We start from the raw sequence: 72,089 nt of genomic DNA, 5'->3' as shown, positions 1-72,089 counted from the left end.
TAGGGATACAAAAGATAGAAACCATTCTTGGGCACAATGGCTAGTAATGATAAGAAGCAAGGACTACAAGTAAACAAACCAGGTGCTTACTTTTTTTTAGGAGATATTGCCCTTCTGGGAAAAATAAACTTCTAATTTCAGAGCAGGATCTGATAAAGAAGACTGTCAAAGAAGAAATGCTTGCCAGATGTCATCTTTCATTTACTAATCCAGGAGCCAAAGTGGGTAAGATTACCGAATAATAACTGAAGAACTGAGAATATTAAAAGTTGTCTCTCCATCATTAAGAGTTTGGCAGACATCTCTGGTTGGAATATTATTAACAGGAAGAGAATTAAGGATCTTGAGGTGTTATGTGGCTCCTGATAGATAATACTTCCTAACTGGGTAGATAATGGTAAAATTATACTCATGCTTTGAGCAGACTAATTATCCTTGCCAGTCGAGAATTACGGGCAAAGAATAAAATGCAAAGAGAAAGATGTGGCACAGGTGTAAGGGGGAGTCACTCAGAGAGAAAAGGGAGAGGCAGGCAGGCAAGTCAAAACACCAGGAGAGAGGATGGGTGCTTCCCTGACATGGAAAATGTTTAGAAAAACTTACACTTGTGTTAATGTCTCACAGTATTTTTTCAGTTTCTTGGCCAGTTCATTAAGGTGTTTTCTTGTGGAGGTACACCACAGCTGATTAGAGAGAACTTGCTCTTGGAAGCCAAAGAGTGTCCATGATGTCTCCAGACATTTCCTCTACCTTGTGTAATCCACTGTGATCTTGAAGCCACCTCTAGTTCTTTGACTTGTGGTCACATTTACAGTGAAGGTAGTTATTATGACTTTTTAATTCTTTTCTTGTTTTTATACTTTTCGTATAGAAACATTCAAAAAATATCACCAAGATATGAAAGATTCTATTTTTCAGCCAAACTCCTTTTTTTCCCAGGCAGGACACATAAAGTTTAATTTCCTGACCTCTTCTACTGATGTATAGCAGTCATTTTTCCACAACATTAGACTAGGTAATCTATTCTTAGGGGAACCTTGTCAAGCCTGACTGATATTCTGCATTTTTCTTTCTTTTTTTCAATTTTATTTTTTGCTCTTTTCCCTCCTTCATAGTTTCTGCTATGGAAATATGGCAATAATAATACAATATCTATAGAAAAAGGAATGCATTTGCCAACCCATGATGCTAACATGAAGCAGGAGAAAGGTCAGGCTTGAAAATGAAATAAAATCATACATTTGCATCTTGAGAAACATCCATGGACTTGGTGGCTACATTCCCTTCTGTAGAATGTTTTGAGTCTAATTTTCTACTTTAAGATGAATTTTGCTGTTAGAGAAAAATGTTGGCACTGACAGCCTCAGAGACCAGGACTTACACAGAAGAGACTCTGAGATACACTTGCGTTTCCTGTCTCCTGAGAGAACAACTCACCCCACTTGTTTCTGGGGATCATTGGAAGGCTGCCTCATTTCCTCAGGGCTGAGAACAGTGCCAAGCAAAAAAAAAAAAACTATGTACAATCAACAATGCTTGGCACTTCCTGTTTTTCCTCACTTGTCATCCAGTGGTCCATCAGAAATGGAGAGAATTCGACATGGTCTAATTTTCTCTCCGGACAAACAAGGCACAGGACATCTGTCAGACTGAAAAACCTTCTACTCACAATCACTTTACGTGTGGTTTGAACAGCTAACCTGGAAAAGCAATGAAAAAGTGTAGGTTGGAGGCAGGAGGCCTGAGCCAGATCAGGCCAGAGGTTATTCAGCTTACTCAGCTAACTTTATGGAGTATCTCTCCTAGTAATACTTCCTTAGGTAAAATAAAACAGATATAATGAACTTTTATGTTTGGCCCAATTTTACAATAACTCAGAGTATGACTAGGGTACATTTCAATTTAAAGTGACACCTTCTTACAAAGCTTGACACAAGCTGGGCAGTGGTGGCACATGCCTTTAATGCCAGCACTTGGGAGGCAGAGGCAGGTGGATCTCGGTGAGTTTGAGGCCATTCTGGTCTACAAAGTGAGTTCCAGGACAAGCTGCAAACCTATGCAAGGAACCCCTGTCTGGAAAAAAATCAACAAAACAATAAATAAATAAACAAACAAACAAGACACTTGACACAAAGTCATGCATTCTTGATGTCAGAGAGGTGATGGCATTGTCATCCTGTGCTTTGAGCAGGTTAGTGAACGCTTCAGAGCCTTGGATATATAGGAAAAAAGTCATGCTTTCATTAATGAAGGAGCTCTAAGGAGAACAAACTTGATCCTTCTCCAAGCGCAAAGGACCTCAGTGAAGCCACAGAAACCACTGACAGGATTCAATAGGAAAGTCCCTCTTTCCACTCTATGAATTTCCCAGTTCTGTGAGGGCATATGCTGGTAACCATATCTCCAAATCCCTTCTATTGTCACAGGTGAAATTTTTACAACAATGTGGGTTCATTTATATTTGGAAGAGTTGAATTCAAACAGCCAGAATGGTTTTCTCTTAGAAGCAAGTGATGCAATGCTTTTTGTGTGTGTGTATATTTCCCTCTAAGGTTATTTTTAAAATTTCAAGATGCAATTCTAAATAACCTAGTCATATGTTTCATTAGGGGAGTAGAATTCTAGTAAGTAAATTTATTTTCATGAAGACTCAGTATTCAAAGACAAAATACCCTGATATGCTCCCTGCAGGATATATGGCTCTGGCAAAAACATTTGAATTTTAAGGGAAAGTTTAGATACACATTAATGTTCGTTTAATCAGATAACAGTCAATATTTTATCATATTGTACAAATATATACAAAGCCCCTTTTCCTGTTGTTGGTAGGCCCTCCTGATTTACCTATTTATAGTATAGTTGAAATGAATGTTTCCTCATAGTTAAAAATCATCCTAGGTTAACTTGCCCTCCTTTCCCATGATACCTTAGCAGAAGTAACATCCATGTATGTGCTCACGACTACACCTGGGTGTTGATGTTTTAAGCCATGTGTTGGATAATTCATGATTACTGTAGGAAACAACCATCTGAAGGAACAAAAATAAGCAGAAAGCCAATATTACCTGTTTTGGCCCAACTGCTTGCTTTCCTAGAGTTGATAGCTCCTAACATTTATATTTTTTGATACTTTAGTTACATGTAAATGTGTCTTGTTTTCTGCCAGCTTTCATATTTTTTCCTCTGTATTAAAATCAAATTCCTCTCTTATACATCTCAACTGTATTTTCCCTCCCTCCACTCCCTTTTGATCTTTCTACCTCTCTCCACAAGATCCATCCATCCTCTGTTTCCTCAAGAGAAAACAGCAGGCCTCCAAGAGATGGTAAGTTAACTGAATACAACAAGGTACAATAATACAAGGCAAAAGTTCTAGCGCCGAGGCAGGACACAGCAACACGATAGGAAGGAAAGAGTGTCAAAAGCAGGCAAAAGAGACTGCTCCAGTCTCTGTGAACCCAGGTGAGCCCCTGTTTAGTTGATTTGCTGGATGATGTTCTCCTGGTGTCCCCCATCCACTCTGACCACTACATTCTGTCCTTCCCATCTTCTGCATGGTTCCTCAGTCTCCAAGGGGTGCAAGACACCCCCACATACAAATATTTCACCACATCAAAGCTGTTCTCATTAGTTTTATCAAGGGCTTGATTTTGTCCTTCCTTCAGTCTTTTCACTTTCTTCATTCATTCGTTCCTTCCTTTCTTTTTTTCCTTATTACTTCCATTCTTACTTTCTTTTTATTCTTTTTTTATACAAGGACACTGTATTGTTCTGGCCGGCCAGAAACTCACTGAACTGTATGGGTTGCTCTCAAACAAACCACAGCCACCCTGCCTCAGCCTGCTGTCTACTAGGATGTTCAAGCTCAGTAATGCTTTAGACTGGGTATTGGTGAAATTGAATCTGAGTCTTGCACACACTTATAAAGTGCCTTATTCAAAATGTAAAAGGAAGGTTCATTGTGCAAGTATAATTGATGACTTGATGACTCGTACATCGGGGATGACCAGTTCATTTTGTTGTTTCTCTACTATCTGCAGAGGTGAGGACAGCTGGGGTGAGGACAAAGGTACAACTGGTACCTCTCACAGCTATTCCTGTGGCAAACCAGGTCATTCTCCAAGTCTTGACTCTTTATGTTAAGACTGGGTGTCAGTATGATGGAGATGTATCAGCCATGAATTAAATAAAGAATGTCCTTTTCTTTCTACCATTCATGAAGTTATAATCATTTTAAAAGCCCCATGTCAAGAATAATGGACTGAGACCTAATTCCTATTATATCACAGTTTTAGACAGAGCAACAAATGCCATTTTTGTTCTCCTTTCCTTCCCTATCCTTTCATTCACTTCCCTGTCATTTTCTTTCCTTTTTCCTTTTCCTTTCCTTCTTCCCTCCCTTTCATTCTATTCTCCCTTCCTTCCTTTTCGATCCTTCCTTTATCTCCCAGCCCCTCTCTTTCTTCCTTCTTTCCTTTCTTTCTTCCTTTCTATCGTTTTGTTTCTTACTTCTTTTCCTGCTTCTTACTTTTGTTCCCAGGCACCAAGAAGTTAGTTATCTTGGAAAATCAAGAATAGTTTTTTATCTCAATTCTATTTCTGTGTCTATTTAGCTACACCCTGACATAATTAATGACCAAAGACTACATTTCTGGAAAAGATGAGCTCAAAATGAAGAAAAAATTAACTGAAAATAAGAAATATAATTGTTTTCTCATTTGAAATTAGGTTACTAAAACATAATCATTACTTAAATAAATACCTGACTCGTCATAACATAAATTTGAAAGCAAGAGTGCACAGTGCATGCTCTATTAAAGGTGCTTAGTGGTATATATTGAATGGATGAATGGATGAATGAATGACTGAAATCCATCTACAACTCAATTGCAATTAATTTATTTTGGTCCAGGACCCTAAATAACTGGAGGGTTCTTTGAAATCAACTTAATATCAGCACTTGGTCTCACTACACGTAGTAATTAAAATTGTCAGCTGACACAGTATATTAAAAAACATTGAAGAAACTGATACTAGCAAGTTTTGGATAGTAATATATTGTCTTCAGTTCCATGTAAAGAGCTTTCTGGTCTTCTTTGACAAATTCCATCTACTGCATAAACTAGAGAATGAGGAAACATCAAAAATGATGCAATAATGGTTAGTATGGTTATTAACTTAATATATCTTAGAATCACCAAAGAGAAAAGTCCTGGTCCTGTTTGTGAGGGAGTTTCTATATTAGCTTAACTGAGGTGAAATGACCCATATTAACTATGGATGTCATTATCCCACAGGCTGGGGTTCAGGCTGGACAGAATACAGAAATAAAGGGATGATTGACATTTCTCTGCTTTCAGACTCATATACAACATGACCCTCTACCTACTTCAAGTTCCTGCCATAATGACGGCCCCTCCATTTTGCACGTTCTTCCCAAACTGTGAGCCTAGTTTTCTTCTTGTGCTACTTTATCAGATATTTGTTCACAACAATGGAATGTAGCTAATGCAGATGCATTGGCAAAGAACATTAAATGCTTATTTATTTATTGACCTACTTATTTATTTTTATTTAAGCCTGTGTTCAGGAAGAACAAGCTTGTGGAAGAAAGATGGAATAGGAAGACTGTCTCCTGAAACAATTGTGTTGGAGTTTAGATTTAACTCATTGTGTCTGGAAGTGTTGAGACTTCAACAGAACCTGAACTCTGGCACTCCCCCATATTTAACTGTGTGGAATTATCCCTCTGTGCCCTGAGAGACAGACAGACAGACAGATAGGCAAAGACAGACAGGCAGACAGAGACAGAAAGACAGAGAAACAGAGACAGAGAGACAGAGAGCTGTGGCAATCTACCACTGTCTCCAGCTTCTGTGGTTTTCCATTAGTGGAGGGAGCATACTCATTTTACAGAGACACAGACACTACTCTCTCAGACTACCGCTGTGCTATTCTGCATGTAGGATGATTCACTCATTCGGAGTGAGGCTTGCAAAGGTGGTTAGAGACTGTTTTAGCACTTTATTTGTCCCAATTATCTTCTCTGACTATTAGGGTGAATGGAACATCACAGGCTTTGTATTCCCTAATAACATTGTTGTTTATTACAGCAAGCATGCAGCATGCAGTCGGCTCTGCTTCTATTAATCCCCATGGCTCCAACTTCTCTTTTTCCTTTATCTTTTTTCCCGTATTCAAAACAAATTAGATCTCACTGAACCAGCCAGCTTTCCCACAGCTTGTGACTCTTAGGATGCCTTCTTGAATTTGGCTTGGAGTTGATTGGTTTCAGTCTGAAAACCCTAAAGAACATTACAGGGTATACCCACCTGCAAGACTGTCTTCTAGTCATATTTCATTGGCAATTGTGGGCCGGGGCACTTCCTACCAGCTGCCAGCAGCCTGAACTGTACCATCAGAGAACAGAATGCAGCAAACAGCTGCCACTGCATCACTTAGACTTCCCAAAAGTCCTCTTCTTCTGCATACTTAGAGTCTACAGGGCCTGACACCTGCTGAATGCACTTTAAAAAATGCCCCTCATTTAGGCTTATATGAAATACACTACCCTGTAATCTATTATGCATAAACCATGTGGAACTCTATTCTGTCTGAGTCCTCTTTCCTGCATGGGCTTCCTGAAGGTTTGTGCTGTTAGCTTTGTTTAATGTGTGGTGATCGTAGTTTGCCAGCATAAACAAGAAATAGCTTACTTATGTAGAGTTCATATACTATCTTGGACCAACCAAACTCTTCTCTTGTGAGGTATTTGAAATCCTGCCTATTCAGAGACCCATGAATTCCAGGGTAAAGTGTGATTATTAGGTGGGCAGATTCTGTTCAAATTTTAAAAAGCCAAAGGAAATGCCTTGAGGAAAAGTAGGTACTAATTCACTACTGAGGGTCAAGGGAATTTATGTCTCAAACTGTACCAGAACCCAGGTCATTGAGAGCACCAGGGACACCCCAGATACATCCCAGATTTGTTTGCTATAGATAGACAGGGAACCTAATAAAGGTAGAAAAGAATCTGGTCTTTGGACATACAAAGGCTAGCTTTTTCAGTATAGAATCTTCCTTAATGTTTAAATTTCACTTGCAAACTTACTTACTCTGTATGAGTGTGCATGCTGTTGTGTACATGGTCATGTGTGGCAGTGTGCACCTATGTGTGGAGGCCAGAAGACAACCTGTGATGTTGTCCCAAAAATGCCACCCACTTTTTTTTTGAGACAAGGCTTATAGCTGGCTCGCTGACCAGTAATCATCAGGGATCTGCCTGTCTCTGTTTCTCGACAATGGGATTATAATCACGTGTCAACATACCTGTTATTGTTTACTTTTTCCTTATAATCTAAGTTCCAGTGATCAGAGTTTAGGTCTCTAAGCTTGTCAAGTCTGTGAGCCAGCACTTGACTGACTGAGCTGTCTTCCCAGTCTTCACTACTTTCTGATTTACAGTTTCCTAAGTATTAAAAGTAGGGAACTAAATATTATAAATAAATAATGACTAGAGATGTCAACATTAAAGCTATAGTAGAAGCTCTCTATGAACCCTGCCATTTTGCACTCTAGAAACAGAGGTGTGGAAGCTGAGAACTTAATCCTAGTCTGCCAGTCTGGGAGTCAAGACTGTTACCTTGTGTTTAAATGCTCTCTGCTTTACTTGTCTGACATTATAAAGTGTGGGAAATAGAAAAGTTCAGGCTTATGTTAGAGCATGATGAATTCTTCATGGACAAAAGAAACTATACAGAAAGGATATAAGAATATTACATAAAACCCCAAATTCACAGAGGTGTGGATTGAACAACTGGGGAGACCTCAGGGAAGGAGAGAATTATAGGTGACCTCACCTGGAGATAGCTGTGATACAATATAGAAATGTTATATCTATTGAGGCATTTGAAGGCATCATCTCATGTAAATCAAGCTGGCCTCAATCTTCCTATTTGTGAGGATAGCCTTCGCTCAAGAAATAAGGGTGTGTGTCACAAAATACCAATGTGAAAATCAATCTAAAATTTCAGGTGATTCTGTGCCTGCAATACACCAGGGAATTTTCCAGAGAGCTCCAGGAATGGAAAAAGTGAGCACCCAATGAAAAGCTTAAAAGAGAGAGCTGAATTCTAAAAATGAGGGTGGGGTTTTGATAAAGATGGCCCATTTAGGGCTGAATGCAGCATGTGGCAGCTTAAATAAGAGTGGCCCCAAAGAGCTCCTGTGTATGAAGGTTTGTATCAGTTAGAAGAACTGTTTGGGAAGAATTAAGAGTTGCGGCCTTGTTTGGGGAGGTGTGTCACTTGAGGCAGTTTTTGAGATTTCAAGAGCCTGTGTCCTTCCCAGTTAATTCACTCTCAGTCTCTTGCTTGTGGATCAAACTGTCCACTCTCAGCTACTGTTCCAGTCTGCCTGTCTGCCTGCTGCCATTCTGCCTGCCCTGATGTTCATGCACTCACCTTCTGATTGATGATTGTGCTGCCACAAGATGAGTCACTGTTGTGGACCAAGCTGGCCTCTTTCTCACTGCAAGCCCCTAGGCACATGACATTATTTTTATGAGGCCTCACCGGTGGCTGGATCTGAGATGCCTCCATCTTTCTGACAACAGGTCAGGAAGTGAAGCTTCTATCTGTCAGACCTGAAAAATGTCTGAAAATTCAAGGGACAGTGATTCATTCTGTGGCTGGACTGTCATCAAAAGTGTTGGCGAAACAAAATGAACTCCTTTGGACATTATTTTATTATTTCTTTTTATTTAATATAATAATATAATCACACCATGCTCTCCTTCCCTTTCCTCCATTTAGTTGTGGGATGTTTGATTATGTATGGGATAGTTTGTCTTGTTAGTTTTTCATTACTTTATTTTGTTTTTGGTGAATCAAGTGGAGAAGGAAGAAGATAAACACAAAAAAAGGAAACTAAGTTGTTAGGGAGAAAGGTGGAAAAGATCTGGGAGTGGTTAACAGAGGGCAAATACATAGCCAAAGTATACTGAATGAGGAAAAGGAAAAAAAAAACGAACAGAAAGAAAGACAGACAGACGGGGGTGGGGGGTTTGGGAAGATTGTGTTTGAAGAAAATATTAGACAATGCTCTGTGCTGTCAGTAAATAGCGAATCAAAATTTTAAAGGAGGAGAATCCAGAAAAGCCTGGCAAAAATCATTAATGCCAAACCAGAGAGATGGCTGGTAGACAGCATGGAACTGATCCAGACCCCATGAATGTGGGTGTCAGTTAGGAGGCCTAGGTATTCTATGGGGCCATAGGTAGTATTTATCCCTGGCCTACAAATGGACTTTGGCTGCCCATCCCACAATGAAGTATGCTCTCTCAGTCTGGAATCTTGTGGGAGGGCCTAGGCCCTGCTTTGAATGAAATGACAGACTGTGAGTTCATCCATGGAGGGCCTCACCCTCTCTAGGGAATGGAGTAGAGATTGGATGGAGGACTGGGGGGGCAGTGGGAAGGGCGGGGTAGGGAGAAGGAGCTGGGATTGACACATGTAACAAGCTCATTTCTAACTTAAATTTTAAAAAAGGAAGATTAAAAACAAAGCTAAATAGTGAAACCTTTATTCTAAAGAAGCTGAATGATCACCGTGCATGAAACATACAGAAAAATGCAAACCTTAGGAGCACCAAATTCAATCCTGGAAACTCTAAATAAAAATATAAATTGTGAAGTCAGCCCCCAAAGTTGACAATCCAGAGAGAAAATGAGTAGTCATCAACCATCATTAATCTTCAGAGACAAGAAAAGATGAGGTAACTTGAAGATGAAGCAATGACATTTGAAAAAAAAAAAGCATTGTATCCCAAAAGAAAATGTCCTTGTAAATGAGATTGAAGTTAGGAGCCCTTTCATGTAAGTCAACATCTGTCAACATGTATGCCTCACGTTAGACAAAAAAATAGCAGCACAGTAGAAATACTGCAAACGTATAAAGTCAGGTCTAGAAGCAACCATGAGAATCAAAGAGGGTGATAAGAATTGTCTTTAGAACTAGAATTCCTCACATTCTTTTCCTAGATTATTTGAAATCACCTGCCTACCTTTACAAACAGTATAACAATATACTGTAGGGTTCAAAACACTGCTAATGTGCCAATGTGTGTCAGTCTAGATGGAATTATTCTGTAAAAGATAATTCCAAATTGCACACAAATCATGTTTATTTTGAAAGATTAATTGTAAATTTATGATACTCACTTGAATTCTCCCACAACCACTCTAAATCTCAAAGACCTCAAGAGCTATAGGTTCAGCCAACCAATTATTGCTCAGTTTGAGAGCTTTCTATTTTTGTATCTTCAAGCTTAGTGGTTCTTCCTTCAGCAGTGCCTGCCCTTCTTACAACCCTATCAAATCAAACACGTTTTCTTTCCTCTACCTGACATTTTTTGGTATTCCTTTTTAATGATACCTAAATTTTGTTCTTCTGCTCAAAATAGCAATAGGTTTTTTGAATGCTGTATGTTTTATCCATTAGTGTCATTAAAGCTTATTTAAGGTATCTTAAATTCTTTATATGTAGAAATAAATGCACAGCTCATTTCTGCTTTCTTTGTCCCCACACTCTGAAGTTCTGGCTGTAGCATGCCTTCTGAGCCCTTGTTCAAACCAAGTAAGGTACCCCATGTAAAAAATACTACTATAACAAGCCTTTTAATAAGGTAGTAAAGGTACTGGCCAGCCATCGATATGCTCTGTCATCCCATGTCTAAGTCTTTTAATATGCTGAAGTCCAGTCATATGAACGACAATAAACTTTAAATTGTATTGCAACCTAGAACTTATATGAAATAATAGAAGCTGTTTTCTATTATGCCATGATAAAGAATTAAATGATGATTACAATAAAAGCATATTAGACAAACTTAAAGGCCTTTTATAACAATGCTTGGGTGGCTTAATTTAACATTAAAAGACAACAGCATCATTGAAAATGCTCATCATAATATACAATGCATCATTATTTTCAATTAAAATAATTATTTTTAAATATGCATAGATAAAACATGTTTGCAAATTAAAAGAAAAGCAAGATTGTTTCTAGAAAGTGTAGGATCATTTATTTTTGCTACTGATTAACCTAACCATTTTGTCATTAAATATTGCCCTTCAGAGAACTGAGCAGATTTGCAGGAGAAGCTGTAAATTAATATTGGTTATCTATGAAGAGGTTAGGAGAAGGGAAAAAACAATGCAAGGAATCCTAGGATTCAAATTGATTTTCACAGAAGAAAACAAGAGCAGGACATTACAATGACCACATAGGGAGAACATTGCTAAATGCCTGAGAAGTTCACTATGTTTGCTACTTCTCTGGTATATTTTGTATCATATTTTTTTTGGTTCTGAAGATTTAGACCTAGTGATGAGCTTCTCTCTAGAGCTTCATAACCAACCTTTTTGCTCCAAGTCTTTACAAGGAGTTTGTACTTTCAAATTGAGAAGGCCAGTCTGGTGAGCTGTAGTTTAATCTTGGTAGCCTTGTGGATAATTTAGGAGACTTTGGCAGAATAAAGGTTTTAAAAGTTCACAGAGAAATAAGCGACCCCTCTAATTGTGTTCCCATATCTAGCACTATAATTATGATAGACATGTTAAATTTCACAGATTTTATAAATTAGAAGAGAGGTGGTTTGGGAATGATCTTAGTACACAGCCATATGTACTTTTCCTCTTTCCAGTGCTTTATTTGCTGCTTAATAGCAACAATTCAATCTAACTTCAAAAAGAAAACCATGTCTAGATTTAGTATATTTAATATTCTAATATGATTTATTCCATTTATCTTTAATTATAAGTGTATGTGGGTGTATGTATTCATGTGAGTGCAGATACCTGTAGAGAAGGTTAGATTCCCTGGACCTGGAGTTAGAGGGCATTGTAAGCCAACCTGCATAGGTGTTTAGAGCCAATTTCAGGTTTTTGGAAGAACAGTAAGAACTTTTAACTACTGGGGACATATTGTCTTTCACCAAATGCCATTGATTATGTTGGAGGGCAGGCAACTGGCAAATAATTCTCTCTAAACAAGACCTAAACCATCTTGGTCTACGAAAATGATCTCTTAATTTATACTTTGCTCATCTTACCACAGAGCAAAATGCTGTGCTTGTCTTCAACAATTACACTTCTAATTTGGAATATATAAACTGGCAGAGGTTTCTCAGAAAAGGAAGCAGAGGTGTTGCACTAAAGACTAAATTGAGGGTGTTTATAGTGGTGGCTTGATACATTTGTGATATGACATGCGTGTTATGGATATGCAGCATCTCTGGTTCAAGTCACAAAGACTCTTTGATTCTAGCCTAATAAGAGAAGAATTTTAATAAACTTTAATATGGAATGCAGTTCCTTGAGAGGGAATTGTTTCTTTACACTGTTCTGACTGCCATGAAGATTGGATGAACTTTGTTAATGATGTGGAAGAGAAGAGTAAGCACTGAGTGTAGTAGATGCCAGAAGAAAGGGAACTTTACAGAATTCCTACCATGGCTGTAGTCTTCTTTTTAGTCATTCAACGGGTTTTCTCTCAATAGTCTCAGGGATGAGACAGGAAGAACACAGTCATTTTACCATAACTGGTGAAATGGAAGCACACAGTGCACTTGTATGTACCAAATGATGCAAAAACTTTGATCTATAATGTCTTTGGGTTTCTAGTTGTTCTCTTAAAGGATATATATGGCTGAGGGTAGGTCCCGTAAATTAATCTACTAAGTACTGAACTAATAAATCTGATTTGACTTTGAAATGTAGAGCTACTTTCTTCCCGCAAAGAGTAATATATATATGGAAGTAAATTAATGATTCCTGAGTTTGACTACAATTCTGCAAGCAGAGTTTCTGAGTTGGTGATGTATTCTGTATGCTTGGTTAGTAGAAGAGTGATTCTAGCTATTTTATTTAAAATGGCTAACTCAAGCAATGTATTATATATGCTGCAGCTCCTAAAAATAAAATTCCAATATATAGTAATATAGATGGGGCCAATCTGGCCTGAAGAACCCTGATCCAACTCAACACTAAAGAGAAGGGCAGTTCTGATGTCCACCACGCACTAGCACATGGACATCTCCTGAAGAACCACTTTAATTTTGTAAGGTGATGGAACCCACATAACCCTCAAATGGACCAGCCTTAATATCTTGTTATTTCTCATAATATTGTTAACTACATTGACACCAGTGACAACCTATTGACTACATCTGCTTCACAAGACTGCTTCTGAGCTCCTCCTTCTTACTACTTTCAAGTATTTGAATTAGAGACAAATTACAAGGCTTTGATAACATTTCTGTATAAATAATATAAACATGACTACTGCACTTTATTCACAAAGCATGCCCTACCTAATTGGACAGGATCATAGGGAAACCCATTCCAGAAGCAATTCAGAAATCTACCAACTATAGAAGTCACTTTTGTTATTTTTAAGATTTGAAGGACTATTAGTTCCCCTTTCTGTTGCGATAAAATATTATAACAAAATTAACATAGTGCACAATGAGTTTATTTTAGTTCTCAATTTATGAGACTATTTTTCATACTAGAATATGATAATATAATATCCATAATTATAAAACACATGGCATAATTAATTCCTTCTGTAGACTGTGTAAAAGAAGGCATGTCTTTACATGCAATGCAATCCAAACAATCAGTAACAGGTATGTGCTAAGGCCAGTCACTAAGATGGTTCTAGATTCTGCCAAGTTGACAACACTACCCATCACAACTGCGCAATCTAATGAACTTGACACCACATGCATCACATTTAAACCATAAACTACCACTCCTTATTTGGATAGGCACATGGCTATGCCATAATATAATACATTTAGTCTACACATAAAGGAAATAATATAGTGCATTTAGTTTTTATGAATTTCAACATTTTAGAACACCAAATCAAGAGTCTGCAAAACCAGAAACTTATTACAGAGTCTCAAGTTATGATGGCAAAAATAAGCCTAAAATGAAAGAACTGAGAAGCAGAATGAAACCACTAGACCTAATCAAAAGCAAATTCCAGCACAGAGTGCAGGAAATACTGCAGTTCTGTGTCCAGTCTCAGTGGCTGGATGATGAAATCAGCTGGGCCGCAAGGCAGTTGGGCACTTTTGTGACTAAATTAAGACTCTTTATTAGAATCTGTTTTGACTTCTAGATGTGGGTGATCTTAAGATCTTCTACTTTTCTGGTCTTATTTAATTTGATAATGCAATCTGTCCCTCTGGTGATTGGCTATAGATATGAGTCCACAGTGGCATAAATGGTGGGTAGAGGATATTTAAATTGTACACCTTATGAGCTAATTTTGTCTGGCAATCAGACTAATGCTTGTGTATCTTACATATGTCTAAATGTCCCCTTCACAGGAAACTTAATGACATTATGGGACAAATTGGTGGCTTTCATCAGACCTGTTCCCAGTTTCATTCCTACCATGATAGATAGCTATCTTGAATAAGAGTACACTTTCCTGTGTATATAAAAACACAGAGGAATGGCTTTCAGTTTGTGTTCACTCTATCCCAAGAACTAATTGTAACAGTAGAAAACCATGTTCAGAATTATCTACAAGAATTCCTTAATTCACAATATACTTCAGTTAAATTACTAAAAAGGTAGTTTTTATGAACTTTTACCTTAGAATCAAATGCTGATTGTGTACCTTGTTAGAAAGAAAACACAGCAGATAATATTGACTATTCAATGAGCTCCATGAAGGAGTCAATCCTGTAGTCACTGATGTAGCTTTGTTCATCTACCAAGTAATTCATATCAGTGCTGAATGCTATTGGTATTTGCAGGTTGGCGTATTATTCAATGTGATCAGAGAGTAAATTACCTTATAAAAACTCCCAGTAATAACTGTAGAAGTAGACTATTTGTACATAATAAGAAAGGTTGTAAAATGTGAAAAAATGAAAAGCAATAGGTTTAAAATACATTTAATATTAGAGGCTAATTGTGAAATGGGCAAAATTGCAACGAAAAACAAACAAATGAGCTCAATATTAGTTAATGACATTTTTAGTAACAGTAGGTCAAGAGCTATCTTCCTAATAGGGATTTGTGTGCAATTTTTCATCTACTGTTGAAACAATTGATGACATATATGTATTTATAAATTCATACTCTACACTAGAATAATATTTCATTGAAAACAGTTGATAATACTTGTTTGTTATGAATCTTTCTTAGTTTGGATGAATGACCAATTTTCTATAGTCAGGGAAAATGGGATGTTTTTGCTATATGCCACAGAAAGCACTGGCAGCAGCCTCTGCAGCACCGCACAGTACCTCCTGATGATGCTGGATAGGACTGGATTTCATGTCTTTTTAGAACTCAGAGTACTACATGGCAACGAAAACCAACAAATACTGAAAAGACACAATGAAAACAAGGCAGCATTTTCCAACCAGGAGGCATAGAAGTCATCATGGTTCAAATAAATTTCAACAGTTTCTTAGTTTAAATTATAGGTTATTTAAGAAAAAAAACTCATGGAAGCAATAAGATTTTTTGAAAGATGGTGTAAATAATTCTCTGTATTTTTCTTAATCTTTGGCCCAAAACAGGCATAGTTAGTGAAACCTGTTAATATTTTTTCTGGTTATGTAGTTGTATTATTTTAATGAAGAGCTGTATAACTCTGTTTAGTAAAATCACTCATTACTGCTGCTATAAAAGCTTTTGGCATGTCGATTCTAGGTGCTTTTCCTTGCATTGTGACTAGAATCACAATGACTGACTCCACACAATGAGCTGAGGGAAAAGTTCTCTCTCTGGCTCCCTCTTTCCTGCCAATCAATATGCTGGCAGAAAATGTCACAGACTCCATTGAAAGTAATAGGTTTAGATCACCATTGTGCTTCCTATTCAATGAGCTGAGGCTGTTTGGGCCATTTCTGTTAGAAAATTCACCTGTTTGAAAAGATTCATTTTATTCAACGCAGTAGAAGGAAACATTAGAGCCGTGAGTCTGCTACATCTCCAGCTCCCGCTGTCCTTTTTTTCCTGCTGTGCATTCCTTCCCTTTGAAGAGATGCAAACCAAATCTAATTGAAATATATAGAAATTTCAGAAGCAGAGCTATTTGCGACAGGTGCAACACACATATCAGCCAGACATTTCTCTTGATGACCTTCCTGCTGTTTCAGAGCTCCTCCTCTCAGGCTTCTCTGAAACCCACTCTAATGCTCCATCTTAGTCCACTCTCTGCAGGAGCCCCAGACTAGAGTCTTTAATCGGGGGTAAACTGCAAGATCCATGAACACACTGGGCTGGTGAAATCATGACAGACCTAGATTCAGATGCTTAAACCAACACTAGAGTGCTGGCTTATCACTTGGAGATAAAGTTGACAGGCTGGAAAATCACTGTCTGTTTTGTCAGTCATTACTAAGGACACATGAAGAAAGTTGTACTCACCCCAAACACAGAACCAAGAACAGGCCAAGACAAGGAGAGCACTAAAGTCCTATTTTGTAAACCAGTGACTTAGTTGGGGGTATGGGAATATGCATGAGGTGTTACTTACAGAATCAAAAAGGACTCAAAGACATCTGCATCACCAAAGACCATGCATGGGTGACACATCACTAAATCTGTAAACCTGAATCTCACTTCTTTGTCTGCCAGCAACTCAACAGGTTGGAAACTGTCCTTCCCAGGTTATCTAAATTGGTCAAGCTACTTCCAGGAAGCTGAGCTGTTCTCTGTTGCTTCCATGAAACTTAACTTTTCCAAGAATGTCTGTTGGAAGTGCTTAATATTTATATTTGCTTTAGAATAATAGTTATAATGGATCTTGTCAGTTTTAGTGGCTTCCTGAAGATACTAAGTTGTTTGTTTCCTGAGTTTAAGGTACTTCTAAGCAGGATGGAATGTTCCCAATACCCCTAGTTCATACTGTTATTTGACCTCCAATTTAAAATCTGTTGCTAAACAAGTTTTCCTCCAAGATGAAAGGTTGGAATCACAAAGGAAATGTCCATACAACACCATTTTATTCTTAATGAGTATTGGATGGGGAAAGTCCTTCTGTGTATATGTTTGATTTGTTGATAAATAAAGCACTGTTGGCCAGTGGGAATAGGAGTCAAGGAATATTCTGGGAAATGTAGTCAAGAGTGGAGAGCTACCATGTGATCCTGGAAGGACAGGGCATGTCAGGAGGGCACCCTTGGAAAGATATGTCCTTATAAAAATATACATTAGTAATTATGGAATAATAATTAAGTCAGATCTAGCCATTAAGAAACTATAGAAACAGCCAATAGCTTCATAATTGATATAGGGTCCTGTGTGGCTCTGGGACTAGTCTGGCAGGGAGAATGTGCATTACAAGTATTGTGTCCAATAGGCCTCAGAGGATGCAATTATAGGACAAGAGAACATTCTATTCCATTTTTCTTAAATTCATAAAAAAATAATAAATTGATATTTCATTTCTGTGTGGTTCATCTGAAGATGTATTAGTCCAGAATGAACATGCCTAATTATATGTCTCATTTTCATCATCTATATACTCATGGTAATGTGTCATTGTGGTTTACACCTGAAGTCAGTCAGAGGGTCCTGAATTTCAGGTTTCTGGCCCACTAGAAATACGACCTTGAAAAAACTGGTTCTTGTGCTCTTTCTTCCACCAAGAAGATACTCAGACACATACTTGGGTCAAAATGCCTATTGCAGATTCAGTGCAGAGTTGGAAACAAAACATTTTCAGTAAAGCATTTAACAAAGTTCACAAATATTTCCCCTTGTAAATAGCTCTTTATTGCTTTACTATTGTTAAATAATTAAGAGGATCTAACAACTAACATCTTTTAGGCAATCTGATGCATAGGACTCAATTTGCAGTTTGGAGTACTAGTATTAAATAGCACCAACAAAAAGAATGGGAATGTAGGAAAATGTTCACAGACTCACAAACCCCTATTTCTTCCCAAGATTGACAATAATAGCATATATTTGGAAAACATTCCAATTAGTAGAAAAATGTCCCAAATTTGCTTATTAAAACACACTCTCTTACATTGTCATGTATTGAGTGATGTTTATTATAGGTGATAAATCATTAAAAACTCAAACTCCAAGACTCTGGACAGCCTTAGGTCTTCAAATAATTTAGTCAAGCAAAGATAATTCTCATGCTAATAGGGGCAAAAAATTGGATTCCCCAGTTTACAGAGAACACCAAACTGAGCAAAATTGTCAGCATAACATTTAAATTACTTTTTTGATAAGCTTGGCTATTTACAAATCATCAGACAATTACATCTTCCAAAAACTATTTAGCATCAATTCACTCTGCCTTTTCAACAGTGCATTTGACTAATTCCAAATAAATTGAAAAAAATTACCTTGCAGATTGCAAGGAACTGACCAAAAACAATCACCAGGATTTTAAATTATATATTCTTAAACAAAAAATGTTTTATTTGTTTTAACGTGTATGGTCCAGTTATTAACTCTTTAGAAGGCATGTACAGACAATAAACATTAGATCTACCATAGGAACAATAAGGTACCTGTGAAGTTACTACCATTTTGCTTTAGATGTTTCATTTAATGGTATGGTGTATGATCTGTCTAAGACATAAGATATTTCTACATTTTTGTTGATTAGTCATGATAATAAAGGTAACAGAGTCCTAATACATAAAGTTTTAAGTTAGTTGTGGTTAATGCAAACTGGTAACTAGTCAAACTGCTGAGAATAAGTAACTTTTGAGTGTTCAGCCTTAAAGAAAACATCTATATCAACCCCTGCAAGTCCCAGAGATCATCACAGAAGATGGAGAAATAAAGTCCTGTGAGACATTTTTATAACCACTTACTCAAAGCAGCTATAATTGCTTATATCAGATCTGAACAACATGAGGTACATGGATATCCCATCAAGAACGAAGAAGTAGTTTGTGAAATTTGGACCATAACTCAGGGACTATTGGCAGTAGAGCGTTGCTTGAGGGAATGGTGTCATTTTCTTTACTGATATAGACACTGGTAGCCACAAATATTCTAGTAAATAGCCTCCCTACTATGCTCATTCAAGTTCCCTAATTAAATTCTCAGGATGGGCAACAGAACATGGGTAGTATAGGATGATGAGGATCATAATACATTGAAGAAGCACGTGCAATTGTACAAAAATAAGGATATCCATATTCAGGGATCCAAGTCTAGACCACAAGAGACAAAATATTCTCTATAACATCAACAAAACATTGAAGGGTGTTTCCTCTCCCAATACACTCTCAGCACTTACTTATAGAATCTGTCCTGAGTCTCATATGTAAGAGAGAGTGACTATTTTTGAAATGGTAGGAGCTGGTTCAAGAATTCCTTAAACCATCCCCAGGCTTGCAGGGTCAGCAACAGTGCTGACTCCAGTAGTTCAAGCTTGATCAAAAGCATTTCAAGATCTTAGGACTCAGATTTATATGTAAAAATATTTGTGGGATTTTTTTCTATTCTAATATAGGGTACTTCTTTTATGCAAATATTTCTTGCTCTTCTCATCCACCCAGCATCTACTCAAAGAAAGTTTTACTTATTATATAAACTTCAGAGTTCTCTAAGAAGAAAAATAAGACTATTAATAATTGTGGAATATTGCTTTAACTATGTAACAAGTTCTATATTGGTCTAAAACAATCCTCTGGCACTCTCAATTAGCCTTTTCAATGTGTTACCTTGAAGCTCAAGTAGACTCTACTCATATGTCATAGAGAAGCGCACATGCTGGCTCAGCTCTCGTGTTTCCATGCTGCCTTCTATGAGCAGTCTATGTCTTATGAGTTCCAGCAAACTGGAGCAGCACTTGTAATGAATGACTCTGGAGCAAATGGATGAGAATGGCAAAAGTATTGGTGAATACAGCGCTTTCTAGGCTGAGTACTACCCAGACAAAAGGTGAATTTCACAAGGAGCTTGGAACAGAGAGGCATACAAAGATGCCTCCAGTATCAACATTTTTGGATACCGCTCTGCTCTCAAGGCAAATAAGGGGATTCAAGGAGCTGCTTGACTTTGGTTAAGTGATACATAACTTTGTCTTCTTATAAATCAGGGTATTGTAAGGAACTTTGCGAAAGGTGAGGAGATTGCCATTGCATCACTTATCAGGGGATGGCATTACAGGACAGTGATTAAGAAAAGACATATTAACATCCAGTGGCCAAAAAACCTCCACGGAGGAGAGTTTTAGGCAAAAGTAATTAATTTGATTTACCACAGCTACTGTTCCTAGAATTCACTGGAGCTGGTTGTCTCTCTGTAATTGTTAAGACAGTGTGTGCATTAAAGAGAGCAGAGGGCATAGAGCAGGGTTAACCCTTCATTATTTGTTTGGCTGTCTTCCTTATCTGAGGAGCTGTTGGAAACACTATATGGTCTTAGGTTTAATTCCATCGAAAAGTCATAATGGCCCCTTCACTGAGTGCCTATAACTGATCATTAATTTAGCTTCAGGGCATGAATACAAAAGGAAAAGGGATACCAATTAAATTTCAATTGGCTATTTTTAAGGCTGCAAATGGCAGAATCTCCATTTCAGTTTAATTAACTGAGTGAGTAGAAAAAAAAAGTGTGCTTTCATATTTTGTACTATACACACAATACAAACTTTTCAAAGACATTTCTTTTCTAGGTTAACAGGAAATGAGCATAGAGAACAATAAGAAAACAGATAGTACTGACTACAGAAGACTATTATGGTTGCCCTTATTATAAACTTGTATTGTATTCCACTACAAACCAAAACAATAGTCTGGGTGATAAAAAGGGATATAGTATTTCCTTTCTTTTTCATTCTCCAGTCGGCTAGGTTAGCAGAGGTTCAACCATCCTATATACCTAGAAAATCTGTCAAATGATCCCAGAGAGAAACTGAAAAGTGACATTTTATGCAGTGTGTAACAGAAGCTATTTCTGAACAAAAAACAGAGAAGAGTTGGATTGACGTATGAGGGGGAGGTGGGGGGAAGGAATGGGAGGAGAGGACGGAGGGGAGACTTCAGTTGCAATGTAAAATAAATGAGTAAGTTTAATTAAGGGGCTATTACTTATAGAGGAAGGAATACACCTTTCTTGATTGAATAGTGAAGGACAAGAGACAGGAAGACAACTAATACTGAGAACTATTTCCCTTTAAGCTGTAGAATTCTTTCTTTCCATTTCATATTGATTGCTCTTCTAGGCCGAAGCCAGCATCATCTTCAGCAGAATTTCAAAGGTGTCTGTTTTGGACCTGAAACAGTACTGTAACTCAGCCACTAGAGTTCTGAAGCATCCCTCAAATGCAAACTCTTCCCAGAAACATGAAACGCTGATGGCGTTTAAACCTGCCACCTGATGAGTATTTGTTGACATGAGAGGTTGTTGTGCAGAATGTGAGTGGGAAGACACTTAGAAGGCAGGCTGCTGTTATAACGAGTGAGGAGAGGAGGAGCTTCGAGTTAGAGAAGAGAATTCCAGCCACGGTATCATCCATGGATTCTGTGGGGGCCGTGTGTAAATGCACACAGCACGCAAGCATTTCCTTATCTGATCTCTGAAGATGGTAATAGAGTTCCTGCCATGCTGGGCATGAGACTGGAACAAAATGTTGGACCAATGACTAATAAAGATTATAAACCCATTCTCAACAGTTATGGACTGTGCCCTTTCATTAGAATTTAATTTTAGATCACAAAGGTGTGTTCATGGTGATCTTGATTTGCTTGCTTGCTTCTGACAGGGTCTTTCTTCCTTGAACACCACTCAGAAAGGCATGCTTGGTTCCACTTCCTTGCCTATGTAGCTGTGCTCAGGTCACCCCCCAATGTTGTCCAAGTCTTACTTTATTCATCTTCAGATTTCTTTTAATATTTCTTGAGCCTGGTTGTGTGCTAGATTGGTTCTTAAAGCTTGGGATACATAAGTGGACAACAACAGAAGTCCCTATTGCTAGAGGAGACAAATGACCGATGAGTTAAAAAGCTACATAATGAAATTGGCCGCCTACATCAGCTTGGAGTCTCATCTAGAAATGTTAGCTCAGGCCTTTCAGACAAAGTTTGATCTGAGCAGGTAAGTAATGGAGTAATGAAGGATGTGAGAGTATCACAATGTGTGCTTTGAACTTCCTATGTCTACAGTGGGAGGGGGGAATAACTTAAATCTTCAATGGTATACCCAATGTTCAATTATCAATTAAGAGGGATAAGGGCAGAAAATAGAGTGAGAAGGATCTAATGATGGAGTGGGTATGGGAAATGGTTGAAAAAGGAAGGCAAAACCTAGAAGGGGAAGATCTAAATCATCCCTTTGATCATGCTTTCACTACAAGATCTCTGCCATTTCTGGGCACAAAGAGAGATACTTCAAGAAGATTTTCTCTAGGAGACAATGGGCTTCACTTTTATCAGATGTAATACGAATGACAGCATCTATACGAAAACCAAATAGGTGAGAAAATGCCTGGAATACCTGCATGTAAGTGCTGTCAGGGGTGCTCCTGCAGAGCTTGCCATATCTGAATGTGTCAGTCACAAAGTTTGTCTCTTAGGCTTTCCTCCTTTCGACTATTGCTCTGTGTGATCTCTCATAAACCCATAAACTCCTTGAAAACACTACCTCATAGCATTCGCAACATCCAATAACTTAATTGTAAGTATGATACCTCATTTAAGGCTCTTACACATTAATGACAAATGTTAAGTGTTGGCCACAATCAGCATTCTCCTTGTACTGAAGGATATCCAAACGACATTGGAAAATACCTTCATGAGAAATTCTGGTATCCTAAGCCTGTAATATTCACTAAATGTCCAACTCCTTATTCTCGCCAAAGACCTGGATACAATTTTAATCAACATGATGTAAATTGTTTAATGGGACAATCGGTGAAGAGAAGTGGCCTGTGACACATGTTTTCATTCTGATCATCTTTGTGAACATAGTCTTCTTGTTTGTCCACCTTTTTGAAACCAAAAGCTGTTGGGGGTGTGTGTGAGGCTGTGTGCTCACCAGTGTGTGCACACCTTGCAGACAGAGGTGAATGTTGGGGTCTTTATCCTTAATTCTCTACCTGCTTTTTGACAGAGACTTTCATTGAATCTGGTGCTAGCCATTTTAGATAGACAAACTGTACAGTGAGGCGATGCCATTTGCTGCCTCCACCTCCTTCAGGATGGGATTACTCACTGATGAACCCAACGCTTATGTATGTACTGCAGACCCAGACTTGGATCCTTACGTTGCTCAGCAAAGTGGTTGAGACCGACCCTGAGCCTTCTCACTGTCCTCTAACTAATGCTTTTGTCAGAAATGCCATTTTCTGGTTGAGGGAAAGATGGTATTTTGAGTGAACATTATAGTGTGTTCAGAAGGGCTGAGAGGCCGTGAATGACCATTTGTCTTTAAGGCAGGACAGTGGGGTCTGGGTGGAGCTTCAACACCTTGGGCAGCAAGACCTGGGAAGAGCTCAGTGCCATATTCTTTTACAGTTCATGTCTGTTGTTGTATCATAAGTCACAAGGATGCTGGTAATGAACCAGGAAATGCAGGAAGCCTCTAACATTGCCTCTGTGTGTCTGTGGGTTGCCAGCTAGAAAACACGTAATCACTGATAATTAGGTGAGCAAATGTGAAGGCAGTGAATAATACTATTTTATGGAAGAAAGGAATGATTAGGATGTACTATGGTGGCCAGAGCAAGCTGGTTGCAGCAGAGTGTAAAGTGAACTGTGGGGACAGGACTATCCTCTTCACAGGCTGGTGGCAGATAGCATAGGTCTTCCCCCGCCAATATTTTATTGTTCACTTCACTGTGACTTTTACTGTATGCCTTTTGCTATACACTTATATTTCATTTATACTCCTGCTCTTAATTTTCCTTCCTTCCTTCTTCATGTTTCCCAGTGCTCCCTTTCCCTCCTCCAAACAGCCCACTCCTTAGTTTTATTTTAATGTCTCAGCTTATCTTCATTTTTTGATCTTTCAATATGACAGATTTATATTATGTCCTCTTTGCTTTGGTAACTTAGTCAAGACAATCTTACTGGTAATAATACTTATTTCTCGTACCACACCCTAAACTACCCAATTTCTAATTCTAGTCCTTGTGGATTTGTCTTTAAAAATTCATCCAGGACTCTCAGCTTATGTGAGTCACCTCAGGTAGCCATTTTGCACTTCACGCTTCCCTCATTAATGTTCTGGGAATGTAGCTGATTGCCTCTGTGGCCCCTTAATTAAAGACAATTAAAAGTTGCTGAGTTTCCATGGGGATGACTGATTACCCAGTGGAGTTCACATTTGAGAAGATGAGCCCTCAATAGTCCTCTTGCATGAGAAGCAAGGACTCAGCCCTCAGGCCCCTTTATTGCATTCTTCCAGTGCTTGCAAGTTAGTTGAGCTTTTATTAAAGTTCAGAAATGGATCCCTCACCTAATGGAGTCATATTACAAAACAATTCTCAGTGTCTAATTTTTCCCCTTTCCAGACTTCTTACTGAATTTGTTATCTCAAAATGGTAGACGAAAAGGGTCTTGAGTATAAAGAGTAATTAGTTAAGAAAGATAGCATGCTTCTTGCCCCGGACTGAGCCTTCTAACTTGTTGTGTGCCATCTTGCTCCTAGACAGTCTGAATTAGCTAGGACCTCAAATACTGCAAAGCCCCTGACTCTCTGAAGCCTCAAGTTGACAAATATGGGCACAGGATTCCTGGATTTCTCCTTCTTCCCATTGCTGAGTTATACTATTCCTGACATATCCAGGAGCTTTGATAATTGAGGGAGAAGATGAAGAATGCAGAAAAGTTAATAATTAGTCTGATTCTTAAGAATATCAACAAGCATCTTGATTTTTCTATCCTCCTTTGTATTAACACATCATAGGTTACTGTTATTACCAACTGCCATTTACTTTAAGATATTCATGGAAAAGAGTACATTAAAAGACTCTATTGCAATTGTGCTTAAAAGTTTTGCCAATGCCCAGATTTCAGACCTTTGAAATAAATAATTTTGCAAAGGATGATCTCTTGGTAGTGGGGACAGGGTGGAGGGGAGTGGTTCCAAATTATAAAATGCCCCCATAAGGATATTCCTTAGGCACATTTAGCAGATGAAGAAACCAATGGTCTGAGGTGTAGGGGTGGGTGACTGTAGGTAAAATAGCTGAAGAGTTGTAACGGTTGGTTATCTGTGCTTGCAACACCAAGATTTCATCTCTTCATCTGATGTATGTTCCGAACTTGACTATGTGTTAACATTATTTAAGAGTGGATGTCTTGACCTCTGATGTAAACATACTATTCATTAAAATTATACACAGGTCCTAGTAAAAAGGCAAGAGGCTACAACCAGTTTGGGATGGGCATGTTGCAATTTAATTGTGAAATGTCCCAGGACCTCAAAAGGCTCATATTTAGAAGATCTAATTTCTACCAGGTAACAGATTAGTTTGACTAATTCATGGAATACCTTTAACAGTGAACAAACACACTGATGAGGTCGTAGCTGAATGGCCTAGGAAATGGTATCTACATGGATGAAGTAGGTAACTAGGGTTATAACAACATGTATATCTTGTTCCTCGATATTTCTTTGACTTTCTTGTTCTCAACTATCAATAAGAAAGCCTTGGGAGCCCAGCTTCAGGTGAGATTGGGTCTCCAGCAGGGACCGCCCGCCCATCACACATCCCCCCGCGATCTTCTGGGATGCTCCCAGCATCCAGAAGACCCGCCCACACAGGAAAGAGATCAGCCGCTCCAAGACCCCAACCCCAGGGAGCCCAGCTTCAGGTGAGATTGGGTCTCCAGCGGGGACCGCCCGCCCATCACCCATCCCCCTCCATCTTCGGGGCCGCTCCCGGCTTCCAGAAGAGCCGCCCACATAGGAAAGAGATCAGCCCATCCAAGACCCCAACCCCAGGGAGTCCAGCTTCAGCATCCCCAGCTTCAGCTGCAGTAAGGAAGGAGACCAGTGGAGACGGAAAGACCCCACCAGCACCCACTGGAAGAAGAGATGGGAAGAAGACAGAATAAGAGATAACTCAGCAATAGAAACAACAGCATGACCCCACCAGAATCCAGGGATCCAACACCAGCAAGACCCGAAAAGCACTACATAGATGAAGAAGAGGAGACAGACCTTAAAAATTATTTCATGAAGATGATGGAGACCCTCAAAGAAGAAACGAGGAAATCCCTTAAAGAAATAGAAGAAAAAACAAACAAAAAAATCCATGAAATGTGGAAAAAACTCAAGAAATAAACAAATCTCTCAAAGAATCTAAAGAGCACCAAGAAAAAACAACCAAGAAAATTAAGGAAACAGCTCAAACAGTTGAAGGATTGAAAGCTGAAATAGAAACGATAAAGAAAACACAGAATGAAGGAATGCTGGAAATAGAAAAGCTCGGTAAACGGTCTGGAACTACAGATGCAAGTATCACCAATAGAATACAAGAGATAGAAGAGAGAATCTCAGGTGTTGAAGACTCATTAGAGGATATAGAGTCGTCAACCAAAGAAAATCTCAAAACCAACAAATCCTTAACACAAAATATCCAGGAAATATGGGACACCGTGAAGAAGCCAAACCTGAGAATAATAGGTATAGAAGAAGGTGAAGAACTTCAACTTAAAGGTACAGAAAACATATTCAACAAAATCATAGAAGAAAACTTCCCTAACCTAAAGAAAGATATGCCTATGAAAGTACAAGAATCTTACAGAACAGCAAATAGGCTTGACCAGAAAAAGAAGTCACCTCGCCATATAATAATCAAAACATCAAACCTACAGAGTAAAGAGAAAATATTAAGAGCAGCTAAAGAAAAAGGCCAAGTAACATACAAAGGCAGACCTATCCGAATTACACCTGACTTCTCAATGGAAACAATGAAAGCCAGAAGATCCTGGTCAGATATCCTACAAACCCTAAGGGAACAAGGATGCCAGCCCAGACTACTATATCCAGCAAAGCTCTCAATTACCATAGATGGAGAAAACAAAATATTCCATGACAAAGCCAGATTTAAACAATACGTATCCATGAATCCAGCTCTACAGAAAATGCTAGAAGGAAAACCTAGAGCCAAGGAAGATAACTACATTCACAAAGACACAGGCAATATATAATCATACTTTACAAAACACCAAAAGAAAAAGGGAGGAGAAACTACACAAAATAACTTCACTAACAATAAATCAAGCGCAAACAAGGATCACCAATCAATGGTCATTAATATCCCTCAATGTCAATGGCCTCAACTTGCCTATAAAAAGACACAGACTAGCAGAATGGATACGAAGACAGAACCCTTCCTTCTGCTGCATACAAGAAACACATCTCAACACCAAAGACAGACTTTATCTCAGAGTAAAGGGCTGGGAAAGATCTTCCAATCAAACGGCCCCAAGAAACAAGCGGGCATAGCAATCCTAATATCTAACAAATTAGACTTCAAATTAAAATCAATCAAAAGAGATGAAGAAGGGCACTTCATATTCATCAAAGGAAAAATACATCAAGACGAAGTCTCGATTTTAAACATCTACGCCCCAAATACAAAGGCACCTACATTCGTGAAAGAAACATTAGTAAAGCTCAAAATGCACATAAAATCTCACACACTAATAGTAGGAGACTTCAACACTCCGCTCTCACCGCTAGACAGGACCTCCAGACAGAAACTTAACAAAGAAACAAAAGAATTAATAGAAGTTATGACCCAACTGGGTTTAACAGACATCTATAGAACACTCCACCAAAATACAAAGGGATATACCTTCTTCTCGGCACCACATGGAACCGTCTCTAAAATTGACCACATAATAGGAAACATAGCAAATCTCCACAGATACAAAAAAATTGGAATAACCCCCTGCATCTTATCAGACCACCATGCATTAACACTAGAATTCAACAATAACACAAATCACAGAAACCCTACAAACTCATGGAGATTGAACAATGCACAATTGCACCATCCCTGGGTAAAGGAACAAATAAAAAAAAGAAATTAAAGACTTCCTCGATTTCAATGAGAATGAAGACACAACATACACAAACTTATGGGACACTTTGAAAGCAGTGCTGAGAGGAAAGTTTATAGCACTAAGTGCCCACATGAAAAAACTGGAGAACAGTCATACTAGAGAATTAATAGCACAGCTGAATGTTCTAGAACAAAAAGAAGCAAACTCCCCCAGGAGGAGCAGACGCCAGGAAATAATCAAATTGAGGGCTGCAATCAATCAAGTAGAAACCAGGAAAACACTGAGAAGAATCAATGAAACAAAGAGTTGGTTCTTTGAGAAAATCAACAAAATAGACAAACCTCTGTCCAAACTAGCCAAAAAACAGAGAGAGAACATGCTAATTAACAAAATCAGGGATGAAAAAGGGGACATAACAATGGACTCTGAGGAAATCAAGAGAATCATCAGGGCATACTTTGAAAATCTGTACTCCACAAAATTTGAAAATTTAAAGGAAATGGACAATTTCCTGGATAGATATCACTTGCCAAAACTAAATCAAGAACAGATAAATAATCTAAACAGACCTATAACCCCTAATGAAATAGAAGCAGTCATCAAAAGTCTCCCAAACAAAAAAAGCCCAGGCCCAGATGGCTTCAGTGCAGAATTCTACCAGAAATTCAAAGAAGAGCTCATTCCAATACTCGTCAAACTATTCCACACAATAGAAGCAGGAGGCTCACTGCCAAACTCTTTCTACGAGGCTACAATTACCTTGATACCCAAGCCACACAAAGACACAACTAAGAAAGAGAACTATAGACCAATTTCCCTCATGAACATTGATGCAAAAATACTCAATAAAATACTTGCAAACCGGATTCAAGAACACATCAGAAAAATCACCCACCATGATCAAGTAGGCTTCATTCCAGGAATGCAGGGATGGTTCAACATTAGAAAATCTATCAATGTAATCCACCATATTAACAATCTGTGAAAGAAAAACCACATGATCATCTCACTAGATGCTGAAAAAGCCTTTGACAAAATCCAGCACCCCTTCATGATAAAGGTCCTAGAGAGATCAGGGATAACAGGAACGTACCTGAATATAATAAAAGCAATATACAGTAAACCAACAGCTAACATCAAAATAAATGGAAAGAAACTCAAAGCAATTCCTCTAAAATCAGGAACAAGACAAGGCTGTCCATTCTCTCCATATCTCTTCAATATTGTACTTGAAGTTCTAGCTACAGCAATAAGACAACAAAAGGAAATAAAGGGGATACAAATAGGAAAAGAAGAAGTCAAACTTTCACTATTTGCAGATGATATGATAGTTTACATAAGTGACCTAAAAAACTCCGCAAGGTTACTCCTAGAGCTGATAAACACCTTCAGCAATGTGGCAGGATACAAGGTAAACTCAAAAAAATCAGTGGCCCTATTATATACAGATGATGAAGTGACTGAGAAAGAAATCAGAGAAACATCACCTTTTACAATAGCCAAAAACAGCATCAAATATCTGGGGATAATGTTAACCAAGGAAGTGAAAGACCTGTATATCAAGAACTTTGTGTCTTTGAAGAAAGAAATCAAAGAAGATACCAGAAAATGGAAAGATCTCCCATGCTCTTGGATTGGTAGGATCAACATAATAAAAATGGCAAACTTTCCAAAAGCAGTCTATAGATTCAATGCAATCCCTATCAAAATTCCATCACAATTCTTCAAGGACCTGGAAAAAACATTAATCAACTTTATATGGAAAAACAAAAGGCCCAGGATAGCCAAAACATCCCTATACAATAAAGGAACTTCAGGAGGCATCACCATACCTGACTTCAAGCTCTATTATAGAGCTATAGTCCTGAAAACAGCTTGGTATTGGCACAAAAATAGGCAGGTAGACCAATGGAACCGAATCGAAAGCCCTAATTTTAACCCACACACCTATGAACACCTGATTTTTGACAAAGAAGCTAAAACTGTACAGTGGAAAAAAGAAAGCATTTTCAACAAATGGTGCTGGCATAACTGGGTACTGGTATGCAGAAGACTGCAGATAGATCCATGTTTATCGCCTTGTACAAAACTTAAGTCCAAATGGATCAAAGATCTCAACATACATCCAGCCACACTGAAACTTTTAGAAGAGAAAGTGGGAGATACTCTTCAACGAGTTGGTACAGGAGACCACTTCCTAAACATAACACCAGTGGCACAGGCACTGAGATCGACAATTAACAAATGGGACCTTCTGAAACTAAAAAGCTTCTGTAAGGCAAAGGACACAGTCAAAAAGACAAAAAGGCAGGCCACAGAATGGGAAAAGATATTCACTAACCCTACATCTGACAGAGGGCTAATCTCCAAAATTTACAAAGAACTCAAGAAACAAGTCTCCAAAACACCAAAGGATCCACTTGAAAGGTGGGGTACAGACCTACATAGAGAATTCTCAGTAGAGGAGGCTAAAATGGCCAAGAGACACTTAAGAAAGTGCTCAACATCCTTAGCCATCAGGGAAATGCAAATCAAAACAACTCTGAGATACCATCTTACTCCTGTCAGAATGGCTAGAAGCAAAAACACCGAAGACAATGCTGGAGAGGATGTGGAGAGAGAGGAACACTCCTCCACTACTGGTGGGAATGCCGACTCATACAGCCTCTTTGGAAATCAGTATGGAGATTCCTCAGGAAAATGGGAATTAATCTACCACTAGACCCAGCAATTCCACTCTTAGGCATTTATCCATATGAGGCAGGTTCATACAACAAGGGCATCTGCTCCACAATGTTCATAGCAGCATTGTTTGTAATAGCCAGAACCTGGAAGCAACCTAGATGCCCCTCAACTGAAGAGTGGATAGAGAAAATGTGGTACATTTACACAATGGAGTATTAATCAGCAGAAAAAAAACAATGAAATCTTGAAATTCGCAGGGAAATGGATAGCACTGGAAGAAACCATCCTGAGTGAGGTAACCCAGTCGCAAAAAGACAAACATGGTATGTACTCACTCATATATGGATTTTAGATATGGATCAGGATAGTGCCAGTCTGCACTTCCACAGATAGAGAGTCTGGGAAACAGGAAAGAACCTAAAAAGATATACATATATGCATAGTACCCAAGAGAAGAGGATGGAGACAAGATCCTCTGAATGGATGGGGAACACGGAGAGGGGTGGGGGGGAGTGGGACCTGGGAAGAATAGAGGGGGTAAAGAGGAAGGGAGTTGGTCATGGGGGAACAGGAAGTTGAGGGGTGGGGGTAGAATAGGGGAAGAGGGAATCATAGGATCGAAGACAGATCAGGCACCAGAGTGACCTCGAGTGATCTAAAGGTATAACATCAACTGGCAAGCTAAGCAATAGTGGAGGGACCACCTCGAATGCCCATTCATGATAATGAACTTGATGTCTATAACCATCCGGGAGCCTTCATCCTGTGACTGATGGAAGCAGAGGCAAACACACAACTAATCACTGAACTGAACCCAAGGAACCCAGTGACAGAGAGAGAGGAGTGATGAGAAAATTGGTAAAGAATGGGCTGGCAAAACCAGCAGAGACAACTGATCTGAACAGGGGAGTGCTCTTGGACCCCAGGCCGACAGTGGGGAGGCCAGCATGGGACTGATCTGGACCCCCCCAAATGTGAGTGTCAGTGAGAAGGCCTGGGCAACCTATGGGGCCCTGAGCTGTGGATCAGTGTGTATCCCTGGTATACAAACTGTCTTCATGTGCCTATAGCACAAAGAGAGATGCTCTCTCAGCCTGGACTCTTAGGGGAGTGCCTTGACCCTACCAAGAGTAAAATGACAGACTCTAGATATCCCCTATGTGGAAGGATTTGGCAATAGGGTGGGAGGGAGGGGGAGGGGGAGTGCGGGAAGAGGGGAGGGAGAGGGAACTGGGATTGACATGTAAAACAAGCTATTTAAAATTAAAATAAAAAATTATAAAAAAAGAAAAAAAAACAGAAAGCCTTTCTACCCTAACATATTTCTCACCATGATGTCCAGACTCACTATGGCCATGACCAATACAGTAACGTGACCATGGACTACAGCCTCTAACACTATGAGCCTGAACAGATATTTCCTTGTTTAAATCAACTGGCTCAGGTCTTAGGTCCCAGAAATACCCCCAAATCCCTACAAAAAAAATGAAAGCATTGTGAAGGAGAGCATGCGTCCCCAGTGCTATCTACAGCAAATCCAAAAGAGCTACTTTACCCCATTGTTTAGTCAAAAGGCTAAAAGCATGTTTAAATCCAGTACCTAAGCAAATTAGGCTGGACAGTCTGTCCAGACATGGCCCCAATTTCAAAGAAAGAATCTGCACTTTTCAAACTTTATCTAGAGAGGGGAATATGTCTTTAGTAAGTGAAAACATATACATTGATTTGATTATGGATATTGAGTTGCAAATATAGTCCCTTGAGTTGACAATGCAGTTACACAGTTTACTTAATTCCTACTGGGAATCATTTTTTCACTGCTGTTTGGTTCTCTGAGGTGCTGAGTTTCACAACAGGGAGGTTTGCTCTGTCCATGGAATGGCTGATCTGGCCCTTGACCTGTCTCCTAATTACTCATGGACTATGGAACTTACTGAAGGGGGCTCACCATACCAAAAAAAGTTCCAATAAGTTTTCAGATTCATGCAGCTTCTGAAAAGAGATAAAATTATTCACTCTCCCCTTAGAATACAATGATGCCTATAAGCTTCTCCTACATCTATCTGTGCATGTCTAACTTCCTCCTTCATTCAAAGACTAAGATGTCCTTTGTAGAGAATACTATTTTCAGGAGTTCTGGGATGCATCTTATCATAATTGTGATAGTCTAGAAAAAACAATTGGTCAAGGTATTGGACATTTTCCCCGTTTATTTTTCTGACATGTTCCAATGAAAGGATTAGTCACCTATTAGAAAAACCTACCTAGAGAATTCTGGTCCTGTCATTGGAACAAAGAACAATCCTAAACATAAGAAATGATCTCGGTCTATAGGTAAACTAAACTAGTAAGTTAATTCTTCCAGTAATTTTAGAGTGTAGTCTTCCTTGCCAGCTGCCTAGGCCCTGCCACAGTTGCAGTCCCCAAATAACACAGAAGACACTATATTAATTATGAAGCTGTTGGCCAATTGCTCTGTTTCTTACTAGCTAGCTCTGACTTAAGTATTTAAGCCATAATTGTTAATCTAAGTATTTCTCTTACCAGAGAAAAGGGTCCAGACCTCATACTCCTCTGGTGCCTACGCGGTGTCTCTCTGTCTATCTTTCCCAGAATCCTCCTCGACTCCTAGTCCCACCTATCTTGAGTCCCTAATGGCCAACAGTGCTTTATTCAACAACCAATTCGAGACAGATTTACAGAATGACGTCTCCCATCACAGTAAGGATTAAAATCTAAATCATTATCCATCATTATTCTCACTCTCATTCTGTCTCTCTCTCTGTCTCTGTCTCTGTCTCTTTCTCTTTCTCTCTCTCTCTCTTCTTTTTTATTAGAATTTCTTAATTTTACAGTTCTTATCATCAGAAATTTTTGGTTTTAAGGGATGTAATTAATAGTTCACAATTATTTTTAAATCAAGGGTAATGATTGCATGATGTGTTCAGTGTATAACCTGTTCTTTTATCAGCCATGTAAGTTATTCAGAGACAGCACTTTGGGATTCCTAAAAGAAACCGGCTTATTATGACAGCAAGATTCTCCAGCATACGTTGCCTACAACTCTGGACATTAAGAATTGTGAAATAATGTTAATTTTTTTGAAAGCAGTATCATTAACTAATTTTTAAGGGCCTGTTTTGTAGAGATTCTACACAAGGTCCTTAGTGTTTTACTTAGATAATGGGGGCATAATAGTTGTAAAAGGCTGACAATTTGGCCTTCGTGGGTGGCCAGAAGCAGGTCACTTGTGGGTCCAGCAGTCCTTTGTTCATGTGTACCACAGACAGGTTTCACGCAGTCCCCGGGTAAGAAGGCCCCATGCTGTGCTATCTGCAGGAGGGGAACCTGACCTATAGAGACCACCCTGACAGTGTATGTAGTTCACTTTGCAGGATCCACTCTGTCCTTGATCTTCGTGCTGTGAGTGACATCAAGGTGACCAATTAGTGGGCACCGAGATGGTGTTTTCTGTGATGTTCTAAGGGCACAGAGGTCACAGGCAATTCAAGCCCAGTAGAATCCCAGGAGGCTGCACAAAACCAGGCCTCTGAAGTCTTACTTCAACCCAGCATCCCGCAAATGAAGCTGGCTTATTTCTGAACTTGACCGGGAACCCTCTCACTGAGCAGGTGCCGGCAAGGCAGCTGCTACAGCAATTCTGAATAGCAATGACTTGCACTGATTGCCAAAACCAGGTTTTATCCTGTGACAAGGTAAACTGGGTCATTCTCAAGGGGAGATAAAAGCAGAATAACTAGGAAGGAACACAGAGTCACAGAGCCAAAGGTCCCCAGACTAAACTGTGCATACACTTGGTAAGGGCACATCAACATTTTCTCTTCACTTCTCTTTCGACTACTAAATTTGTTTAGATTATCATATAGGAAGGTAACTGTCATGATATCTTTGTTCTTACAAATTTGTGAGTAAAGGAAATTGTCATTACCTACTTGATGAAACAAAGAATTTCCAGAAGTTCAGGCATTACTTCTTCCTTGATATATTCTGCTTCGTTTAGTTTACAACAGAACAAGACCAGGGCCCTAAACCCAGAAACCAGAACATCCACCTCAAGACAACCCATATCTGTATGTTCCCTTCTCTACCTGGTTGCAACTCTGTTCTTCGGATTGTACATGAGTCATGGGCAATCAGTTATATTGCAAAGCCAGTAAAATACAGCTTTGTATTGCTATGTCCCTAATATTGTTATTGTCATATGTAAGTATACTCAAGGTTTCTCTTCATCTGTCCCTCCCTAAATTCTTCCCTCCCTTCTTCCTTTCGTGCACGCGCATGTGTGTGTGTATGTGTGTGTGTGTGTGTGTGTGTGTGTGTGTGTGTGTGTGTGCTTGTACTGATACTTGGGATTAATGATCAGGGTAAACAGAAATTCTGAAATGTTTGGTAAAGTTTTATCACATAATATTGATGGCTCAGTTCATATCTGAAGTGTATGGACCAAAAAGCTTTTATTTTTTAAGATGAGAACTTACCAATATTTGAAAAATAAATATTGAAGTATCTTGGGTAAAGGATCTGACCATAAACATGCAATTCATTATGATCAACACATACTTCAAATACAAACTCATATCCTGTTTCTAATGACCTATATTTCAATAACCACCTGTCCTATGAGCTGTTAGGTGACACTGCCCACTTCTAGTTTTATGTATTCATGTAATTACTTCAGATTTTAAAGATCTTTATTAACCACTCTTTTCAAAGCAGATGTTTAGCTTATATTTCATTTGTCTCTTAGTCTATTGTCTTAATAAACAGTACACAAAGAAGGATAATCTCCATGCTGCTATATGATAGTTACTGTAGTTACAATGTAGTCAAAGCTAGTTTTATTATCTTCTGTTCCTTCCTTGCATGGCTGATCTTGCCGATCAACACTCTCACAGTTGTTGTTGAAGTCACAACCCCCCAGACAAGCTTTGAATATATGTCACCCTGCAACCATGCACACAGAACATACATAGACTAACAGACACACACACAGAGACATACATGCAGACATAGATACATGCACAGGGAAACATAGAGAGAAACAGAGGCATTCAGGCATGCACAAACATAGAAAGGCATACAAGCATACAAAGTTGCATAAAAATACACACACATATACATAGTTACATACCCAAAGGCACACATGCAAACACAAAATCACACTGTCACAGACGCAAAGACACATATTTGAAATCTGTCCATATCTACTGTGTTGTTCAACTTGATATAAAGTGTTTGAAGCAAATTCAGTTTTCTGAATTATGTTGTTCTAATAAAAGAGGTTGGCCAGCATACATGATCAGAGGCTTTTATGGACTTTTCTTGACTTATAGATCAAGTGCAGATTTTTTTTTATTGTTGTTGTTTCTCAGTCCAGCAATCTTGAACTCTTACGGCAGCAGAGATGGATCCACCCTCCCGGATTGTGTGGAGGCTGACTGTGGAGCAATGATCTTTGCTCTCCTGAGGAGACAACACACAGGTTGACCTGCCCTGTTTCTTTGACATGCATTATAAACTTTGACTTTGCAGTTTCATTATATTTCAAGGCTGCCTCTTTTGCCAGCAGGATTTTTTTTTATTGATCTTAATGACAGTGCTCTAAGTTATCACATTCTCTTCAGAAAAACCAAAACCAAAACCAAAACAAAACACCAGGAATAAAAGAATACTTGTTGGTTCATGTGCCTCAAAGCAACACACACAAATCTGGTGATGCCATAAATACGACCTCATGATTTTCAGATGAGAAAGACTATAAAATGTGCAAATGCCTAGTGTCATTACAATCACAGAGTTCATCTTTCTAAAGCTCATAATTTTCAGACATTTACAACAGCTCTGTCTGCCCCTGCGGAGATGAGTTATAATCAGATACAACTACAGGCCATTGTCTCTGAGCCAAACTCAAAAGCAACCTCCATTAAAAATACCAACATTATTCATTTGTCTTTATTTGTGCAGTGCTTGTATCTAGGGAGCGACACACAGAGCAGAACACTGTGTGGCTCTGTGAGGCTCCAGTGCTACTTTATTTTAATCCAAGCAACCAGCACCTTGATTGACATTTGTACACACAAAAGAACAATAACCTTCTCCAGCTGGCGCCTAGCTCTCCCTCTTCATTTGTCATCTCAATTTTCTGATTTTCTCTTCTTAGATTTTTCTTCCTACATTGTCCTTCCCCTTGTTTTTGCACTGTTATCCCACCCCATTGTCTGTTGTCTTCCTTCCGTCTTCAATTCTTATTTTCTATAAGCCCCTGCAGTGACCACCATTGGTCATGCCAGAGAAGTGCTTTGAACTGATAACTAAACCACAAGGAATTCAACAGAGATCTGATTTATTTACATTCTGGGTTGTTTGGGTAGGGTTTCAAACTGCATTGTCTAAAGCAGGGAAAACAATTCCCTTTGTTTTCTCATTCTAGCTTGCTCTATTTCTTTAAACTACTTTTTATCCTTTCTCAGAAATAGACTTTGAAAATACACTTCGGCTCCAATAAAACTAATCTGATCAAGTGGTGTCGGTGAAATTCCAAAATGTTCATGGTTCCAGTTCTGTCTGTGTTCCTGTCAGTTGGCTGGTCTGATACCATCCATTCGAAGAGAAATTTCTGTGAAAGTGACACACCAATCATGCCTCAGACAGTGTCTGGGAGGAGATCCCTCAGTGGTCCTACCCTCACATTTTTGCAATCTGAAAACTCACTCTCCCTTATGCCCATCACCCAGAAACTAATTCTTACTCAGTGCAACTATTATTCTCTTCCTATTGACTTATTTCCCTCAGTCTCTGGATGCAAGACAATTTTAAAAGAAAATGAACCACAGAAAGCAGTCAACCTGTGGATACTTTGACAACCACTTCAGTCAGTAGCCACATAGTTCTCTCTTTAGAGAAGAGCTATTCAAAATCCTGCCCATTTAACTTATTTTATGCAAACTTGCATCTGTGCTGCAGGAAGGAGATAGCTATTCCAGCAAACTTAGTTCTGCCTTTGTCGGGATCCCCACTGAGTCTGTCTAATCCCGATGCTTTCATCTGTGTGAATGTATCTTAGCAGACAGATGCAGACCGGTGACATCAAGAGAAAACTTTCATTCAGAATGAAGGTGTGATTCAGACATGATGAGGCAGGACTAAACTGAGGTTAGTCGAGGACTAAAATCTTAATTACCCATGATCTATTCTCTTTCCACTTAGAATTTAAATCATGGTTGTAAGACTATAAAACTAGAAAAATTCAGATGCTAAGAGAACAATCTACATGGAATTATTAGGATTATAGGAGTTGCCCTGTGGAATGGTGACAGTGTGGCCTTAGAGATAACATCTTCCCACTATGTACACTGAGCATAGTTGTAAGGATAATGAAGGGAACTGACTGGGAAGCAGAAGTCACCTGCCAAAGTACTTTTCCTTTTTTTTATTTTTTCTGAATGATTTATGCAATCGAATTTTTCAAAAAGCCAAACCCATTTCTTGAAACATTGGCAACTATGTTAACACTTGAAGAAAGATGCTGTCTTTAGGCCTTGCAGATTGTAAGGTAGACTTGACCTAATGTTTACAATCCTATGCTCTTTGACTACATTTCCTTCATTCTCACTTCCTCAGTTATCTTGTGTCATTTCTTATTAACAGAATCTTCACTCAGTCTAACCCTTATGAACAGAGAAAACAAAATCAAAAATGCTGATACTGGATCTCTGATAAAACCAAAGGGAATATGCAACTTCTCTTGTCTACCTAGCAAAATCACCCAAACAGATTGATTACATGCACTTTTGTGCACTGGCCCTCCTGTCCTAAGTGTTATGAAATGCCTTAAGATGGTGTACTTACAAGGGAATGCTCTCTAGTAATTAATTTCCTGAGTCTTATAACTCAGATCAGTCTCTCACCCGCTTAGGTACTATTGTTACAAATGTCTACTTTGTACTGTCATTTAAGTCCAGACTCCTTATATCTTTTTCTTTTGTTAAGTTTACATGGACTCCACAAGAAATTTTCAGGTTCCTTGAGGTCAGAACCTAGTTTCATCTCCTTTTAATTTGCTTTATTTGTTTTAAGTATTTACATTCACCTTAGTCTGAAAATTGGGATTTACAGTGATTAAGACATTACAATTCTGCAAGATAAAGCACAAAGAATAGAAAATTGGGGAGTAAGAAACTATGGTTAAAGAAAAAATAAGAGGAAGTCATTGATGCAATTAATAAATGAAAATGCTTGCCAAGATTCTCCCTCCAATGCTTTTGGCAGATTGCTTGTTGTCTTGTTTTTCTAACAGCCAACCAAAAGATGAATTCATGAGAAGGTACTGCATTTACTCTTTGTGTAACACAGACCAGCAAATAAACAAAACATTCAGTTGCTCTGGAAAAGCCAATCTATCTCTCACATTGAAGAAAAATATCTCCAGGGTTTTTATAAGCCTGCTGCTATGTCAAGTAGCAAACAAAGTTTTTACTACTATATCTCACACGATACATCAGCCAAAGGGCCCTCATCCGGCTATTGTGTATAATGCTTTTTGGCTCTGGCTGAAACACCTGATCAAAAATTAGGTTTTCTACACTGTTACACACACATTGATTCAAGCCATTGATATAAACAATATTCAAAGGGAAAAAATTAAACTGCAGTGTATCTCTGGAAGAAGCCAACACAGAAAATGAACACATATGTACCCATACCCAGTGAATGTTCATTTTAGATTAGTTTGTGCTTTTATTTGGCTCTGGAAGGAAATGGGACATTTCTAATGAGCTCATCATTGTGGAAGCCAGACACTGCACAGATGATATGAGCCACTAATCGCCAGGGACAATGTTTGCCCAGATGTGGCTCTATCTATGCTACAAAGCATCGTAAATGTCAAACCCCTGGTTGAGATGCGGTTGTGCATTTACCATACACAAAGGCAGCTAGAGAACAAAAGGTGCCAGAAAGGGACACATAAATCATTACAATGGGACCAACAGATCAACAGCATCGCCCCAAGAAATAGGATGGCCTCAGGTCACGGTTCTTAGATCACCAGTCTCTTCTCAAAATGCCCTTTTTTGTTTGTCCTGTGTTTCAAGAGGCACCATGGGCCTTTTCGTAATTAAAGTTGTATTGATTTTGTATTTTTAAAAAAGGATTATAAAAGGGCCAGCATGAACCAGAACAAAGGCCTATAATGGATAGTAAACACGAGCAAAGCTAACAGTCCACAAATGTGCTTATAGGAGTTCTTGCATACCTGATCCCCAAAGTTGGTACTAATATTTTTATTCAAAAGCCCCGTCCAGTGTAACAGCTTTTTTCCAGAAATGGACCTAGCATTGACTTACATTGATTACAGCAATTATGTTTGTAGTCTTTTGATTTCCAAATCTTTAATTCACCTTAAATGACATGTTTGTTCCTACATTGCAAATCCAGTGGATGAAGCCTGGGGCACAATGATTAAAGGACTTTTAGAACTTCAAACTCCCTTTGTTGGGCACCGAAGCCCACCCACAAACCAGGCAGACTGACATAGCCCCAGGAGGCACACTGAGTGAAGGATTCAGTCTGCTTCACAGTGGCACAGGTAATTGGAGCATTCGAGAATATAAGTTGGCTGCTTCTGCCATTCAGATCTTGTGCTGTGTCCAGCATCTTTTTGTCCCCATGGGGACATTAATTCTGTGGGGTCATGCAACTCCACAACTTTTTTAAACGTGTAGCCAGATGCTGTCATCAGAATTGTGGTGCCACCTATTTTCCAGTTCTTGAATGATGTTTGTGTTCGTGTGTGTGTGTGTGTGTGTGTGTGTGTGTGTGTGTATGTGTGTGAATTTGTGTGTGGTATGCATGTTTGATTCAGTGTATAGGTGAATATCTGTTTGTAGGTACATATGATATGCCTGTGGTTGCAAATGCATTTTGAGGTCAAAGATCAATTTCAGTTATCCTTGTATGGGGTCTACTTTCTTTTCTTTTCTTTTTTCTTTCTCTTATCTTATTTTATTTTAATTTTTTTTTAGAAGTAGCCTTCTTTTGGCATGAAACTCCTTGATTAGGCAAGGCTAACTGGCCAGTGAATCCCAGAGATCCTCTTTGGTCTACCTTTCCAGCGTTCTAAATACAAGTACATCCCATTGCCCCCAGGTGTCTTTTTAAAATGTCATTTCTAGGTATTGAATTCAGGTCCTCATCCTTGTGTAGCAGACAGTTTATCAACTGAGCAATTTCTTCAGTCTGAGCAGTTCAATTCTCTCGAGGGATTTTTCTCTACTCTCCTCAATCTCCCTGAGTAACACATGTCACGTCTAGGCTTTCTGCCTTCCTGATACTCTCTCACCCAACTCTGAGGAGCAGTGGAGGGAACTTAGCACCCTGTGACTACCAAGTATAAGAAAGTACCCCTGCAGAGCCAGTAAGATGCCTTCCAGCAGACTCTCAGAGCCATTTATCACCTTGCTGAATTTTTAATATGAATGGATTCCCAAGAGGCTGAGGAAGTGGTCTTCTCTGCCAAGTGGATGATATTTTTTCATCTTGCCTCCCCAGTGATGCTGGTCACTCATGTTAAGTCTGTACCTTTACTGGCCTAGCTTTGGGTATCAGGTTCTGGACCTGACCCCAGGACAGAGTCTATGCTAATCTCTCCTCTCTGGCTCCTATTGGCTCCACCCCCACATTTCTATGCATGAACACCCTCTCAATTTCAGTCAAAATGTAAAGCCCTTTACAAACCAATTCAGATAATGAATTGTTGTTATTTGAATCTCAGTTTGTGTAGGAGATTGAAACTGAAGAGAAAACGAGATGTTAGACGAGCATCAGCTTCCATGAGGCTCTCAGTAGGTTACTGGCTAGCATGCATAACGATGTGGATGAGACAATCAGTAGCTATCTGGAACAACTAAGTGAAAGCGATTGATGTGTTACTTGTGCAAATCACATGGGAAAGCTTTGGATTTTCAGTCCCAAAGACTGTGATCTGGTTATAGCTCTATGGCTACTGCTTGATAAATCCCAAGGAATGCATTCAAGAACTCTGAGCACCATCTACCTATTGTATTAATTGTAGGTATGTGCATATACTAAGTCACTTTCAGTTTGGTGCATCTGGGGAATAAATTTCTATAATGGGAGTTTGGTATCAAATATTGATGCATTTTCTACTTACATATTTGAAACTTTACTGGGTTCTAAACAGAAAGCCTATAAATAATCACTGAATCAATATTTACTGTATGTCTGCTTCAAGCACAGCTTTACTTAAAACAGGATGAAATGGAAAAAAATCGGGATGTGCTAAGACACAGACTTTTCAAGAAAGTGATATTAAGACATAAAACTGCTCCAGATATAAATTATGTTGATAGGGGACTTTTGGACCCAAACAAAGGAGCAGAGAGAACAGTCACCATTTGATGCGACAGGAGGGGTTCTGGGAATTGATGTGGAAATGGCAGACTTCCAGGAGAGCAAAACACTGAGCCTATGTGTTCACAAGGAAGAACCAATAGAAAACCTGGCTGGGAGGGGGCAAAAAGTGTGAAGCCCTCTGTCTTGCTTGCTATCATGTAATTCCAAGGAAAGCATTGGGTTCTCATCCCATCTTTCCCACAGTGCAAGGAGAGTATTGTACTTTTATCAGGTGAAGGGAGTGTATGCTCAAGATAAAGACTCCCCTGTGAAGACTGAATGTTGATTCCATATTAACCTTTAAATTGTGTGGTAAAGCCAAGAAAAGCTAACCGAGGAGCAGAAAGGAATGACATCACCCGAAGCTTCAAAAGCATTGATGATGCTGCCTGAGAAAGCTCTTGGGGTACTGTTCTCAGGCAGGAAGCGATGAAGAAACAAACATAAATACAAAGCCTACATTTGGTGTGCCTTGAAGCCACTGGCATTAATTAAGATTCTACGGCTTCCAAACAATTATGACATAATTAAAGTAAGATTCTTTCTACAGTAAAACGATAAGGAATGACTTTTAGAAACCATGGGAACCATTAAAACAGCACATCGGCATCAAAATGAGCAATATTTACTAGTATTAACACTATTAAAACGCCTTTGAAGACAAACTCGGGCAATTATTACGAAGAACAACTCACATGTGGAGACTGAGAGCAGTGATAATTAAATCCCACACTCCATATATCTCTCTTTTTTGTATTTGACAGAGCAGTCTTTAAGAGAATCTATTTTAATGGCATTGAATTAGCAAGACATTCAAATAGAGAAAGGGCACTTAGCAGGAGGTCGGTATTCAAGGAGACACGGCCTCCATCATCATTGTTATTTTTTATTATTCTTACTCTTTTGGAGCCACTAAAGCGCCATTGGTGGGCCAGTATATGCACAGATAAGTTCAGTCTCTGGCCCATAAACTTCCTCTAATGGTGTAGCAAACCCTTAATTACAACGGATACTGTGCAGCTAAGTCGGGTGAATTATGTGGGGCTAATAGATGGAGCACTTGAGACTTGGGTCATTGGCTTGGATCAGATGGAAAGCCAGTGTCCAGATGATCAAAAGCATTTTAGAAAAGATCTGGGCCTTCCAGAGATTTTGGAGGCCATGAATGGTAGGCAGATGACAACATCACTCCAGATAAAAACAATCATAATGGAGAATGAAGATGGCTGATTTTCTTTCTAGTGCACGTATGTTCAAGAGGCGTGGGAGTGGGGGTGAGGGAGGTATTGCTTGGCTAGTAGGATGTGTTCAGATTGAAAAATAAAGGAGAGATGATGAAGAGTCTCTTTGCTGAGTCTGTTACTCTGTGGGCTTACATCAACCCAAAATTTGGAAGGGGAATATGAAAAACACTATCAGTTACTAAAATATATCAATATTTAATTTAAAGACTATGAGGCTGTTTCTTAAAAAGTAAGTAAATACCATACTAAACCACTAGTGACATAAAATGAGTGAGGGATTTACAAGAAGGATGATCAAGAGAGATGAGAAGTCGTCAAATGCCTCATACCCCAAATGAAATCTACCGACATTTATTAAACCATATGGATGAAAAGACAGCGTTAGGGAGCAATTTCTGTCCCTTGTGCCCAGATGTGAGGCTGTCGGGCACATGCTAAAAACATTTCTTTTCTTTGTTTTTGGCAGACTAAGGAACTGAGTTAATTGGTTCAATCTACTGTGTATCTAACAGTGACTATTGTTGTGCTTGTACAGTGAACCGGGCAACACATTTCTGGAATGGATTTCTAGAGCTTGAGGAAGAACTACTCACTCATTCTACCCCTGGGTCCAGTCAATGAGTTATGTCAGAAACAAGGGAAATGTCTTAAGTATTTTAAATGTTGCTAAGTGTTGGAGCAATGGTCCAGAGTCACTAGGAAGCCATCTCAGGATTCAAAAGGAAGGAATGTAAGTGACAGAAAAACTTCATTCTGCTCATCAGATTTTTGGAGGAAGGAAGGTAGATAGGTGCAGGGGCTCTGGGGGTGCTGGGAGTGCCGGGGATGCCGGCGGTGCCCTTATAGTAGAACATGATATGGGGGTCGATATTACTTCTGAGCAGTAATGAAAGTATCCGACACTTTGATGTCTTGAGCGTTTGTGGTTAGCACACACTCTGTAAGCACAGTTCTCTTCTTAGACTGTGAGTTTCTAGGAGCCTGAAGGTGTGTGCTCACCATCCCAGTGGCTTCAGAGGTAAAACCGAGGGATCCCATGTTCAGTGCCTACATGGACTTAAGGGTTCAAGACTGGAAAACTGCAAAAACCCCGGGTCAAAACAAAATATAGAAAGAGGGCTCAGCATGAAGCTTGCTGATACCCTGGGTCTGATCCATAGTACTGACGACAAGATTAGAATATACTATTTGACACTGGCATGTTTCAGTTTGAAATTTCATTTTATTTTTATAGTATTTGCATATGACTAATGAGGTATCTAGAGGATGAGACTATTTCCACATATAAGCTTAATGTGCTTAATAAATACCTTATACATGCAAGCTGAGGTAAGATTTTACAATAATTCTAAATACTTTTATACATATTGACTGGGACCCTTCATACTTACTGAGGTAATATTTGGAAATTTTATCTTTGATTTTGTGTCATTATTCAAGGAGCTTTAGATTTTGAAGCGATTTTGAATTTGTATTTTCACAGCACGTGTTCTCTGTCAGCATTTGTGGACAAGCTAATCCTTCAAAGCTTGGCTATATCATGTGTAACTCTATAGTACCAGAACAGTTGCTGACATAGATGCTGGAGACTAAGTACCACTGGCTTGTACTCTGATCATTTACAGATTCTTGGTGGGGGGCACAGAAATTGGTAGTACAAAAATGGAGACCAATGAGGATAAGATAGCCAGCCCTTACTAGTTTCCATGAGGCCTGATGGCTTATGAGCCGCCCTTCTGCTTCTTAACATGTGTCTAACACAGTGTCTTGTTTGTTGTGACCCTTTAATTCCGTGTCTTTCCTGTTCTCTGCTTGTCAACGCCATTCACTTGGGTTTTCACTTTTTTCATTTTCCTGTATTAGAATCTCCAGTCTTCAATTGCTTCATCATACCATCACATGACTTACTATCTAATCCCTTTAGGATCATAGATTTCTGTCCTTTATGAGTTTAAAATAAGAGTTGAGTTCCTTTAATTCTTACCTTGTTGTGTGCCATAAGGCTGGGGATAAAGCATCCACAACTTTTTGAGTACAACAGAATAATTTTGCAAAATAGTCATTAAGTATGCAGTATTAATTAAAACATGCTAAACTACTCTGCAATGTGAAAAATAAGAAATTAACCTCCAAAATTTCAATGACACATAAATATTGTACTTGAAGTTCTAGCCAGAGTAATAAAACAACAAGAGGAGATCAAGGGGATAATAATTGGAAGGAAAGAGGGCAAACTTTCACTATATGCAGATGACATGATAAATTAATAAGTAACCCAAAAAATTCTACCAGGGAACTCATACAACTGATAAACACTTTCAGCAAAGTGGCAGGATACAAGATCAACCCCAAAAAATCAGTAACCCTACTATATACAGACACTAAACAAACTGAGAAAGAAATCAGAGAAACACCACCTTTTACAATAGCCAAAAACAGCATAAAATGTCTTTGGGTATCACTAAACAAACAAGAGAAAGACCTGTTTAACAAGAACTTTGAGTCCTTAAAGAAATTAAAGAAGATAACAAAAAAAAAAAAAGATCTCCAATGCTCTAAGATAGGTAGGATCAACACAGTAAAAATCTTGCCAAAAGCAATGTACAGATTCAAAGCAATCACCATCAAAATATTGGCACACTTCTTCACAGACCTTGAAAGAACAATACTCAACTTTACATGGAAAACAAAAGACCCAGCATATCTAAAACAACCCTGTACAATAAAGGAATTTCCAGAGGTATCACCATCCCTGACTTCAAGCTCTATTGTAGAGCTATAGTCCTGAAAACAGTTTGGTATAGGCACAAAAATAGACAGACCAATGAAACTGAAATGAAAACAACTGATTTTTGAAAAAGAAGCCAAAATTATACAATGGAAAAAAGAATGCATCTTCAACAAATGGTGCTGGCATAACTGGATATTGACATATAGAAGACTACAGATAGAACCATGTCTATCACCATGCACAAAACTTAAATCCAAATGGATCAAAGACCTCAACAGAAATCCAGCCACATTGAAACTCTTAGGAGAGAAATTGGGAGGCACTCTTGAACAAATTGTTACAGGAGACTGCTTCCTGAACACAACACCAGTAGCACAGACACTGATATCGACAATTGATAAATGGAATGTCTTGAAACTAAGAAGCTTCTCTAAGGACAAAATCAACAAGACAAAACGGCAACCCATAGCATGGGAAAAGATATACACCAACCTCACATCTGACAGAGGGCCTTTTTCCAAAATATACAAAGAAATCAAGAAACTAGTCACCAAACACCAAATAGTCCAATTAAAAAGTGAGATACAGAACTAAATAGAGATTTCTCAATAGAGAAATCTAAAATAAATGATAAACACTTAAAAAAGTGCTCAACATCCTTAGCCATCAGGGAAATAAAAATCAACACAACTCTGAGACACCATCTTACTCCACTGCTGGTGGGAGTGCCAACTTGTACAACCACATTGGGAATCAATATGGAGATTCCTCAGGAAAATGGGCATCAGTCTACCGCAAGATCCAGCAATTCTACTCTTAGGCATATACCCAAAAGATGCACATTCATACAGCATGGACATCTGTTCCACTATGTTCATAGCAGCATTATTTGTAACAGCCAGAATCTTGAAGCAACCTAGATGCCCCTCAACTGAAGTGTAGATAGAGAAAATGTGGTACATTTACACAATGAAGTACCAGAAAAAACAAAAACAATGGAATCTTGAAATTCACAAAACAATGATTGATACTAGAAGAAGCTATTCTGAGTGAAGTGACTCAGTCACAGAAAGACAAGCATGATATGTACTCACTCACATATGGATATTAGACAAAGAGCAAAGTATTACCGTCCTACAATCCACACCCCTAGTGTAGCTAGGAAACAAGGAAGACCCTAAGGGAGACATACATTTTCCCCCAGAGAAGGGGAAATAAGCAAGATCTCTTGAGCAAATTTGGAGCATGATGGGAGGATAGAGGGAGTTAGGAGAAGGAGAAGCTGAGATGGAGGGGAGAGGAGGACATGAGTGAGCAGGAAGATTGAGTTAGAGGAAGTATAGAGGAGAGCAAGAAAAGAGATATCATAATAGAGGGAGCCATTATAGAATTAATGAGAAATCTGGCACGAGGGAAATGTCCAGAAATGTACAAGGATGACCCCACCTAGGAATCTAAGCAGTAGTGGAGAGGTTACCTTAAATGCCCTTCCCCTATAATGAGATTGATGACTAATTTATATGTCATCCTAGAGCCTTCATCCAGTAGCTGATAGAAGCAGAAGCAAACACTCAGAGCTAATCACTGAGCCGAACTCCTGGAACCCAGTTGCAGAGAGGGAGGAGAGATGAGTAAAGGGGTCAACAAAATGCTGGAGAAACCCAGAGAAACAGTTGACCTGAACAAGGGGAAGCTCATGGACTCCAGACTGATAGCTGGGAAACCAGCATAGGACCAACCAAACAGCCTGTATGTGGATGTCAATTAGGAGGCCTCGGCAATCTATGTGGCCTCTGGTAACACATCAGTATTTATCCCTAGTGTACGATTGGATTTGTGAGCCTATTACACATAGAGGGATACTCTTTCAGCCTAGAGACATGGGGGAGGGCCTAGGCTCTACTCCAAATGATTTGACAAACTTTAAAGATCCCCCATGAAGGGACTCACCCTCACTGAGGAGCAGAAAGGGGATGGGATACTTTGTTGCTGGGGGGCAGGCTAGGAGAGGGGAGGGAAAGTGAACTGGGATTGACATGTAAAATATATTGCTTCTAATTTAAATAAAAATGTGAGGAGAAAAGAAAAAAAGTAAAGATAGCATTTTACTGATCCAAGGTGTCCACAATATTCTTATTCTCCAGAATGGTTGTCCTCTGTGACCATCTCCATAGTACTATAGGCAGGGAGAAGAGTTAAATATTTTTAAGGCAGTCAAATATTTTTATCTTCTGTGCTTACATTTAATTGTTCTGCTAAAACCATGAAAGGAAACTATACCCATGAAAACAGAAAGGGACCAGCCATTTTCAGGCTCAGCACATGGCATTGAGACATCAATAGGCAATTCTCTTACACTTATGAGAACTATTGTCAGAATCCCCAACAAGGGAAAAGTGCAGGATTTTTCTCAGATATGTTAACAGTCAGGCAAACTGAGAAAAATATTCCAAAGATATAATTTGGAGGCAGAGAAAAATGTGTACACCATAAGCTTTCAGTAACCACAGTTAAAGAATGTTGTATCTTTAATAAGGATTCATGATTCTTATTTTTTATAGGAGCAAGGCCAAATTGATTATTACATTGAAAGGGGGTCACTTTTTGGAAGTTTATATATCAAAGGCATATGTATAATATCCCAGTAACCAGTTGAACATACAAAATAAGTGTGATATTTTATAAAGGCAACACTGGTTGTAAATTAAATTCATGAAAAAGAAAGGTTTGTGTGAAAGGCAAAGTAAAAAAAAAAGAAGTCTAATTAGATGGTGACATAGACTATGGATGCGCAGCATCTGACAAGGAAAGATAAGCAAACACCTTGAATTATTGAGTGTATACAAATCAGCATGTCTCCACTCACTCCCGTCAAGGTTACCAGAAGCCAGACAAAGAGATGAATGACACGCACCTTCATTATTTAGGCCAATTCTCCAGTCTGTCTGGAGGTGATTGGGTGGCCCAGATAAACCATTTAACGTTTATCCCCCAAGCAGTGGGTCAGATAGCAATTTATCTCATTTGGTCTCTAAAGAAACTTAAAAGAAAGAAGGTCCAGGAAATTGCTAGCTCTCTTATTCAACCGTCTTAACTCCGAGTCTGAATGATCTCTGACCATTTGCTTGATTGAACTGTGGCTCACCCTGGCACACTGAAAATGTTAAAGGCATTTTAATATATGCAGATTTTGTCAGAAAGAATGTATAGGGGTGGGGCAAGTGTCCCTTCGAGATCAGCAAACCATTCCATGTGGTCATTTTGACAATAGATACCATGTCTTGGATGCGCTAGACGTAGACCATTGGGAACTGAAGTGTGCTCCCCCTGAGACACGTGTGAAGAAACATGAGTCTTAGCACAAAGAGCGTTTCCATAGCAAAATCCATCAGGAACAATGTGTAATTGTCACCAGATTGCAGAGTACAGGTCTCTGTGTTTTGAGGATGTTTTGTGCCTCACTTATTTCTGGTACCATCTGAGATGTCTCAACAGAGACCTGTGTTTCTCTCTCCTTACTTAGCTTTCTTAATTTGTTGGCTTGACAGTATCTTTTCACTGACTAAAAGATTATACATTTTCACCTTATGTTTCCTTTAACCACAATATATTCATTAATTCTGATTCTCTTCCATTAGTGTTGTATGCTAGCTCCTTTATTTTTCTTTTTGAACAAATGATTTTTAACTTTATGGCCATCTCTCTACCTGCTTAGCTTCATTCCCCCCAGACAACCACAGAGTTATCAATAAAGAATTCTCACTCCTTTTTCGTAGTTTAGCCATGGAATTTTTCAGAGTTATAAACTGGAAGACCTCCAGAGTGGGGAGACCCTCACTCAAGTCTCGGGATAAGCCGATGCCTCAATAATTCAAGAGAGACCATTCTTGATGCAAGCACACGAGGTTTATTCGGGGAACCAGTGCACTGGGGCCAAGCTCATAACCCTTGCAGGGGCAGAGGAGTTAGATCCCTAGTAGCTGCAGTCGGGGATTTTTAAAAGGGAAAAACCATAAAGAATAGGGGAGTTAGGTAAACATCATAAACATAAAGGATGAGGAAGTTAAATGATAACTTATGTCTTAACAGGAAGGTTATAGGTTATCTCAAGCAAGCATTCTTTGGGCATTGTACAGTTAAGCATTGAGCAGGAATGTGGTGAGATAGATCCTGGATCAAGGATTGTTATGTTTTAAGTTTATCTTGAGGTCTCCGGTTTCTCTGGAGAGGGCAGAAGGACAAGTTACTCTGTGATGGGCTAGTCGCTAGGGGTCTAAAAATGTTGAGTTGGGATCTCTCAAATCACAATACACACGCATAGTTTTAAAAGCAGCAATGTAGTTAGCTTGAATCTTGTCACAAATACCATGGTTTGAATGAAGGAATAGGTCCTAGTCAACTGGGCACTGAACCATAAGTCTTGCCATGGAATATCTCAGCCACCTGTTCAGACTCAAATTTAGGAGTCTAACATCTCTAAATATTTGAAAGTTAAAACTGGCAATAGCATTTAACCTGAGCAGATAGACCAAACATTCCTACAACCACAGCATGAGAAGAATTAAGTAAAGAAAATACAGAAGACTCCTTTCACAGTTCACATTCTCTTTCTGGCAAAGTGTCTTCTCCTAACTGGTTCTCACAGTAACCCAGACTCTCACATACTGTCCTGAGAAATCTATCTGCAAGGCCAAGCAGAGTAATGAAGGATGGTTTTCCAAAGGATTCTGTTAGGTATTAAACCAGGAATCCCAATAGGTTCCACCTCTTTACTCCTCCCACAGACCCAGCAAACTAAAAATGATACTATGTCTGGCCTGCATCCTCTGCTTTCCCCAAGTCAAGAAATAAATGGCTAACTTCTCTTATGACTACTTTTAAAACAATATTGTTTATGGACATTTTACCATAGTTTACAGGATAAGTCTTGGAGTGATTGAACTAAGAAATACAATCCCCGATCTCAAATTTGATAAAGTTATTTTATTACAATTTCTTTAGATAATTAGGCAAAAGATATTGTACTTGCTTTTGTAGTTGTATTTATAACGAGATCTCCACTCCACTAGGATAATCTTATGCAACATTCTATTCATGTAATTAACAACATGGTACTGTATTTAAGTAAAATGATCCATCTCCCTCACTAAGTTTTGCAGCACCCCGAATGCGGCTGCTCAGACGACCACTGTGCGCTCCTCTCATTCCTCTCCCCTGACTGCAGATGCTTCAAGGATGTGGATGTTGGATGCTGGCAGGCACTGCTTGCAGCATCTTCTCTATGCCAGTACAGAATAAATCCTTCTTAAGCAACTTCATCCAAGGCTGTCCATGTCTTCCACTGGTGTACACCCTCAATCAAATCTGGTTTGTCTTCAAACCCAAGTGGAAGGTAAGAAGCTGAAAGCATTGGCTTGAATTGAAGAATGCCGGCAGCTGAGCAGACAATAAAAACTAAAATTATCACTATCCATCCAGCTGTTTCCCACTTATATGAACCTTGGTTTAGAGCAGGAAAATTAAATGTAGTTTTGTGCTGTTCATAGGGGCTAGAGCATGTATTTCTTCTGACAAGTTGCATACTTGGATGGAACTGAATACCCATTTCAACATTTAATGCCACATTTGGTTTTTGTTCCTTCTCTTCTGAACATGCCTAGAATGTGCTTCCAAGTGACTCTTTTCAATAACCAACCCCAGGTTAAAGGAGTCAGTTCTAGGCCCTTTGCACTTCCACAACTCAATAGTCTATTTTGTGGTCTTTGACCTAATTTTAGGATCATTTAGCTCAGATGCAGCAAGTCCTGGTGAGTGTCTGATCCGATGTGGGAAAGTTTATGTGTCACTTTGGCTATTCCATCTTCATCAAATACTGAATTCCACTTTCTGAGACCCGCACTCTTTCAACTCTCTCCAGAGCTTCAGGAATGAAGTAATAAAGCCCAGACTACATGGATGAGGATACCACTCCCTTTGCATTTGAATATACTTTTTAAGTTCTGTTGCTTGCTTTTCTAAAGTCGTGAACCTCTCAGTATCCTACATTTGTCTCTTTCATGGACTCATTGATGATTTTGTTAAATGAAACTAGGAGTGTTAAAATAAAGTCCACTATTTTATTTCCATAGCTAATTCTTATTTCTTTTTGATGAATCAGATGTACAAAATCAAATACATCAATAGAGGGGAAATTCAAAAATAAAATGGAAAGATATGACTGTTTTTGTTGCATTTTGAACCAGCACTTCACCAGCTCTGGAACACATTACTGAAACTAGGCAGACTGTGTTTGTTTTTAATACCAGTGTGCTTGTCATATAATACAACAGCTTTTTATTTTCAATGATATTAACTGTCTGCAGGGAGAAAGAGGTAGCAGACCTCTCTAAGACCTGAGAGTCTTATAAATAAATGAGTTTTTTAACCTCTGCTGTAATACAGATATCTTTTCAATACAATATTAAGAACCTGTGTGACAAGATCTGTCATTTTAAATACAAAGAAAATGCTATGGCCATGGAATAAAAATACTTACTTGGCAGATGAAAAATATTTATGCTTCAATTTTACCTTGTGTGTCTCACAGTTTAGAATTCATTGTTGCTATACCAGTCCATAATCACATGAGCACACTAAGAAGAGAATAGCTAGACAAAGTTTGGTTAGGGCAACCTCAGTTGAGGAATGCCAATCCTGTTGAAAAGGCATCCCAATATCTGCTTTTCCCGGGGTCAATTCATCTCTGTCTTAAAATTTGAACTAAATAGATACTTCTGCAAAACTTGAGAACTTCCGGGAAGTTTTCTACAGGTTATGAAAATGAGCACAGGGAATATCATTATTACCCAGCACTTCTTGGGCTCCATAAATATCATTCTTACAGAAATGTAGAAGACTAACTCTGGTCATAGGCATCAAACAGCTATATCACATGATTGTGTACAGAATAACCAACAGTGGATAATTGGGGCATTACTAATAACCAGATAGTTTGGAACATTTATCATGCCTACAGTCGTCATGTGCAAGGTGTCTTTAGACTCAAAGGAACATCTGTTCTAAAGAAGCTACACTGTGCATTTGTTACACAATGCAATACCCATACATTTAAATGAATTTTATACATGATTAAAATGAAACTTACATACTGTATAGGTCACACAAATACCAAATATATTGGGAAACATGCCCATGAATTTGCAATTAACTAGAATGATTTCTTCCTGTAATATTGCATCTGATGACATAAGAAAGAAAAGAAAGTGAAAGGCTAAGTTATAAACGTTTAGTTGGTATATATTGTTTTCTGGTTTTTCGATACAGGGTTTCTCTGTATTGTTTTGGAGCCTCTCCTGGAACTTGCTCAGTAGACTAGGCTTGGTCTCAAACTCACAGAGATCCACCTGCCTCTGCCTCTGAGTGCTGGAATTAAAGGCTTGCACCACCACCGCCCGGCTTAGTTGGTATGTTAACAGATAATAAATGATAGACATATGATAGAAGATGTATGATGTATATATATATATATATATATATATGCAGATGGATGGATGGATGGATGGTAAATGGATGGATGATAAATCATGACCAATTCAGATGGTCCATCAGCCACACCGAAGGGGCAGGAAGGGGTAATTGAGTATTCCCATTTCAATTCAACCATGTATCTGTTGGCAGGTACAATAATATTAATGTTTCATTAAAGTTAAAGAAGATGTACAAATTCATTCTAATTTCTGTTTTTGGTTTTAAAGAAATGATTTGCATTTATTAGATCTTTGATAGATTATGAGGCAGTCTGTCTTTGGTCTATTGTTCTCACCACTGCAGCTCTGCACAAAACGGACCTGTACTTCATTGCAGCTCAGGGGTCATACCTGAGACTGACATGAAGATAGTTCAGCATTTGTAAACATACCACTCAAGAAGCTGAAAAAAACTTGATGTTTGAAATACTTTCCTTTTTTAAGTTTTCTTAGTAATCAGAACAGTACTATAAGGAACTTGCCAGATAGAAACTCTACATGTCACAATGAACTTCTACAGAGTTATAATAACTGTGGGATTTCACATTGGGTTTTACATTTTCAATATAAATCAGTTACTGCAATTTTTCATCAGTGAAAAAAGTATGAAAAATCCATGAGTTCAAACCAGAAAAGCAATTAGTTTTATGTTGTCTTTCAGGACATGTCCTTTATTAGTTAGTGTTGTGTTATGGGAGCAAGTACCTAAGATAATTCATTTACAATGAGTTAAGTTTGGGATAAAAGTTGCAGCCAATTATAGAAGATTCTGCTTGAGACCAATCTACCCTGTTTCTTTGAGGTTATGACAGTGTGTCACTGTAGATTTGGTGGTTTGAGTAACAGTATTTGAACATAATATAATTGAATGCTTAATCACCAGGGAATGGAAGTCTTTGAAAGAATGATAAGGATTAGGAGATATGACTTTTTTAGAGTAGGTATGGCCTTGTAAGACTGGGTGTGGCCTTGTTAGAAGAAGTATTTCACTGAGGATAGGCTTTCAGGTTTTCAAAAACCTATACTCTCTCTCTCTCTCTGTCTCACACACACACACACACACACACACACACACACACACACACATTCTCTCACTTGGCATATTGGTCTGGATGTAGCTCTCGCTATTGCTCCAGCACCATGTTTGTTGTATGTTTCTCAAAAGGATAATAATGGGTTTAACCTCTGAAACTGTAAGCAAGCCCTCAGTTGAATACCCTCTCTTATAAGAGCTGGCTTGGTCATGGGTTTCTTTCACAGCAATAGAACCATGACTAAGAGATTGGGTATCCATGACAGAGCAAGCTTTATCCCTCATGACAACTTAAAAGAGGCAGAGGTGAACTCCAGGAATCCCAGTTCCCTTAAGTCATTTTTTCTCATTGACTTTACATATTCCCACAGTTCAGCCTCAGAGTGCATCTGCTACAGCAGGTATCTTCCATAAATTAGCAAGTTCTAGAAGCATTATTTCCCACCTTACTCTTTCCCATTCTTTCTTCTTCACTCTTATTACCAGCGTTTTGCTGTGGAGCACATGAGATTGTCAATTATAACTCTGGAGTAAGGCCTGCCGTGGTGGATGATATTTTGTACGTAATATGAATATGGAAAGGATTTTTCTCCCAGTGACCTTTCAAAAGGTTTAGGTTATTAAGATGAATTTAAATATATTTCTTTTAATTACTGTACTCTTATAATGTGAAACCCAGGTTTATTTTCAGTAGCTGAACTTGGAAAGATCCTTTAAACTTGTTGAATTTGGCCTTTGTGAAATTGATTTTACAAAAAAAGTCAAACACCAAAACAATCAGGCAATTTTCCATTATTCCTGACTTCAGTTTGGACTGAAGTTTTAAATCAAGTATTTGGAAATGTCACTGTGGAGAGAAGTTGAAACATGTATACTAGTGACATGGCAGAGGCCTGGTCTGCTCTTTCTCTTGTATAGAAGACAAATGGGGGCTTTGCCTTTGGTCATACGCTTCAGATATTTGTCTGCATGCAAAAACTATAAAAGTAACCTGGATGGAGATTATATGCCAGGAATTTGTTCCCTCTATTAAGTTCATTTACTTGAGTTTACAGTCCAAGATACAAATTTTTCCATATGAGAAAAAAAAAGAAACAATAAGTATACCAGCGCAAACAACAACAAGGAAACTAGAAGTAGGAATGGGGGAAGGGTATTTGCCTGTGGAACTGTACAGGGTGTCTTGTTCTATACCCTCTTTGGCATTGCCTCATCTAGGTATTACTCTTTGTATTCATACTGCTCTCCCCAACACATCTCATCTTGAAAGTCTTTGGATCAATAAATCCTATTACAACATTTTGAGACTTTCCACACATTTGTTTTCACCATAGTTATCAATGCCTCTGTCAAACTGCTGCATCATCGTCTCCCCAAAGCACCTATAAAAGTACTTGAGAAGTATGTAACCCAGATGCTGTGGTGTGCATATTAGAAACTGTGAAATTTCTGTATGCACTGATACATGTCCTCTCTCTCTCTCTCTCTCTCTCTCTCTCTCTCTCTCTCTCTCTCTCTCACCCCTGTTTCAAGTGTGTTAGGTTTTTAGATCTAGATATGGTAACGTTAGGGTAAGAAAACCTGTCTTTGCTAGTACTGTCCCCACCCGGCAATGTTTTCTGAAATTAAGTCTCTTATTTGCTGCTTTGCAAGGATCCTGCAATACCTGGTGAACAGCAGCATGTACATCTGTGACATTTTGCCCCTGGAGTTGTTGTACAGGAAGTTCCTGGACAGGTGTGGCTTGCAGTGTCCACCTCACTGTGACCAACTAAAACCGACTGCAGGTTATCTCGGGCCTGGACCAAGTCATGCCATCATCCCCAGAGCATCTCCATATCCCTGGTAGAGATCTAGATCACAGGTTGTGTTTCTTCCTTCCATCTAACAGAAGTTAGAATCTATAGTATTACTTTAAAATGAGGAAATGACATTCACAGACAATTAAAGTGAATAAATAAAGTAGGATATCTATGGTCTTATATCTCAGCCACATGCTCGTCAGACCCAGGAGCAAGGTGCCAGTGTGTATGCAGGGAACTTCCTCTTCTACAAAGCAGAAGGATGGAAAATTATACCCTTCAGGTTATGTGTTTTCTGAGGCAACTCTCTAACCTCTCAATCTGTTACTAAGCCAAAAATTACTAGGTTTAAATATTTTACCATTTTATTAGATAAGGGAGACCCTCCTGCTGTGCAGTGACCAATATAAGTTGATACCTGGCCACTGGGAGGCACCTCCTGTACCAGTTGTTCCATAGACATTATCTGAAGTGAAAAGGTTTTTTTGTCCCTCTTTCTCATCTATTATGGCAAAAAATGTATTCATTCAGCCACAGTGTTTTCAAATTCCTCCCATGGTCTCCACAACAGCAGCCCTTTTGAATTGCTGGTAATGAGGAAAGCTCACAACATCGCCTCTGATTGTTCTTGTTTGGAAATGGGCAATAAAACTTTACCACCTCATCATTACAGATCACTTTAAAAAATAAAATAATATAAAGATAAAGTCTAATTTACATTTTATTGTGACAGGCATTTTTGACTGACAGTTGTCCACACCTCAGTGGCTGTTCTGTTGGGTGTACTTTAATTTTTAGCTTTCACGTATTTGAGAAGCCCATTCAGAAGTAAATTCTCGGGGAAAATTGAGCTCTGTCATGGATGGATTAGTACTATAATAGTTGGTCACATATCTTGCATGAAACCTTTCAGAAGCAAGGCAAATGAGAAGGAAATGAAATTCATTTCATACTTCTTCAAGCACGCTAAGAGACTTTCTCTCCAAGTAATCTGTGAAGTAGCAACGGTTTATTGGAGGTTCGTATAACTACCATTACATTATACCTTGTCACAATCTCATGTATTGGGTGACTGCTTTTTCTGAACGGATGGTACCTGCAAAGTGCTCTCTGAAGGCAGTGAACAGCAAGTGTCGTCTCTTTGATCAAAATGTATAGGTCTAGGGAATAGCATAAATAAAAGTACTTGAGCTAAATTGGGCCATTATAGGTCAGAGGTGAATGAAGTCTGAAAAGCAGCTCTATGTACAGAGGAGTCATCATGTTTGCTTTTTGATATATTGGTAAGCCTGAAACATAAAAGGGAGGGTAACTAAACAGGGAGAATGGGTGAGGAAGAGGGAGAGAGGATCCATGGAAAAGAAAGAAGCCAGTGTCATCTGGAGTGATGATTGGTACAATACCGTGATGTAAACATGTATAAGAATTGTAAGCCAACATTGTTTACCATGTGCTAAAAGACTTGCTTTACAATTAAGTACACTATGTAAATTATTTGGAAGAAAATAATTTTAAAAAACCACGTATTTTATTTTGGTAGAATTTTATTTCTTTTTTTTTCTTTCTATCAGTGCTATTTCTTTGATTGATTTACTTACTTTTTCCTCTTCCAGCCCAGGCCAGCCTTGAACATATTATGTATTAGAAGACAACCTTGGATTTCAGATTCTCCAACCTCCACCTTCCGAGTATGCTCCCCCATACCTAGCTTCTGTGGGGCTGAGGATCAGATGCTGGTATTCATAGCTGCTGTGCCCCTTACCAGGGGAGCTATTGTCCAGTCATTATTTTCTAAGGAAAAATAAAAGGAGCAAACAGGAAAGCCAGATACACAAAAAAGACAAACTATAGAAAATGTAGAGAGAAAATTCAATGGGAAGTTACTATCTTATGAACCTTAACAAAGCAAACAAACAACAATGATGGAACCAAGGGCTTCCTGGCAACAACTAATTCTTTCTGTGTGGTCTCTGCAACTTGCTGCCTTGAGGTGGTTGATGACACAACCTGAAAAGCATCATGGTAGCTCCAGGGGACATGTTCTGCATTTAGAAAGAACAGAGAACAGATGAGGCTTTCTATCTTCTTCCTCACTGACTTAATGGGTTAGTCCAAGTCAGTTTCAGAGGGAATTGCAGTTATAATGTTAATAGCTAAGGAGCATGAGGTTGATCAAAAGTTTCAAAATCTGAATATGTCTTATCAGTAGCCTTGGAGATAGCAGTATGCAAACCTGGCCTTGGAAGAGAGCCAATGATGCCTCAACCCGAAATGGGCCATGCGATAACTCAGTGACCAATACAGGCTTCGTGTGCGCTTACTGGAGACTTCATTACCTTTGTTTCCAGGAAGTTTTGAAGAAGAATTGTTTCTCTGGGATGTGAGGCTCTGGTTTTTTAAGAAAGAAAGATTTAGGCAAAGGAAAGGTAGAATACTAAAACGAAGACTTGCTGCTCACTATTGCCCTGTGGCTACCAGATAACAAATGTACACGTCTGTACATGTCCATTGCATACTTAAACATATATATGTACATGCATATAAATTTATAAAAATAATATATTTCATAATGTACATATGTATAAAACTTAAGCAAGCCCCCACAGACTTAGAAAGGACAAGCCTGATACTGAAGTGAAAAAAAAAGTGTTGTCTTTACCTTTCACAAATTGCAGGTTTTAATTGTTTTCTGTCAGTAGACCTTTCAAATTATCTTCAACACATGTATTGATGTCCTTTAGTTGCAATGTTCTGAATATTTCGTTGAGACTGTTGGCCCTGAATACTGTACGAGAAAGCTGTCAAAGGAAAAGGGCAGGACAAATGTCTGCTTAAAAGCAGAAAGAGGAATGTGCTGTCATGAGTCCCAGACCACCCTGACAATTAAAACGTTGCTGGTCATTTGAAGGAAACATTCATGGTATTCCACCGCAGGAGGATAAACATTATGGACAATGATCTCTCACTAAACCAGGAATGGCTGGCTGGTGAGTGGATTTCAGTGGGAGGCATTCTACTGCACTGAGGAGAGTGTGGAACAAGCAACCTGAGTTAGAGAGAAAATTAATGAGAAAAGTTAAGGTAAAGCCACCTGCTGAGATATCTCATCCTGTCACCAAGCCTAGCTGTCACCAAACCTGAGGGATTATGGGAGTCCTATGCCACTCTGGTGGACTCCAATTCAGACTGAGTGGAAGTTACTGTGAAAACCTGCCTTGATTTCACACCTTCCTGCTAAAGGATGTTATCACCCTGCCAGTTCTCAGAGGGAGAGGAGCTTGCTGGGAGAAGGAAAGCAGGCTGACAGCCCTCAAACGTGCCCTTCCTTTGCAGCTGGCAACGGCAAAGATCAGAGTGTGATTCGAGACAATCCTGTCCCACATGACTTCCGGTAAACAGAACACATTAAAACATTAAGCAACCATTCTCAGCAATCTCATGTCCTCATCGCCGTTGCCTTTTTCCTTTCCTGATACTTTCTTTTATTAGCCACGGTGATAATGAAGCTAATAATAACCTGCTCATTCCTGCCTCTGGAGTGGCACTTAATAATTTATGATCTCCATTTTCGTCTCAAATTCAGCACAATTCAACCTTAGAAAAAGAAAAAAAAAGAATGAAGTTTCACACAGAGAAAAAATGAATTATGCACTAAATTGTAAATATTCCATTTCTTTTGCTGATCTGAAACTCCCCAAAGAAATATGAACACTTGATTTAAATTCAGTTGCAGTGACATTTCCTAGCAGAGAAGAATGCTTGCACAAGTTTGCAAGTGTTTGCAAAGGGACAAGTTTTTTAGTGGATACTACTACATTTTAATGTGTTTTAAAAAGCTATCCTGTTTGTGCTTAAATTCCAGAAATAAATGAATAAAATATTCCTAAGACGAACCCCATTCTTTGCAGAGATGTCATATCATGTAGGCACATTGGAAGTTTGCTTTGCTAGGCAGGACTTTTACCTCCTCCGTTTCCTGCCTTGAGAGAGGCCAAGGTCCCAAAAGCCATTCCTAGCACATTGCAGCCTTACCTGGTGGACAATCAGCAACACGGTTGGTCTCAGTTAAAAGGAATGAACACATTGGGAGCAGGAGAGGGGGAGGAAAGGGGAACTAGGATTGGTATGTAAAATAAAAAAGCTGTTTTTAAAAAATTAAAAACAAAATAGAGCATTAGTTTTGCAAATTGTTTTTCCATAGGTTGTCAAGCAAAGATGCCACTGATTTCTGTCCTGTGGAGGAGAGTCTATGCATGGCCTTTTCTCTCCTATGGCAATTAATGAGCTCTGGACCTATTAGCAAATTTGAAATATATGACGTTGGTATCATAAAATATTCTGTATTAATGACTAAATGTTTGACATTCATTAATTTTGTGTTTTTTAAAGAATAATCATTTAACTAAGAATCATAATTTAGCATACTTAAGTGTGACTTTTTCAAATTTTTAAGAGAAAACCAGAATAATCTGAACACATAGATTTTCTTGCACTATTCCCTGGTCCTGAAGCAAGCTCCCTTATTTTATAACCAGGAATAGTTTCCATGTGTGTGTGTCTTTGAACATTTCTTCGAAAATGCAGACACTCTCTATGTTCTTAGAGAGCCATTTATTCCCCGTTGGCAGTTTTTATGTGTTACTGAATAGTCCAAGATGGATATTAACATTTTAAGTTGCCCTTTTAAACATTTTCCACTGATACAGTTTTAAATTTCAGGGAAAGTTTAACTAGGTAGTCACTGAAAAAGCATTCTTACATACACACACACACACACACACACACATTTTTTTCCTTATGAAAACAATTGAATTATATTTTTAATGATGATTCTACAGTCGAATTTTTAAATCATCTCTGTTTAATATTCTATTTAAACAATATATGCAGTGTCAGAATGTCTTCAATAGGCTTGCTGTAGCTGGGTTGAAACACCATGACCAAATCACCTTGGGGAGAATAGTGTTTGTTTTGCTCACAGTTAACAGTTCCTCATCACAAGCAGTGAGGGCAGGACCTCAAACACAACAGGAAGCTGGAGGGAGGAGCTGATACAGAGGCTGTCCTCCATGGTGCTTCTGCTTACTGGCTTGTTTTGCTTGGCTTTGCTGAACCTACTTTCTTATAGAACCGAGGACCACCAGCCCAGGGATGCCACAACCCACAATGGATGGGGCTGTTCCCCATCAATCACTAATTAAGAAAATGTCCCACAGCTGGATCTTATGGATGCATTTTCTTAATTGAGGTTCATTTTTCTCTGATGACACTAGCTTATGTCAAATTGACATAAAACTAGCTAGAACATACAACTACCCTTACTTTATTGTTAAAATGAAGGCAGTGGCAAAGACTAGCACACACTAGGTACCAAATGCTCCTTCTCTGTGTCAAGCCCAGACTTTCACTAAGATGAAGGCAGGTGGTCTCTGAATACATGTCTTCTAGTGTTTCAACAAAAATTAGATTCCTTTCCTCTTATGTCTTCAATGTGCCTTTTAAATTTCTATAAATACCAAATAAAGCAAAACCCAAAACCCATCCATAGGTCACATCTTGTAGCCCCAGTTTATAAATTTCATTGCACAGAATTAGGTAAGCCAACCTATGACATCAAATTACATCCAACAACTTGTCCATGGCATAATTTAATGTTTGTGTCCTTTTGAACAACATGTATATATCTCAAAATGCCTTTATGAATTCTACATCTAAATATTTTTCCTGAGTCAATCCACAGGACAAAAAAGTAACACTGCCAAATTGAATCTGAGTTTAAAGACAGAAATGAATACAGACCACATACTCATTGAGGAAGATGGAAAAAATCTTCTTTTATCATATTTCTCTTTCCTAGGATCATCAAGAGTAAGACATGAATGTATTACTGGGTCATATTCATTTTAAGGGTGCCTGCCTTTCCTATAGAATATAGTACAGAGTTGCTTGGTGGTAGTCTTTTCAAATTTTGTATGGAAGCACTGTTTTTTTCCCTTTAGTCTCTGCTTATGGGAAATTAGGCAATTTGTTTCTCTAATCTATATTAGAGAAAACTGAGAAACAATATAAATATCAGAGCACAGAAAACACACTGAGAATAAGTACCCATGTTTGAAGTTTAGTCAGGCTACTAAGAAAGAAGTAGACAGACGACAGCACAGAACATCATTACTGGAGGTGTACAAAGAAACAGTTTAATACCTTGTTATTCAAAGTTCAGTAGTTAGGTCATAGTGGAGTAGGCACTTGTAGTTGTAGTAACTACAGCTTCCTGCTTCCCGTAGAATTGACTTGAATACATACTGTAGTGATAAAGAGAAACAAATGACTTTCATCCAGGATTTACCAAACTTGCGATGGGCTTATTTCACTGGGTTTTTAATTAAACCCATACTTGACATGAGTGAGAGAGAAATCTATGCCCCAAAACAAGAGGTGGATAAGATGTGGCTCATAATTTCTTGCTTGGTTGTTCTCACACTTTCCTATTCTTTCCTTCTCTGTGTCTTTCCACTTACCTAAGAGAGGTGGGTTAAAGTAATAGGAGGCTAAGGTAATAATAGTATTTGAGAAATCACTCAAAATAACAAAAAGAGAGAAAGGAGCATAAATTATATAAGATTAGATAGTAAGATAAACACAATAAGATGCAAGTCAAATGCATTAAGAATTAGGAAAAAACAAAAAAAATATTTTTAGTAAAGAATGACTGAGTCTGTGGCTCTCATACAGAGCTATGCTTAGCATTCAATCTCTGGCCATCTCCAAAAGGAAAATAATTGCATGAGATTATCTAAGTAGAATAAAAATAAACCAGTGAACACATGTTTTAGACTGAACTTTGTGACTATGATAAAGCACTTATTATTCCTTGCAGCATATGTACAACAGTGAACTCCGATACAGCTAAGGAAGTACAGGAGAAACAATAGAAGAGAATGCTTGCTAGCTACCTTGCTCTCTGGTTGGCACCCTGTAGCATGATCAGTTAGCTTTTTATATAGCTGGCAACAACCTACAAGATCAATGTTGCTACCCACTGTGGGATAGACCATCCTACACAAATTAATAATCTCTTCCAATGATGCTCACAGACCAAAATACTTTTTTTAAACGTAAAACTATTCAATAGTAAAAACAAAGCAGCACAGATATGCCACAGAAAACTTCATGGGTAACAGTTAAAAATCCTTTGCTGTTAGACAGAGATCAAATTGCAATATGACTTATACAATGGCATTGTTAATTTCCTTTCCATTTCTAGATTCTTCTTTCTTTCTTTCTTTCTTCTTCTTCTTCTTCTTCTTCTTCTTCTTCTTCTTCTTCTTCTTCTTCTTCTTCTTCTTCTCATCCTCCCCCCTCCTCCTCCTCTTCTTCTTCTTCTCCTTCTCCTCCTCCTTTTCTTCCTCATCTTCTTCATATCTTCCTCTGCTGTCATCATCTTCCTCATTCTTCCCTCTGTGATGTGTTTTTCTCTTTTTTTTCTTTCTTTCTCTCTCTCTCTCTCTCTCTCTCTCTCTCTGTGTGTGTGTGTGTGTGTGTATGTGTGTATGTGAGAGAGAGAAAGAGAGTGAAATTTATATGTACATACATATGTTTATGAGACTGTGTACACCTATGAACACATACAGAGGTCAAACTTGGATGCTGGGTGTCCTGCTCAACTATTCTATTTCTTATTCCTCAGGAAAATAATCTCAATTAATCTGGAACTTGGTTGGTGACTTCTTGATCTTCATCTTTTTACCATGTACTCTTCACAGTACTGGAATTACAGGGACAATTAAACATGCCTATATATTTTGTGTGTGTTTTGGACATTTGAACTTAGGTTGTCATGATTGCTCAATAATTACCCTTATCCCTTGGGCCAATTCCCAAGCCTCTGACCTGGTCTCCTTTTTTCCTTGATGCTAGTCTGATATAATTACAGAAACCCAAACATAATGTTAGGCTCAAATGAAAACCTAAATCATATAAACTTTTTAAAAGTGCTTCTACTGGTCCCAACTCTAATGTCCACAAATTTCTCAATATTAAAGTCAGTCACTGTATCAGATGAAACAATCTTTCATGTAGAGAACAGGAAGCTCAGAGGGATCATAGAAGATCAAATTGAATATGATATTTATATAGGAAAACATTAAGCATAGAACGTCAGACCAGAGTGAAGACAGACATACTAACTCATGAATTGGTAGTCTGGCAGGGGTATGAGAATCTGAACTAGAAGAAATTTCAGAATAGCTCTCTGAGACCAGGACAAAATTCACAGTGTCCAGTTCCAAATAGGACTCAACATATGCAAAGCATTGATGTCAAAGAAGGGCCCACAGTGAATGTAACTAGATGACATCAACTTTTGCACAATAGTCGGGTCCAAGGCATTGCTAAAAAAGAAGAAAATTTTGACACAAATTTATTTCTTCAACTGGAACTATTTTTTTTTGTTTTTACGAGACAGGGTTTCTCTGTATTGTTTTGGAGGCTATCCATCCAGCCCTGCCTCAAACTCACAGAGATCAGCCTGCCTCTGCCTCCCGAGTACTGGGATTAAAGCTGTGTGACACCGCCGCCCGGCTAGAACTATTAATACAAGGAAAAGTTTGCAATTCCAGACTACTAAGTCAGGAATCATTTGCAATGCTCCTCCAACCAATAATAATTTAAACACACACACACACACACACACACACACACACACAGGGGTAGGTCACAGATCAGTGGCTGAGCAACTGCCTAGCATTGGCAATTAGTGACAACTCTATATACATGGCCAGTCAACTTTAGAATTCATATCATGCAAAAATACGGCTATCCCAGTGAACATACCAGAAACTTTCCTAGTGACCTAAAAACCATAGAAAAGATACGAGCCACTAGTGACTATTTTTCAAGCTCCACATTCTAGGAAGTTTTGTATCAATGTGTAATAACTTTGAAAGCCAAATGTACTGTCCGTTGAGTAGATGGCTAGCATGCCGAGGTCGTAACTGGTAGAGTCATCTTGTGTTATTTCTAGAAGATACTTAATAAAGTGAAGAATTGGCATGATTAGATATAATTCATCAATGTAGCGAACTCTTCCAGATAATAAAGGCTCTGGGTGAATTATTCTCACTGACTTATCGGGTTTGACAATCATCATGTAAAAGAAGATCAAGCTAATAAGTTAATTGTTAAACTTGTTCATGCCTTATGGATCATGTATGGCACTCCGGGAGACTGAAGTTTCAAAATGAGTAAACAGGAGCAATAACTGGTGTCAGGGTTGCAGGACAGAATATGGTATTTATGAATAATCCTAGCAGTTGCCTTTGGAACCAGATGTATGAGTTGTTAAAGGGATGTACCATTAGGTTTCAACTTTCCAGAGTTGCTTAAATCTCATATTCCTTTTCATAAAGCCAAAAATGGAATCAACAATTTTAATTTGATTTCTATACAGAAAGGATAATAGAAAACAGCTTATATTTTTAAATATACAGGTCAAAAATAGCTGAGGAGCTATCAAGTATGCATACAAAACACAACTTTAAATGACAGTATTTAATATTTTATATTTTCATTAGGTAATTGCCCTTCAGAAGCCTGACTGGTGAAAATGGGTTTATGAAAAGAATCATAATATAAGTATGATAATTATGTCCTCAAAATGACATTTATTGGCATCCAGATCTTATTATATACTCTCAGCCAAAACCAGAAATAAGTAAGATGGTTTTAGTTATTAGGCAGAGGCATAGTTTTCCATTATGGAATATTTAGAAAGTTCAGAGTGTTTCCAAGGCAACCATCTATATATTTTCCTGCAAACAAGTATCAAGAAAAGCTTGTTCATTATCTGAAATCTTATTTGAATACATGAAAATAAAAATACCTTTAGAAGTTCTCTTCTATTGCTATCGGTAATCCAAAGTCACATTGAATAGCTGCTCTAGGTGTGGACTTCATGAGAAGAATGCTAGAGAGGAAATAGTTTCTAAGGGAATCACTCAAATATCAGGTAAAGAACACTGCTCAGGCACCTACAATGGTCTCTTTTGCCACTGGTAAAGGGACAATCCCAGTGACTAAAGGAAACACGCCCAAGAGTAAAGTAGCAGGGAAGGTTTCGAAGTGAGGAAGATGGTTTGGAGTACAGAAGGATACATACTGCATGTTCCTGGGAATGGTAACACAGCATCTAAAATTTTCTAAAGTAATTATTTTCACTATCCAGGCCAGAAGCTAAAGTTGTGTCTCTAGACGTAGAGTTCACTGATGCTTAAGTTAATCACTCTTTAAATGTAGACTCCAAATCACAGATGGTTCAAAGAGGGTAGAATCTTTGTTTTGGGGAGGGGACAAAAAGATGCTACTGAGTTGAGAGTTGAAGGTACAACTTCAGAAGTCTGGAGATAATAAAGCAAAGCTGGATTAATCCATAGTCTTGCTGTGACGTCTTCTGTTACTAAACAGGTCATTCTTCATATGACTTCATTCTCTAGTTGACTGTGAGTTCTCTGAGAGCAGAGACCAGTATTTAATTCTCCTTTGTCTCAACATATCAGTCATGAAAATGGGTCAGAGAAAGAATAGATTAATAGAAAGACAGACAAACACCTATGTCTTTTAATAGAATGAAAACTCCTTGAGTCATATTCAAAAGCCATGTAAATATGCTTATATCTTACCGTCTGGGTGGGGGGGAAGGGGAGTGCAGGAGGAGGGGAGGGAGAGGGAACTGGGATTGACATGTAAAACAAGCTATTTAAAATTAAAATAAAAAATGATAAAAAATTGGAAAGGAAGAGGTCAAACTTTCACTATTTGCAGATGATATGATAGTTTACATAAATGACCCAAAGAACTCTACCAGGGAACTCTTACAGCTGATTAACACCTTCAGCAAAGTGGCAGGCTACAAGATCAACTCAAGAAAAGCAGTAGCCCTACTATATACAGATGATAAAAGGGCTGAGAAACAAATCAGAGAAACATCACCCTTTACAATCGCTACAAACAACATAAATATCATGGGGTAAAGCTAACAAAACCAGTAAAAGACCTGTATATCAAGAAGTTGTTGTCTTTAAAGAAAGAAATTAAAGAAGATACCAGAAAATAGAAAGATCTCCCACACTCTTGGATAGGTAGGAGCAACATAGTAAAAATGGCAATCTTGCCAAAAGCAATCTACAGATTCAATGTAATCCTTATCAAAATCCCAAATCAATTCTTCACAGACCTTGAAAGAATACTCAACTTTATATGTAAAAACAGAAAACCCAGGATAGCCAAAACAACCTTGTACAATAAAGGAACTTCCTGAAGCATCATCATCCCTGACTCAAGCTCTATTATATAGCTACAATCCTAAAAACAGCTTGGTATTGGTAGAAAAAATAGAGAGGTAGACCAATGGAAGGGAATTGAAAACCCTGATATTAACCCATGCACCTATGAATGCCTGATCTTTGACAAATAAGATAAAGCTATACAATGGAAAAAAGAAAGCATCTTCACCAAATGGTGGTGGTATAACTGGATACAGACATGTAGCAGATTGCAGATAGATCCATATCTATCATCCTGCACAAAACTTAAGTTCAAATGGATCAAAGACCTCAACATAAATCCTGCCACACCGAACTTCTTAGAAGAGTAAGTGGAAGGTACCCTTGAATGAATTGGTACAGGAGACTGCTTTCTGACCATACCTGTAACATAGACACTGAGATCAACAATCAATGAATGGGACCTCCTGAAACTGAGGAGCTTCTGTAAGGCAAAGGTCATAGTCAATAAGTCAAAATGGCAGTCCACAGAATGGGAGAAGATATTCACCAACCCAAAATCTGACAAAGGGCTCATTTCCAAAATATACAATGAACTCAAGACACCAGAAAAATATCAAACAATAAAAATAAAAAAGTAGGGTTCAGAACTAAACAGAGAATTCTTAATAGAGGAATCAAAAATGGATGAAAGACATTTAAGAAAGTGCTCAAAATCCTTAACCATCAGGAAAATGCAACTTCAAAACTACTTTGAGATTCCATCTTATATTGGCCAGAATGGCTAAAATAAAAAATAAATGCAATGACAGTCTATGCTGGAGAGGATGTAGAGAAAAAGGAAACACTTCTCCACTGCTGGTGGGCTGGTAGGAGTACAAACTTGTATGACCACTTTGGAACACAGTTTGGCCGTTTCTCAGGAAAATGGGAATCAGTCTACCTCAAGATCCAGCAATTCCTCTCTTGGCCATATACCCAAAGAATGCACATTTATACATTAAGGACCTATGTTCAACTATGTTCATAGAAGCGTTGTTTGTAATAGCCAGAACCTGGAAGCAACCTAGATGCCCCTCAACTGAAGAATGGATAGAGAACATGTGGATAGAGCTGAAAGAAAACATCCTGAATGAAGTAACCCAATCACAGAAAGACAAGCAGGGCATGTACTCACTCATATATGGATATTAGACATAGAGCAAAGAACTAACAGCCTACAATCCACACCACCAGAGAAACTAGGAAACAAGGAGGACCCAAAGAGAAGAACACATGGTCCCCCGAAGAAGGGGAGGGAGACAAGAACCCCTGAGCAAACTGGGAGCAGGGGAGGGGAGGGAGGTGGAAAGGGGATAGGAAGAGAAGGGGAGAGGGGAGAACAGGAGGGATCAGGAGGACTGAGGCAGGGGAGGAATAGAAGAGGGCAAGAAAGGAGATGCCTTGATAGAGGGAGCCAGTACAGGTTTGGAGAGAGGTCTGGTACTGGAGAAATATGCAGGGATCTATAGGGGTGACCCCCCACTAGGAATCTAGGCAGTGTTGGAGAGGCTGCCTTTGATGCCCTTCCCCTATAATGAGATTGATGATTACCTTGGTTGCCATTCCTAGAGACTTCATCCAGTAGCTGATCAAAGCAGAAGCAGGAACCCACAGCTAAACACTGAGTCATACTCCTGGAATCCAGTTGTGGAGAGGGAGGAGGGGTGAGCAAAGGAGCCAAGACTGTGCTGGAGAAACCTGCAGAAACAGATGACCCTAGTTGTAAAGCTGGGGAACCAGCATTGGACTGAACCAAGACCTCTGCATGTGGGTACCGGTTGGGAGGCCTGGACAGTCTATGGGACCTCTAACAGTGGAGCCAGTGTTTATCCCTAGTGCACAAATGGGCTTTGGGTGTCCATTCCCTATGGAGGGATACTATTGCAGCCCAGATACTGGTCCATCCCCCAAATGATGTGAAGGACTTTGATACCCCCCATGGAAAGTCTCACTATCCTTGGGGAGTGAGTGAGGGTGGGTTGGTGGGAAGCATGGGAGGATGGGAGAGTAAGGGAATGGGAGGATTGATATGTGAAATAAGTTTGTTTCTAAAATAAAAAGTATATAAAAAAAAGAAAAAGGAGATGGTATTTTCTCTAAAGACTCAGAGACATGGTGACACTAAAATCAACTGGCCTGCTGTGTTCCCTGGCTCTGCTTGTTTCCCACTTGGCAGGGGTAGCTTGCACCCAGTCCCGATCCTCCCACGTCCCACGAACTTTCTCGTGCTCATCAATCACTTTGCTTTCCTGGGTTTCTGTTTAACAAACTTCCCTCCCTACTTAATTATTTCAATGGGGAAACATTTACAGAGACCCTGGGAAGTACTGGAAGTGGGGAGGGAGGTTAAAGACTTTGCAAGAAGTAGCATATTTAAAACCCATCCTTAAATAGACAGAATTATTTCTGGTTTGAGGATGGGAGGTCCATCACATCCTCAATGCCTCTTCTTCAGTTCGGCTATATGCCCAATGGCTCTACTCTTCTCATAAGAAAATGAAAAGGTGCACCATAATAGAATCCAACTGTTTCAACTTCAAAAATTGTATCTCATTTAAATTTAGGCCTGTACACTCTATGGTTCATGCTGTTTCTCACCAGCTGTGATTGGTAAATGGTTTCAGAATGACGAGCCTACAAGTCTACTTACATTTCCCCATGTCAAACTTACATTAAAAATTCAGAAGAATGTTGCTGAATGGGGTGGAAGTCCTGACTCAAGAATGAGTTTTTTAGCCACATTTCCTTAACAAAAGCTTTGTTTGCTTGTTTGTATAGTGAAGAAGCTATCAAAATACGTTCACAGTGAAACACATTGTTTTTGAGGGGAGACAATTAATCATGTATTTTAAGTGACAAGACCTGGCCAATGAACACATTTTGAAAATGAAACACTGTGCACTTAAAATGGTAAGTTTTCATGTTCTGGAAAACTCAGTTATTTTCACCTTTTCCTTCACGCGAAGAGTACCCAACAAATGACATGTTGTTCATGTCCCTTTTCTTTGGGGCTATTGCCTCAATTATCTGTGTGATTGCTTCATTGTGGAACTTTACTTTGCCTGTGCAGGGCATTGCCCTGGTTCATAATTGCCTGGCCTATTATTTGCAGCACATGGATAATTACTATGCTGTGAACATCAATTTTGTTGCATTGTACTGAGTGGCGCTACTTCCAGGGGGAAATGATGATAGCTGTGGTTCTCAGTAGGGGGTGGGCTGTTGCTCAGGGCTAGAGCACTGCCCAGTAATTCCCTCTTTACAAGTAAGACTATACATAGTACATCCTAGAAGTCCTTCATTACAGCGTTTGTTTTCTGCTTGTTAACATCATTTCACGCCGGATGGGCATCAGTGCAATTTTCCATTTTGTTTCATCAAATTAAGAGAAGAAAGGAGGCTGTCTTGCAAGGTTTTTATTTTATAGACAGTTGGTCATTTCATTAACACTTTTCATATTCTTGTTTGCTACAATAGATGATGATGGTAAAATGATTTTCCCCCATTAACTTATGAGACACCAGCATTTTAATTAATTAATTTATTTATTTATGGGGGGCTGAGAAGTATTGATTGACCACAAAGGACATTTATTAAAATGTAACCAGCATCTTAGCGCCTGCAAGTAGCTCGCACTTTAACCGATTAAATAGTCATGGAGAAAGAAATCAATACGTCTTGGATTCCTCAGCTTTGGACTCTGCCAGCAAGGCAACCCAGCAAATTAAGAAAGAAATAAACAAATGTGTTTGCTCTGATTGTTTAAAGAACCTCAATGTAGAATCAAATGTGTTACTACTATTGGTTGAGTGGGTGGTTTGTATGTGGTTACTCTTGTGAAATGTTGGGAATAAGAACAAAATCCACCCCTGGAATTCCTTACCACAGTGGGAAGTAAAGTAACCCCAGGGAAGAGATGCTAGTGAGGTCAACTACACTCTGAAGCACAAAGTGATATCAGGAGACCTTCACATAGCTACTACTATACATTGTTTTGCTCTTTGTAATTGTTTTACTTTGTTTTCTTGCAATTTAATTGATAAATTAACTCACTATCTAATTAAGTGAATACCAGTTCATGGGACCAAAGATTTAGAGCTTCTGACCTTAATGTTGTCCTGGTATCAACAAAATGTATGTGATACAAAAGAAAGTCCATATTGTGGCTATTAGTAGCCTCCATGGTGAGTTAGGATTCAATACCTCTTCTAGGACATGAGAAGGAAATCTATCACTTTGAAATCCACATCTCAGACACGTTCAGAAATGAGAAAATCAC

Source organism: Mesocricetus auratus, unplaced genomic scaffold (assembly GCF_017639785.1).
Source record: "Mesocricetus auratus isolate SY011 unplaced genomic scaffold, BCM_Maur_2.0 Super-Scaffold_100015, whole genome shotgun sequence".
In the NCBI taxonomy this organism is placed as follows: Eukaryota; Metazoa; Chordata; class Mammalia; order Rodentia; family Cricetidae; genus Mesocricetus; species Mesocricetus auratus.
This window is presented reverse-complemented; position numbering follows the sequence as displayed.